The 64,964-nt window shown below is 35.2% G+C and overlaps 1 protein-coding gene across 1 annotated transcript; it reads right to left on the reverse strand.

Moving 5' to 3' along the window:
- Positions 1 to 216: 216 nt before the first annotated feature.
- LOC114052316 (retinal dehydrogenase 1-like) lies at positions 217 to 42,285 on the reverse strand. Its single transcript, XM_027874864.1, has 13 exons — positions 42,167 to 42,285; positions 33,695 to 33,799; positions 30,680 to 30,820; positions 26,857 to 26,986; positions 22,679 to 22,740; positions 21,539 to 21,667; positions 19,388 to 19,501; positions 16,919 to 17,021; positions 13,611 to 13,795; positions 12,388 to 12,552; positions 6,907 to 7,064; positions 3,187 to 3,261; positions 217 to 1,438 (listed from the first exon to the last, which is right to left on the reverse strand). The coding sequence occupies exons 1-13, from the start codon at positions 42,212 to 42,214 to the stop codon at positions 1,366 to 1,368; spliced, it is 1,488 nt and encodes a 495-aa protein (XP_027730665.1). The 5' UTR covers positions 42,215 to 42,285; the 3' UTR covers positions 217 to 1,365.
- Positions 42,286 to 64,964: the final 22,679 nt, after the last annotated feature.

The raw sequence follows: 64,964 nt of genomic DNA on the forward strand, positions 1-64,964 counted from the left end.
CTCATTCTGCCTGAGTTATAGGATGAGGGGATTAGAGTAAACGATCTCTGATATTCTTTCCAGTTCTAAATCTGTGATCCTATGAATTCAGCCATTCCTAGGCTTCTTAGAGGACAAGACATTGAGTTCCTCAAAGATTAATATTTCATATGGGAAGTTATATCAGTAGGAAGATGTAGGTGTCTGTAGAAAACTGAGGATGGCCAAGAGCATGGATGACAAGTAAAGTAAATGTTTATTACTACTGCTTAGACCAGAGTTTCCCAATAATTCCATCATATTCAACAAGTTGACTTGGAAGGCTTGCATGGATTGGTATCTAAAGCAGCTCCCAATTACTTTCCCTCTTCTTCCAAATTCATAGGGGTGGTACAATGGGAATGAGTGCTGAATTTGGAGCCAGAGAACCTGGGTTCAAGTTCCAGCTTTGCTATTTGTCACATTTGTGACCTTCATAACTATTTAACCTATCTGCCCTGTTTCCCCATCTGAAAAATGAGGCGGTTGAAGTAGATGACTTCCAAATTACCTTTCAAATCTGTAACCCTGATTTTGGGTTCCCATAGAGAATATAAATTTGATAACTTGCAGTATCACCATCTTCCTTGATATTCTTCTATGTTTATCCAGTTCCCCTCCACATTCTTCAATATGGCAATCATAACACTTAAGTGAAATTAAAAACAAAAAACAAAACAACACAATTCCTTCATGAGGAAAATCTCAGGTTTCTATTCTTTAGACTTAAAAAATAAAATGCATGACCAATTCAACACCAAGTACATCTTACATTATATGAAATTGAAACTTCCACAATGAAGATCTATTCTTAAAATGTCCACATGTACACAGTATTATATAAGATTATTTTAATGAATCTGATATTGAAATGACAGTTAAGCAGAGTGGTTATTACTTCATTAAACATAGTAATTATTTTCACGGAGAAGGATTGTTTCCAAAGGTAAAGATGACTTAATAGCATCAGTGAACAGAGTACATTTGTTTTGTAACATAACATGTGCACTAAGTTTAAATTAACCATTAACAGAAAGAAGAAGTAAAATAATAAATGACCCTCTTAATTTTTTTTAATGGCTTAAATTCTGCAAGAATTATCTGCTAAGAAAAACTCATGATTGTTCTAATAATTGAGAGATCTTGGGTTGATTACACTCCCCAAATTTCAGGAAGAACAGGATTCACCATGTTTACATGAGAGTAAGAAGGCACATGGCATGTTTTAGCTATAACTTTTTTTATGCAGCTAATGCAAATAATCAGGTAAAATGACAGTTGTAACAATATCTTTCACTTTTTAGGGTCATTCATTGATGATATGGAGCACCATCTCCTGTGCCACTCTTATGAGTTCTTCTCAGAAATCTTGACTGTGACAGTCTTGACTTCTATGTATTCATGGAGAGCATACTCTCCCCTGGAGGGGAAAAAATTCAAAATTGCATTTGAGATACTGTTATCCATACAATATAGTCAATGTCTCAGTATGAATTTGGGTTTTTTTGTTAGGGCAGATATAAGACAGGGTAGGGTAGTGGCTAGAAGGAAAGCCTTGTAGTCAAAAAGGCCAGGGTTCAAATCCTTCCTCTGACTCGTGCTAGCTATGTGACCATGGGTAAATCACTTAACGTCTAAGGGCTTCAAATCTCAAAGACTACGCATAAAAGATGAGTTGTTGATCTATATCAATAGAAGATATTTCTACATGGATAATTTCCCATGTTCTCAAAATCCCATTTATGTACCATCCACAAAAACTTTAGGATTAATGCCTTCATAAACATTTTATCTTCTCAGAAATATCAAGAATAGAAGCAATAACTATTAGAGGTATTTTCTGTATTGATGATTCTTCTCTTATAAAATCATATAAAAAGTTATGGCTTTTTTGGTTGCCCAGGTATATTGCTTTAGAAATCGGAAGTTTTAAAACTGATGTTCTTATTATAGTTAAGCAATACATTAGACACAGAGCTGACATACTAGGATAGTTTCCAAAGTCAATAGCAGGGAAATATCTAGCTATGTAAGTAACTTGCAATGGATGGAGGGCAAGGAGTGGAGTGAGACAGCAACATAGTACAGAGGACAATTGGAGGGGGATAGGGCACAGTATGTAGAAAGGACAGTTAAACTATGTGCAATTTCAATGGGTAAAGGGGTGGCCTGCCTCCCTGTCAATCTGCTAAGAGCTGTGACCTTGTTTCATCTCTTAGAGCCCCTATTGTAACTCCAAACTTCTGAAGAAGTGTAGATTGGCAGCCAGTGAGGCAGGGAGTACGGGAACATTTATAACATGGGGAGAGTAAATATTCCTTTCTTTTCAGGTTGGCACCTGATACAAAGTCCCTAGTTTGTCTCTACTTGAGTGGAATTTCAAGACATGAGTGAGAAGTATACATATATTTTCTAGGTGACCACCAAAAAGGAGGAAGCTAAGTCTTCACAGTGTTCAAGAATCGTTTTACAGTGATTATTAAAATATTATCGATGAGATTAAAGGTGACCATTCAATAGACAGATTTACCATTGAGAATTCTAATACTCTTTTAAATAATCACCACCAAATAGATACAGCAAAACAAGAAGAAAACAATACTTCTAAATATGCGAACACTATAAAAATCCTACAGAGGAATTAAACATTCAAGTATTTATTACCAGCCAATTATATTCCATAGTATGTTTATTTTGTTGGCTGGGATGAAATGGAAGGACCTTGCTTAAAACTGAGAAGCTAACATAGCTCCTATGTATTTTAAAAATGAAAAAATTAGTACTTTTTTATAATTAAGAATTTATAAAGAAAAACAAGTTGTATAATTCTTTAAATAAACACGAATATGGTTCTAGTTTGATTTTTATTTTTTGTCCAGAAACAATTCTTATTTCTGTAAATGAAAGGATGTAGTTTTATCTATTTGAATACACTTTTTCATGTTAATTTGTGGAACCTAAGATTCAACGAGCTATTTGGACTTATAGTTTCCTAAAAAAAAGGAAGGAGGACAGTAGATAAAAAAGAGACTCTGAATTTATTCTTGAGCACATGGGAAAATTCTCCTCCTCCTCCTCCCCCTTCTTCTCCTTTGGTGTCATGAAGACACATCCTAAATAACACATATAGTAGATATGCTACATAAAATGCCAAAAGGCCTTACGTACATTTCTCGCCCATTTCCAGACATCTTGAATCCACCGAAAGGGGCTTGACAAGAACCCCCACCATAGCAATTCACCCTGCAAAGACAAAGGTATTTTACATTAACATTTTGGTGTATTTCAATCAGCATTTGTTTAGTGCTTACCATGTATGAAGTTCTTTTGATTTTTTTTTTTGGAAGGGAAGGTAGGAAAGGAAAGAAAATAAGCATTAATTATGTATATACTATGTGTCAGGCACTGTGCTAAGTGTTTTACAAAAAACCTCTTTTAACTTTTGGATCAGACCTGTAATTTCATTTGGATATAGAACTCCCAGGGAAAAATGTTTCTCCATAAAAGCAGATCTATATCTGCTGTGCAACTTACAGTCCTAAATTGCTCTAGGACAGTTAATAGTCAAATGACTTTTCCAGAGCTATTGCCAATCTATGTCAGAAGTAGGCCTTGAACCAAAGTCTTCAAGATTTTGAGGCCATCTTTTTAATTCAATAGAAAAACCTACCTCTCCATAAGATTTACAGCAGGTAATTAATGCAAAATTTTCTTGGTTTAGATGAACTAAAAAGGTGAAAGCATTTGATTCTTTAGCTATTAACTCTAGAGTAATTTATATATTTACTTCAATAATTCAATGGTGTTGTCATCTCATCTATATGGGTACCCCCTCTGCTGGAGGAGAGCAGGCCCATCCACTTGTTTCGGAGCCTATGTGACACTCAAGAAACCAAAAGAACTTATATTTTTATTACATTTTAGTGGATTGCATCACAAGAGAGGCTTTTAATATTTATAAACTGTGTTGTGAATACTTAAAATAATATTAACTGATATTATTAGTATAAGAAGTAATGGGGCTAGTTACCCATACTTAATATTTCACACCTCTCATATAAGTATATCAACACTTACTTTGTGGACTATCTTACTCAACCTGCCCTCTCAGTGAAGGGCCTAAAGTTCCCAATGAAATGGACTTCCATAATACCATTATTTATTATTATTATTATTAAAATTATTAAAATTCTCTTGTGGTCTTAGGGTTAAGCATGTTCTGGGGGATATATACTCAGTATTTTTACCATGTTATTTCTTGAGGCCCCACTGATACATTTCCATTTATGTGAACAAGCCACTCACAATGATGACACTTTCAAGTCTTAAATATAATCATTTACTTAACAATAAGGCAAAAAATGGATAACAACAACATTGCAGGTATTGATGTATTAAAGGAAATGCTTGAATAATGAAACATATTACAGCCTATAAGTAATAATAATGATAGTAACTAACATTTATATAACACTCACTATATGCCAGATACTGTTCTAAGCACTTTATAATTACTATGTCATTAGATCAAATAGCTTCATAAGGAAGGTGTTATTATTATGCCCATTTCATAGATGAGGAAATGGAGGCAAATAGAGGTTAAGTGATTTGCCTAGGGTCACACAGCTAGCAAGTATGAGGTCACATTTGAACTGAGGTCTTTCTGATTCCAGGCTCACTGTTCTATCCACTGAACTTCTTAAGTCATAATCTCTCACCATAGCACTTAGTATCTGTGGGGGAGAGTGGGCATACACTTACAAAAACCTGTCAAGAGAGCATAGGAATCAGCAAAACCCATATTCTTTAGGTAACTCATAATTTTGGGCTTGTACGCTTTAGTATCTTTTCGTCTCTGGAACCACTGATAAAAGTTCTCAGAACATAGCATGTTTTTAAAGGTAAAAGCAGAGGTGATTTTTAAATGCTTAGAAATCCCCACAGAACAGATAGTGGAACAACTGGGAAATTCTTAAGGTGAGAAAAATCTTTTGGTTCCAGGAATTGTTTAGGATAGTGCTTCTTATACTGGAAGTTAGAACTCTCACTAAAAAGGAAGTCTATCTAGACTGCTCATGCCAGTGTATAATATACATACACAGACACACACATTATACACACACATACACACACAAAATGTATGTGTGTATGTATGTATGCATGTATGTATGTATATATACTTGTATAGATAATTAGCTCTAGCTATTGTGGAGAATGTAGGTAGAAGAAAGCATCAAAAGAATAGTTTGGATTAAGAAGGAATAACTAGATGAATGATACCTTGTCTAGCCTAAGGTAAGGCCAAAAATGACTAGGAGGCAGGTACTACAAAATTACAATGTGACTCCAAAGGCTGATACAGTAGCTAATCTGAGAACAGGTAATTCCTATAAGAAACAGGACAAAGAGGTTAATCACAGAAGGCTGCCATATCATTCTGAAGTATGAGTGTAGGAAAATAATTGAATTTAGAGTCAAGGGACTTGGTGTCATATTCCAGTTCTGTTCCTTATTGTGTGATTTCAACATGTCACTTAACTTCTTTGAGACTCAGGTTTCTCATCTATCACATTCAGGAGGTTGGACTAAATGAATCCCAAATTTCCTTTCAACTCTAAATAACATGTCCCTAAATATAACCAAGAAGATAGGGTTCAGTTCTTGCCTCTCAACCATACAGGTCGTGTGACTCTGGGCAAGTTACTAACTTCTCAGTGCCACTGGCAGCTCTTGAAAATACCTCTAAGACATCTCTCCAAGCTTCAGGGCAGGTGCTAATATGCATTGGCAGTGGGGTTTTCCTCATGGGAGATCTCTATACTAATGACATTATAAGTCTAGACCCCAAATAAAAATATGTAATCTTAACATATAACACTGTGCCTTCTACATCAATTAGTACAGTGCTGAGCATGTAACAGACACTAACAAATTTTTATTGATTAATTAATTTTTCCCTGTTGTATTGGACCTGTAATTTCACTGGTAGAGTTTTCACTCTGAGTTGGAAATCCTTTCCATTGATGGAGCAAGACAACTTATGCTTTAACATAATCCTGTAACACAAGAGGTTAAATGACTTGCCACACAGCTAGTGTTTGTCAGAGGAAGGCCTTGAACATCAGTCTTCCTGATTCCAAGGCTGGTTCTCACTGGATGTGTGACGTTGACTAAGTTACATAAATGCCTCCATTTCCTCATCTTTAAAATGTAGTCAATTCTATCACCGACCTCCCAGGATTGCTCTCAGGATAAAATGAGATAAGATTTGTAAAGTGCTTTGCAATCTTTAAAGTTCTGCATAAAATCTACTTATTATTATAATAGTTTTATTTTATATTATCATATAATAGTATTTATTGTAGTATTTATAGTAATAATGTTACATATTTTGTACAAATTATTTTATATACTTTTTATATATTATATTTTATTTATAAACAATATTTAAATTATATAATGTATGTTTTATATATTAGGGAATATTTTATTTATTTTTATAAATATTTATATGTGTTATTTACAATATGTTTACATTGTTATAGATTATTAAAATTTGTTTGTCTTAGTAGTAATAGTAAACTATTTTTACTAACACCACAATACTCTCAATTACTTGATTTTAAACAACAAATTTCATTAAATTATTTTCAAGAAACAAACCATAGAGGATAGACAGACCTCAATTAAACTACCCTATTGCTCATCTACAAAATTATCAGTAGCTTAGAACACAAGCAGAAAAAAATCTACATCTCAGTGGCCTGCCTGGTTTGAAAGAAAAGCATGTTGCTTTTCAAATGTCCAAGTTTTTCTCTTAAGGTGATTTGAGATGTGATTGAATCTCGTAAAAAAAAAAACAAACTACCTCACTAAGTTTTGACTTACCAGACTGTTCCTGCTTGAAGGGCGGAGGAAACGGTCAAGGCTTTATCAAGGTCTTTGGTGAAAACACCTGCTGCTAAGCCATAGTGGGTATTGTTGGCCCTTTTGATCACTTCATCGATAGTTTTAAACTTCATGATTTGTTGAACTGGTCCAAAAATCTGCGCCATAGAAAGAAGGAGAGGAAGAAATAAGTGGAGGGAATGAAAGAGAAAGTCAAGGGGAAAGCACATAAATATGAATCAGATAAAGTTGACTGCTCTTTCTGTTGTGCGGACAGTTTGTTCTTGGTTTTTCTTTTGTTTCTGTTTTTGGTTTGTTTTGCTTTGGGACATGAATTGAAGCATGATAAGTTTGTTATAAGTGGAAGTTTTCCTAAAATGACATATGAAATCACTTTGGAGTAAATTGGTCCCCACATTCATGTATTAGAATGATATCAATGGCAAGTAATTTTTGTCAAATAGATTGTAAGCTCCTCAAGATCAGAGTTTGGTTTTAGATTTGTTTTTTGTTCCCAGTGACAAGTATAGTACCTTACATGTAGTAGTCATTTAATAAATACTTGTTGAATCAATGTCCCTAATAGGAAAGAAGTCAGGAGGCACCATGGTATGGTGGAGAGAATGCAGAATCAGAATCAGAGGACATGGGTTCTCATGTTGGCTTTGCTACCTACTACCTGTTTGATATTGCTCAAATCACTTTGCCTTTTTTCAGTCTCAGTTAATTATCTGTAAAATGAGGGGATTAGAACAGATGACCTCCAAGGCTCCTACAAAACTTTAGATCTATGATTCTATACCTCAGATAAATGATATTTATGTGAGAAATCAAATTTAAGGTGAAGGCTTTTTTTAATCTTCCTTTCCTACTCTTAACTTTTGATGAAAACTGCACAAATACAGGGCATCCCAAAAGTCTTGGGGGTGGTTTTAAGTTTCTATCAAAGGTTAAACCTGCACTAAGACTTTGGGGATACCCTATAGCAAGAACAAACCCCAGAAGTCAACACTGACCTTCTGAAAGGAGGCATTCATCAGGGTGTGAATTATTTTAATGATAAACATTCTGTCAGAGTAAGCATGTTTTATGATCTGGTCACTAGCCCATAACAGTATCCACAGCCAGGAGTCTTTCTACTAATTTTGAACCTAAGATAGAGGAAACAACTTGGGTAAAACTAAGGAGTGACTTGAGTGTTCAGTACTCAGCTCCACACCTTCATCTCCTATGGCCCACGAGTGAATGCATGATCCAGTCAGTAAGAATTATGTCTTTTGCTTATGATCAAACTGACTGTGGAAAATCACATCATCTCTCTGGGCCTCTATTATCTTCATCCTAAAATTAGATAATGTGACTAGATAATATTTAAGGTGGTTTCTAGCTCTTAACCCTGTTACTGCTATGATCCTAACCTAGCCAGGGGTATTGTCCCTACCCACTACTTGTGAATTTGGAGTTGGAGATGGGAGCAGAAAAGTCATAAATTTAAATAGATTGAGTTTTTTATTTAAATGCAGATATCACATTAAGTTATAGGAGCAAATGCAATCAGTAAACGTTAATAGTTCAAAAACACTTCAGGACTTCCAAATGGTTACAGAAATTACTCAAGGCTTGCCTCTTAGAACTAAAAAGTTGTTTGTTCTGGCAATGGACAGAATAAATATTTCAGTATTTGTAATCAGCTTTAGGTTTTTGAGTTTTCCTTGACACTTATCTTCCAGATATGCTATAACAATTCTGAAGTAACATCTTAGCTATTTCCCCCTTCTGTCCTGCTGTAGCCAAGAAATGGGAACATTTCATTGAAAAAGAAATCGAGTGAAAGCTATTCAAATATTTGGGAACCTGTAAGAATTTCAGTTTGTAATGCCTTTAATTTGTGTTGGCATTTGTTTTTGATAACCTGACCAGGCCAACCTTGAGTGTGTTTTTCCATTTACTTTTTCTAGTTTATTATGAAAGGGGATGGACAGCATGAGCTTCATTTCCCCCTTCTTTCCCTAGCTAACACTGCCCAAAAGACTACTAGTGCCACATACTGCCTACCTGCTCTGAACCCCATCCCCATGCCACTACCTAATAAGGAATGTGTGTCTGTGTATATACCAGGTGAGTGTATGTACACACATACACACATACACTCATACACATATATACATACATATTCCTATTGCAAAGAATTACATGTACCCTTAACTGACTGTAAAAAGATTAGTATATCCATTTACCTATCAGGAAATGGCTCAGAGGTTGGTGAGAACAAAACCCAATATGAAAATAGAAGTTCCAATTTGAAATAGATGTTCCAATTTGAAATGGAAGTCAATCCTATCATTGGCAGAATTGTTGAATCTGAGATGTCATCAATTTTAATTTCACTCTTCCACATACAAAATGCCTTCTGGAAAAATAGCTTTTTATGAATTATCTGTAGTATATTTAAAAATCTTTAATTTTTTGGATCATGCATTCGGTTTTGAGGTTGCTACTTTGCTGCTGGTGAAAAAAATGTTATGTTACTCTAGTACCTTAGACAAATCAACTTACTTTTGCTTACCCAACTTTCCTTATATGTAAAAGAAGGAAGTTGTACTAAGTGCTATCAAAGATCCTCTCCAAGTCTAAAACCAATATTGATACTTTTGAGTTTTCCAAATCACTGGCCAGACACTCCATTTTTTTTCAACCAAGAACTGATAGAAGTTGTAAAAGATATGAGCCTAGGCAATTCTTAATGTGGTCACTTCCTTTTTGGTAAAGAGATAAGAACTACCAAGGCAGAATATTACATATGGTGTCATACTTGATCACTCTGTCAGTCAATTCTTCCTGTTATTTAAAATAATGGAGAGTCAATGGAAGAAGGAGTTTATTGGGCAATATCTGTGGTATCAAAAAAGGCATCAATAAGATTAAAAAAATACCAAATGTAGACAAACAACATGAGTAAGATAGTATGTTCTTAGGTCTTAATTTTCTTCTACAAACCTTACATTTAATTTCAGATCTGGCCAACAAGTATTATGCAAAGATTGGACTAATGATCCACAGGTGCCTAAGAATTCTTTAAACAAAGTCAGATAAATCACTTTCTTAAAACAAAGTTATTCCTCTCTGAAAGAGAAACAAACACTTACACATGGCCAGAAGCCTTTGAAATTGAATATCGCTGCAAGGTAGATTGATTGATTGTAAAGGGGAACAAAATGAACATCAACGGCAAAATGGTCTGATACCAAGAATTTGTAGGCAAGAATCAGGAGGACTGGAATTCTGTTCCCGTACTTCCATCAACCAGCTGTGATACCTCAAGCAAGTCAGTTTACCATCACTAAACCTCAATTATCTTACTTGTCAAAAGGGTAATAACAATGAGTGAGGTAACAGAAATATATAAAGGATCTCTGAGTTTACCAGTGTTGGGTACTCCCGCCAACAAAATCAGAGCATTACCATGCTATTACTTAGTAGGTAAGTCCGGAGGAGTGGCTGACTCACACAGAGGTTAAGTGACATGTCTACATAGCTATTTAGTATGAGATGCAAGATTTAAAACTAGGTCTTTCCAACCAGGATACTAACACTTATCCATAATATCACGATGTCTCTGTGTGAGTAAGGATAATGAGATCAGAGATTCTAGCACTCTCTGAAAAGTTAAATAGGCTTTAAGAAGACAGCTGTGTGACTCTGGGCAAGTCGTTTAACCCTGTTTGCCTCAGTTTCCCTGTCTGTGAAATGAGCTGGAGAAGGAAATGGCAAACCATTTCAGTATCTTTGCCACGAAAACCCCATATGGGGTCATGAAGTTTTGCACATAACTGAAATGACAGAACAACAACAACAACAACAACAAATGAAGATAGTATGCATGGACACACTGGGAAATGTGTACAACTGGCTGTCCAAAAATGGGGACTCAGATTTAGTTTTGATCGGCATTATTAATATTTCCTTCATCCTTTTCTCAAGTCTAGTAAGTTTTTTAAAGTATAACTATACTTGAATATTTAACAACTAGCTCTGAAGTGGAACAACCTCCAGCATACCCCTGAAAGGCATTGCTATAAACCATTCTGTTCTAGGGCTGAAGAACAATGCTTCTAGTACATTATCTTCTAAAGAGATTCTTGTGTTTCAATATGATTGCTTTTTTTTTTATCTTTGCCATATAAAAAGATATTAAGAAACTGGAGAGGGGTGAGAGTAGCTCAGGGGAGATAGCATTCACTGGCTTTGGAGTCAAAGGATATGAATTCACATTCACCTTGAGGGCTATTTGTGTGATCTTGTATGGTTTACTCTCTCAAGGCCTTAATTTTTCATCTAGAAAATAAAGGAGTGTTAATGTCTTCTTGGGTCCCTCCCAGCTCTAGTTCTATGAGCTTATGCTCCTAATAGTATGATCCAACTATTAAGAAGATGAAACAAATAGGTCTGTTGGAAAAAGGAAAAGTAAAAGGAATATGTTTGATGTAAAAACAAAAAAGACTAAAGAGTAACTCCAAGGTTATTTTCTTGTGAGGAAAATATAACTAGCGTGTTCTCTACATTTCTGTCAAAAATAAGCATTCTGTAATCCTTAGAATGCTATTTCAATGTTAACAATTATTATCATTATTATTATTAGATGGAATAAGGACATTAAATGGAAAGAGAAGCAGAAACTTGAGTTAGATTGAAGGGAAAACCTCTTGAAAGTCAGGGTGAAAAAAATGTTGTGAAGTCTTCATCTCTCCAGAAATCGCAACAACAAACCGGCAATTTATTCTGTATGGCTTAGTTACTCCTGAGCATGAAAGGCAGTGCTCTGCATCACGCACCATCCCTGGTCTCTTCAAGGTCCATGAATCTTTTTTTTTCTTTTTGGTGAGGCAACCGGGGTTAAGTGACTTGCCCAGGGTCACACAGCTAGTAAATGTCAAGTGTCTGAGGATGGATTTGAACTCAGGTCCTCCTGACTCCAAGGCCAGAGCTCTATCCACTGAGCCACCTAGCTGCCCCAAGGTCCATGATTCTTAAATTGGCACAATGACTTCAATTATACTTTATGAATTGAAGTCAAGGCAATAATGGCCTGTGGAAAGGCAGGTGTTATGAAAGTACCTTATCATTGAAAAGGGAGAAATACTAATTAATGTGCTGTTTTATGATTTCTAAGTTTTTAAGCATATAGAAATATTTTCTCTTCCTATTACTTGGGTATAATGTAGTTTGGAACTGCTATATGATAATTAGTAATTATTGCCATAGGGTTTGGGAGTGCTCAGTGTTCCATAGCCTACATGACAACAACTAAAGTTCTATCAATGAACAAGACAAACCAATTAAGGTAAAATGAGCGGGGGAGTGGATTCTCATCTATGGGGAGACTTATTCATCCAGTTATGTCTTAAAAATGGATGCTTTGTGTTCAAGTGTGTAGCAATAAAGAAAGTAACTGAAGGAACAGAATGGAACCAAGTCCTTTACCTCTTCTTTGGCGATGCGCATGTCATCAGTAACATCTGAGAAAACTGTGGGCTGGATGAAGTAACCTTTGTCTCCCCAAGGGCCTCCTCCACATTCCAATTTGGCTCCTTCCTTCTTCCCACTTTCAATGAGGTCAATTATTTTATTGTACTGCTCTTTATCAATCTACTTGAAAATATGAGGGGCAGAGGAAGGAAGAATAACAGAAAAGAAAGAAAAATTAAACTTAGAGTGACAATGATTCTTTGAACTTGTGATTAAGAAAAAAAGAAAATGGTTAAATATTGCAAATATATCTAAATAGCTTTCTTAGCCTTAAAGTTATCTTTAAAAAAAAAACTCTATCTTCATAAAGTATTAACTAAGTAAATCTAACACGTCATGGGAATGAGCAAAAGTTGGGGCAAGAGGGAAGGATGGGTTGTAAGGCAGCCTGTGGAATGAGAGAAACTAGGGGGAAGTAGAGTTTCTGAGGAAGGAGGAAACAGGAAAAAATGTTGGAGAAAGGAGACAATAGTTTAGGCCTGAATTCAGAAAAGCAGTTTAGTGAAGGAAAAGTTTGAATTTTATATTGAGGTATAAGCCCTCATGATGTTCCACCCACTTCTAGATCTTATATCACCTGTGCATTAGTGAAAAAAGTGTAAAATATGCCCATTTTGGTTAAAGGAATTAGTCTGATGTTCATTTGAGGTACGCTATGCAGCAAGACTCCTTTTTTTCTGTACTAGGCAAGAGGGCATGTGAGAATACCTTTATGACAATTTATTCCCTGAATACAGAGGAACAGAATAGGGCTGAGGGCTTTATTTTTAAATAAATAATGATTAATAATAATAGCATGTATATATCACTTTAAGTTTTGCCTAATACTATTCATATGTTTTCTCATTTGAACCTCTATGAGGTAGGTGCTATTATTCCCATTTTACAGATGAGGAAACAGACTGAGAGCCTTGCTCATGGTCACATAGTTAGTGTCTGAGGGAAGATTTCCACTCAGATCTTCCTGATTCCACCCTGAGGAAGTTCTGTTTCCTGCCCCAAGTTGGGAAATCTTGACTGTGCACATCTTTTCAATCTATTCCAGTCTTGCCCAGGAAAACAAGCAAGGCCAGCATCATTCTCATTTCATTCTGGATCCAGAGAAAGGAAATAGAGACAAACTCCCTTCTCTCTATTGAGTTTTGTTTTCTATTGTGTGCATTCCTTTATTTACCAACCTGAGGGCCTTGCTGTACTCCTGGGTTCAGAGGATTCCCCAGTGTGTATTTCTTGGCACGCTCTACACTCCTCCGAACAAACTCATTGTAAATAGACTCTTCCACAAAAAGCCTCGATGCGGCGATGCAGCACTGGCCTTGGTGGAAGAACACACCGTGGTGTGCGGATTCTACAGCATTATCCACTGTAAAGGAAACATCACCAAACCACTGGTTATATAAATGCTATACAAAGTCAAAGATAACACATTTCCAAAAGACGTGTTCATACACACACATACACACAGAGACACACAGACACACATGCACACATTCTTTTTTGCCAAGAGGATAGGAAGTATCTTTTACTCCTTAAAATACACAGCATATATTCTGTGGCTCTTTTTGGACCTCCTGGTCACGGAATATTTGTGGATAGAGACTGCGTTAAAAGTGGATAGTGGGGAAAAGTTGAAATGATTGTACAAGTCTCTTGGGCTCAATTGCATCAAAACATCACTTTGAAAAGACTTGAATAATTATTCTCTGTCTTGGCTATGGTAAAAGGGACTACTGGAATGAAAGCTGAAGTTTCCTTTTTTCTTTCAATCTTTTAATCTTGTTCTACAGAAAGAATCTTTCAAAATGCCTCAAAAAGTAAGTTAATATCCTTCAAATAAAAACAAACCAAAAAACACCTGCTTATGTATTGTTGAGATAGTTAGTTATATGCACATTTAAAAGTTACATGATTGCTTTATGGTTAAGTCTCTGTGAGAAGACAATATAGTCTTTTTAATATACTAATTTTCCAGAAACTTAGCTTTGGAGTTATGTGTAATTTTTTTAAACTTTGCGTATTGTGAAGGTCAACTTATTTCCTTGCTGAAAGGACAATTTAATCTATCTAGTGTTCAGTTTAGGAGACTTCCCATATTGCCCTTTGATAAGTTAGACACCACTAAATTTTACAGTGATAGAATCTAGAGTCAAGAAAACACCGAGTTCAACTCTAGCCTCTGACACTTAGTAGTTATGTGATCCTGGGCAGATTTCTTAAACTCAGTTTCCTCAACTGTAAAATGGGGAAAATAATGTCACCTACTTTCCAGAGTTGTTGTGACAATCAAATGAGATACTATTTGTAAATCACTTTTCCAAGCTACACACACATATACATATTTATGTGTATATGCCAGGTTTTACTGTTATTTTTTGTTATCATCATCTTTATCATAACAACCCAAGTACTCAGTTTCTTTTAACTAGATGAAATTTTCTCACCTTCTTAAAATCCTTCTGAACTAACTTGTGGGGAAAAAAAGGCTTTTAAAAGCAAGCATCTCTTAAAGGTGGTACAGAGAAAGCAAGGACAATATCATCTAAAAAGTTATGCAGTAAAAATGTCAGGAAGTAGATGGTACAGTACCATGTCCAAAGCTCACATATCCCTAGGTCAGGGAGAAAATATATATTTTTTTTCTTTTTAGGCAATTGGGGTTAAGTGACTTGCCCAGGGTCACATGGCTAGTAAATGCCAAGTGTTTGGTCTGAGGCCGGATTTGAACTCAGGTCCTCCTGACTTCAGGGCTGGTGCTCTATCCACTGTGCCACCTAGCTGCCCCACAGGGAGAAAATATTGCGAGCAGCCAGAAAGAAACAATTCTGGTACTGTGGAAACACAATCAGGATAACACAAGATTTAGCAGCTTGTACATTAAGGGATTGGAGGGCTTGGAATATAATATTCCAGAGGTCAAAGGAGATAGGATTACAGCCAAGAATCATCTATCCAGCAAAACTGAGTATAATCCTTCAGGGGAAAAAATAAACATTCAGTGAAATAGAGGACTTTCAAGCATTCTTGATAAAAAGACCAGAGCTGAATAGAAAATTTGACTTTCAGATACAAGACTCAAGAGAAACATAAAGAGGTAAACAGGAAAGAGAAATCATAAGAGACTTATTAAGGTTGAACTGTTTACATTCCTGCATGGAAAGATGATATTTGTAACTCATGAGACCTTTGTCAGTATTAGGATAGTTGGAGGGAAAAATTATATGTACATATAGATAGATAGATAGATAGATAGATAGATAGATAGATAGATAGATAGAGGGCACAGGGGGAGTTGAAGAAGGGTTGTTATCTGGAGAATAAAATTAAGAGGTAAGAGAGGGTAATACTGGGAGAAGGAGAAAGGGAGAAATAGAATGGGGTAAATTATCTTACATAAAACAGACGAGAAAAGGCTTTTACAGTGGAGAGGAAGTGGGGGAAGGTGAGAGGGAATGAGTGAATCTTATTCTCATTGGATTTGGCTTAAGGATGGAATAACATACACACTCAATTGGGTATGGAAATCTATCTAACTCTATGGGAAATAGGGGAGAAGGGGATACAACAGTGAGGGGATGATAGAGGGGAGGGCAGATTGGGGGAGGGGATAATCAGAAGCAAACACTTCTAAGAAGGGACAAGGTCAAAAGAGAGAATAGAATAAATGGGGGGCAGGATAGGATGAAGGGAAATATCATTAGTTTTTCACAATATAACTACTATGGAATTATTTTGCATGACTATGCATGTATAACCTGTAACAAGTTGCTTGCCTTCTCAATGAGAATGGGTGGGGAGGGTGGAGGGGAGAAAATTTGGAACCTAAAGTTTTAAAAACAAGTGTTAAAAATTGTCTTCACATGCAACTGGGAAATAAGATATATATAGGCAATGGAGTATAGAAATCTATCTTGCCCTACAGGAAAATGAAAAGGGAAAGGGATAAGAGAAGGGGTGGGGAGATAGAAGGGAGGGAATATTAGGGGAAGGAGTATTCAGAATGCACACTGTTTTGGGGAGGGGTGAGGGACGAGATGGGGAGAAAATTTGGAACTCAAAATCTTGTGGAAGTGTATGTTGAAAACTAAAAATAAATAAATTAACAAAGTCCATATATCCTTTGCACCTGAGCTTAGCCTTCCTGCTGTTATGATAAGGTCTAGAAGACCATGAAGCATAATTCAGAGTTTTTTAGTTCATTGATTATCTTCCAAAAGTAAAGATAGTGGAGTTTTTGTTTGTTTGTTTTATTCTAATGCAAACTCAGGTAAAATGTAAGCCCCTGGAAAGGAGCAACTGCTTTGATTTTTGTCTTTTGGGTCTCTAGAACCTAGCAAAGTACCTTGCAAACAGAAAGAGCTTGTTGATTTAAAAAAAGTCTCATCCCAGGAAATCTTGTTAGAAATAATTTAGCACATTGCAGAATATTGGTGAAACATTGCTCTGAGACATGGTAAAAGTGAGAGAAAAAAGCATTAATCATACTAACAGTCAGCATCAGCAAATACAATGCAAGGACTCTTTCCTCCCAGTTCCAGTGTAACTCTCTTCAGGTTGGTCTTCCCAGCAGCCTGTTTGATTAGCAGGCCAACCTGAAAGAGAATATAAAGAAGAAGTTGGTTCTCAGTAGGGAAAGTTGGTTGGCTCTCATCCATAGCACTTAGATTTCTAAGTCTTGAATTTCTCATGATGTTCCCTCACTTATATTGTTTGTTTGTCTTTGTATTTGCTCAGATGGGAATCTGGACCAAATGGTTTCCAGTATCCTTTCTAATTGGAAAGTTGTATGATTCTATGATCTCCTTTATTCTTTAGGTTCACTATCTCAATTTTAACTAACGCTATCGGGAAGTAAAAGTGGAAGGATTCATTTGGAGATACCTTTTGCTTGCATTTAGGTATCTCTGTATTTGATCTTGCTGCATAACAATACCCCCAAATCAATTTCTATTATAATAACTAACATTTAACAAGTTGTTTTCTAAACTAAACTTTGGCATAATAACACCGGGAGGTCTTAAAATGCCAGTTGGTGCCATAAAACTGTATATTAGTACCATATTTCAATTCAATTAACTGAAAAAAATTGAGCAAATGCTTATGAAGTGCTAGTTTTTAATAAATGATTATTGTGCAGCAGTACAAGAAACCAAAGTTGATGAGAAATGTATGTTGCCCAGGTTATATCACAGTTGAATAGATAGCCTGTCAAATAAATCTGACCACTTGTATAACTTTAGATGGACAATGAGTTAGATGTAGAATTGAATAGTAGGAAGAAATTAGGCTGCATTGCAATTGGAGAAATGCACAATACTTTCAGCAATCCCAACTATCTTACTCCTGAAATAATCTGTTGATTATCAATATTCTCAAAAGAATTGTAATTACTAATAGTACAAAGGGCAGTAGAAAGACATGAGGCTTATATAAGTGGGCTGTAGAACATGATCAACAATGATCTCTTGGAAGTATGAAAGATTAAACTGAGCTCATGTGTGATCAGAAAAGGAGGTGGTCAGGTAACAAGAATAAGAGACTATAGCTAGAATTTCCATTTGGTATACGAGTGCCCAGAAGACGCTAAAATTATAAATGAAAGTCCTCCATTTCTTTTTGTACACCCTCTAAGGAGAAAATGGACAGGAATTATTTAGAATGAGAAGGCATCAAGGGGTTATAAATTCTATTAATCAAGGAACTACCAACATCAATAGAAACAATGAATCAGTGAAAACATGTAACTTCCTGATTGCTGCTATAAATTGCAACATAATATTTGAATCTCCCTGCGGTATTTTTAGTTATATTAAAACCAATTTAGAGTTTTAATTCAACTGTGTTCTGTGAACCTAGAAAAAGATTTATCCTTGTGTGGAGCCCATCTGAATGGTTATTATACTTAAAAACTGTTAAGACAGACACATTAATGTAATGGATGTAGATGAGAATAGCATATACTTGGAATCTCTCTTTTTTTTTAACATATGTACTTATGTATGGATCTCTCTCTCTCTCTCCCTGTCCTTCTCCCTAAGCCTTTCCTACCCAACTCACAGACTATTGGAATTAGCAGGCACTTTAAAATTTGTTTAGTCCAAATCTTTTATTATACAAAAGAGGAAACTGAGATACTGAGAGTTGTGATTTGCTGAATATGTACAGTAAGTTAATGACAAAACCTGGGTTTGAATCCAAAATTTCTGACTTCAAGGCCTGTGCTATTCTTCACAGGGCTACTGTAAGAAAAGTGCTTTGTAATCTCTAAAGCACCACAGGCATATAAGATCTTATTAACCCTGGCATACCACTCAGCTTTGATCCTGTGAAATAATACCCCAAATAGAGAATAGTCATTTAAAACTGCCAAGGCTTGATTTGTGTTTCCATCACAGTAGCCATCATTACCTAATGACTCTAAGTGTAAACACCAGTTCATGACCATGACTTTGTCTTGCTTGCAATCCCAGTCAGTTCTTATACATCCACTTGTGACTCATCAATGTGACCCATCTTGGCCTTCCTCACCCTGTCAGTTGGTGTGTGCTCATAGAATTCAAGCTTGTTTTGATGTATCTATGTCAAACACAGTAAGGAACAGCAGTCTGACAGGTATGAGGAGGGGAAATAACAATACCTCCATCAATCAATCAAACAGCAGTTATTCAGTGCCTACTCTCTGCTAATGCTTCTGCTAGATACTATACAAAAGCAAAGGAGAGAGAACGCTAGACTTCAGGGGGCTTCCATTCTCTCACGCCTAGCACAGTGCACTGCAAATAGAAGGTACTTAATGAAGACCTGTTGAATTAAACTGAAGACTTTTTTCTCTCTAAATTACTTCCTTCTGAACCATATTTGATGGCATTAGATATGAATGTAATTTAAATGGAACTTGACCTCCACATAGCTACACAAACTAACCATTGGGAATGCCTTAATATCTAACTTGTCTTACCTCTGTGGACCCTGTGAAGGACACTTTATCTACATCCATGTGAGAAGAAATGGCTGCTCCAGCCGTGGGTCCATAACCAGGCACAATATTTACTACTCCTGGAGGAAATCCTGCCTAAAGGAGGGACAGTCACAAATTAATCCCAGAGAAAAATGATCTAAAACTACTATGAATAGAAAACACTTTGCTTATTATCATCATTATCAGGAAGTTCAGAATCTAATTATAGAAGAGCTATACCAAATAGGAAATCTCCATCTATTAATTCATTTTCATTATTTATTTTACCCTTGAAGAGTGAAAAATCTTTCAAAAAGATCATTCAGATTAACCTTGGGATGATTCAGGTTTCTGGGGATTCCTTCTACCTTCATGAGGTAGAAGAAGAACAGAAGGAAAAAAAATCACTCTTTCTCCAAGCATGATTTCATTCACTCCATTCATTCATTCATTTACTCATTCATTCATTCATCATGACAGAAATCTTTGGTGTGTTCTGAAGATATTCCTGATAAAATGGAGATGGTAGTAACCATGCTAGAAAGAAAAGGGAGTCTTGAATTGTATGTACATATTTCTTCTATCTATTGATCTATCTCCATCTATTACTCTGCTTGGTTCTTTTTCTAAGGCCTCATCATGATATAATATTTAATTCCCATAATGCTTTTAGATTACAACATTAAAAATGACCATTGAAGAGTCAGATTTAGCTGTTAGAGTTCTTGGGAGAAAAGAACATTCCCATCTTTAAATATTTCACATTACAATGAGGTATTAGAGTAAGACTTTAGAGGAGACCTGAGTTTCCTTATCTGGCTCAAAGTACATGCCCTGGAAGATCCTGCTGAGCTAGAAAAGCTTTGAAACCAGACCAGTGATGAAATCTATACCAACTGTCCAATAATCAGCCTAAGTTTGGGCGTTGTTGTTTGCAGAGTATCATATTTTTCAGTTGCAGCAACTCTCAAGACTTTCAACTTTAAACAACAACAAATGTGGGCATGATCCATGTCAGTGGAGAGAGCTTGTACACTGTGAAATTGAAATATTGAAGAATAATAAAATAAGGTTTGTATGTAGGGAGGATGGTAACCATTGAAAGGTATTCAAAACCACATACAATCTAAACAAACCGAAAAAAGGTGTATTGGTAACCTAAATATGATGCTACCTAAATTTTTTAAACAGAAAAACAAGCAACATAAGGAATTAAAATGTATTTCTGAGACATTTAAGCACAGAGAACTTTGTTTCTGACCTCTCTTTATTCTTGGGTACACACACACACACACACACACACACACACACACACACACACAGATATGTGTCTATATTTGCATAGCAAATTTATTTTATTTTCAATTCATGGAAGAAAAAAAACATTTCCATAATGTAGTACAATAAAAAAGATGGTTGTACATGAAACAGCAAATCTATCATGTACAACTTCTTATTCCCTCCAGAGACACAAAGATATCAGGTAAATTTCTTTTTTCTTTTTTCTTCTCCTCCCCCTAGAAATTGCCACCATTAGACACAATAGTTATGTATGTATTAAATTATTCTATACATACTTCTATTTATCAGTTCTTTCTATGGATCCAGATGGCTTCTTTTTTCATGTCTCCCTTATTTTTAATTGGTGTTTTTGCAATAGTCAAAATGACATAATTGCTCAGTCATTCTTATTTTTTGGCTAGGCAATGGGGTTAAGTGACTTGCCCAGGGTCACACAGCTAGTAAGTGTTATGTGTCTGAGGCCAGATTTGAACTCAGGTCCTCCTGACTCCAAGGCCTCCTGACTCTATCCACTGCGCCACCCAGCTGCCCCTCAAAGTCATTCTTAAAACCATATAGCTGTTACTGTAAACAATATTACCTTGGTTCTACTCCCTGCTACATCATTTTGTGCAAGTCTTTCCATGCTGGGATATATTTATGTGGATTTTCTGAAGTCAGTGTCAAGGATTTTAACGTTTTCTCCCAATGAGTATGGCCCAATAGCCAATTCGCAGTTAGGTAAAGTTGTGGTGTCACATAATGCAGAGCAAGGAACTTGGATTAGCAGACTGCTTCTTAGTGACAGCAGTACTCCAATTTTTCACATAGTAGATTGGTAGAGAGCACATTGTGACTTAGCAAACTTACCTCTTTAATTAATGATGCTAGATAAAGAGTAGTGAGTGGGGTCTGTTCTGCTGGCTTGACAACCACAGTGTTTCCACAGCAAAGGGCAGGTGCCATTTTCACAACTAGTGTAACCAAAGGGAAATTCCACTATAAAGCAATAGATGAACATTGATTTCTTCATTAATACTGGATCATATTTTTCTTTAAACACATACCCTGATGCCTCATGGTGGCATAAGGTGACTGTGAGCAGTGGAATGGAAGTTCAAGAAGGTTCTATCCAGCTAAATGCCTTTTGATTTTAGGAGAGGTGATAAGTTACATGTCATCTAAAGACCAAGATACTTATGTCTGGAGGGGCTAATCAGAGGAGTAGCTACCAACTCTCAAAAACAACTTAGGAAGAATATCTCCATTGAGAGAATATTATTAAGATTAAAGACGGGAGAATCCGCACTGTTGAAACTATGGATTTGTGAAATATTAAAATAATGAACGGAATTTCAGTCACTATGTTTCCCACACACTAGACAATTCCCAAACATTAAATAGCAGTAATTATAGGAGAACCAACTCAACTTGGGATCTTATAGATTTTAAATGAGTACAAGTTCAATGGCAACTCACAAATATTTTAAAAGAACTTTTAGAAAAAAATAACTGCTGAGTGTGAGGCTAGGAAGGAAGGACAAGGTTGGCCCTTCGATTTGTGTCCTTATGCATGATTTTTTTGCCAAAAGAATAATGTTTCATGGAGTAGGAATCAAATTCTCATTGTGACAATAAGCGATTAAAGGCTGAAATACTTCTTGTTCTCTTGCCCACTTGTGATTGTTTTCAAATTGTTTTATTGGGTTTCAAGCAGTAGAAACCACTCAGCAGATCAACTGGTTTTTTGGAGGTATAGAGATCAGTGAAGTATTTGTGGTATTATATTCATCTACATTTATTTATGTATCAATTCATTTATTTATCTTATTATTTATTTATTTACCTATCTAAATAGCATACTGGAAAGTGCAAATCTTTCAACATCCAGGTGATATTCCTTCAGTTTTAAAGGAAATCTCATTAAGGATGGACTCTTGATACAGGAATTTTTAAAAATGTACATTTTCAAAAAGAGTTTTCAAGATTTTCTATGTGGAAACAACTTACAGGGAGGATTTGGCCACAAACACCAACAGGTTCATGTCTTGTATATGAGAAAAACTTTCCATCTGAAATAAACCAAAATAAACAAACAAACCCAAAAACATGGTGTATCAGACAAGTATTGTTCTGAAATAGCCAGTAGGAGCAAACAAAGGCAAATATTTTCTGTGTAGAAAAAGGGATTTTTCATAATGTTTTCTGGTGTAATAGCATATGCTATTATCATCTCCTTTTTATCAATAGGACATTTAAAATCTTACCATTACAAATGTGGGTTTATTTTTTTTTTATTTAAGTGACCTTTATTATATGGTATGGTATTTGATGTGACTCAAATGACGCACTCAAGTCATGTCAGAACAACTACATAGATAGTTGGAAGAGACTCAAAAGATGGTATAATCCAGCCTCTCAAAGAATTCTGAAACTTATTTGCAAAGATTTCCAGAAAATCAGTGGGAAAATAACAAAGAATGGCATGTATGTGGAGGCAGGTGGGCAAGGCAAAATGCCATCCTGGAATTGTAGTATATCAATGATTTAACAGCAAAAGAGTGTTCCGGATTTCTAAAATAGTCATGCTTGATTCCCTTGGCTGGTGGTACCATCTCCATGAGTTGCCTGTCCTAAATGATTTAAATAATAAAAACAGAAAGCCATAAACATTCCCTCATCTTCTTTTTCTCTCTTATCCCTACCCAAAGCCTTCTGGTTTAAATCTGATTTTGACTTCTTTCTACTTGCTTAAGATTAAATTTTGCCTTTCTTGCTAATTTTTATTTAATTTTCCTGTTTGCATTTCCCAAGAACCTAGCAAAGAAATGACTTTGATGCTTAAATGTTTGTTGCTATTCAATACTCATTCATTTCAATCCATTTGTACACTTTATTCCTTCTTGCACGTTATCAAAATAGAAACTAGATTCCCCCCAAAAGCCCCATGTCTGTATATCACTATTTCCTTACTCTCTTGTCATTCTCATTCTGTGTTTCACTGCTGCTGACCTGCCCAATCCCCATCTCATATCTGTGGTTCACCTTGGCTGGGCTTCTTTATTAGTTTTTAGGTAGTTTCAGTGTTGCTAGAGTTATTTTAAATCCTTAGGGAAACTTAAAGATAATTTCCACCAAATCTTCAACTATCAGGCTCATTAAATTGGAAAGTGAAGTCAGTCCTGTATGCTGGAAGTAGAGCGTGTCTTGAGGACAACTTTCCTCCATTTGCTCTTTAGAAGCAGGTTTTAGATGAACACTCGGCTGATCTCCCAACCTTATGCTCAAACTCTGCCTCTCCTTCACTTAGTAAGTAATTTTAGTCAAGTATGTTATTTAAATTTCTTCTTTTCTGAATTCTGGCTGAGCTGAATTATACTAGCAATTCTTGGTTTTGAGATATCTAAGTATTTGTCATTCCATAACATTACCTGCATTGACCATTAAAAAAGCCCAAAACAAAAAACCCCAAATGTGTTCTTTCCCATCTCCAATCTGAGACTCAAAGCTACAAAACTATGGATTCATTTTTATCTTTTTCTGAGTCAACAACATTCAGCAATAGTTTAAATTAATGGTACAAGGCAAGGCTGGGGCAGGTGGCTGTACCTGTATGTTATTGGAGTATTAAAAACACGTCAACTAACTATTACTTGAAATATAAGCATAATATTTTGTTGCAGATTAAAAACAAAAGAAAACTTCCCAAAATGAGAAATAACATTAAATGTAAGTTTTGAAATGTCTGACCTATACATAGGTGTATGTGTGCTACATTTTACTCTTTTCAATAACTATTGTAATTTAGTGTATTTCATATTGTATTTATTTTTAAAAAAATTTCTTAAGCCTGTTAATGACAAAATTTTGCTGAACTTTTGAATGGCAAATAATAAATATTAACAGATTTTTGCAATAGAAATTCTTCATTATTAATCAACAAATCACCACAAATTTTTATTAAGCATCATTTTGTGTCAAGCATTGTACTAGGAACCTGGTGTACACATACAAAGAAGGCTACTTGTGATAAGCTTGCATTCAGGTGAGGGAGATAAGTACATATAAAAAGATATTCGGTATAAATGTAAAGTTAATAAATAGAGAAGATATACCATATAGAATTATAATATGATATGTAATAATAAAGATATATATAAAATAGTAAAATACAAGATAACTTGGAGGAGAGGGCACAAAATTGGGGAATCTAAGAAAAGCTTCCTCCAGACCTTGAACTGCATTTTGAAAGGTGAAAGGGACTCTATGAGGAAAAGGTAAGAAAAGAATGCTTTAGAAGAATAGGAGAAAGCCATTACCAAAGCATGGAATGGGGTATGGAGTGTCATGTATGAGTAACAGAGAAGGTCAGTTTCTTCCTACACAGAGTGTAGGAAGGGGAATAGTGTTCAATGTAATTGGAAAGATAGGTTGGGACCAGGTCTTTAAATTTTAAATAGATGAGTTTATATTTGATCCTTAATGAACTAGGAAACCATTAGAACTGATTGAATAAAGGAGTCACACAGTCAGATTTGCACTTAAAGAAAATCATTTTGGCAGCAGTGGATAGCATTGACTGGAGTGAGAAAATATTTGAGAAAAGTAGACCAATTAGGAGGCTGTTTTCATAATCTTGCCGAGAAGATGATAGCCTAAGCCAGGGGTGGGGAACCTGTTGCCTTAAGGCCACATATGGCCCTCTAGGTCCTCAAGTGTGGTCCTTTGAATCCAAACTTCACAAAACAAATTACCTTAATAAAAGGATTTGTTCTATAAAACTCGGACTCAGTCAAAAGGCTGCACCCAAGGACATAGAAGGTCACGTGTGGCCTCAAGGATGCAGGTTCCCCACCCCTGGCATAAACAAAGCCAACATTTGTGTGAGTGGAGAGAAGGTATTAGATAAGAAGGTTGTCATAAAAATAGGAATGGCAAGATTTGGACACAGATTGGGTATGGAGAGTGAAAAGTCCAAGTCAATGAATGTGATCAGTGGAAGGAGAATGGTGCATTAAAATCTGGAAATGAAAAGAGTTTAGCAGCAAAGATAATAAGTTCAATTTTAGAAACATTGTTCTTAAGATATCTTTACAATACCCAGTGTGAAATGTCTAGAAGGTAATTGAGGATGTGAAACCGAAGTTCAGAGGATAGATTGTGGCTAGATATATAAAAGAGGAATTATCTGTTTAGAGACCAGGGTTCAACCCATGGAAACTGAAGAAGTTACTAAAAGAGAATATAAAGGGAGAAAAGAAGAAGCCTCAGAAAGAACTTTATGGGACACCCACAGTTAGAAGATGGGATATGGATAAGTCAGCACAGAGACTGAGAAGAAATAGTCACTAATATGGAAATGTGTTTTACATAATTGCACATGGATAACCTATATCAGATTGCTTGCTATCTTGGGGAAGGAAAAGAGGGAAGGAGGGAGGGAAGGAAATTTGGAAATCAAAATCTTATAAAAATGAATGTTTAAAGTTGTCTTTACATGTATTTGGAAAAATAAAATGCTATTTATATTAAAAAAAAGAAGAAGAAACAGTCAGATGGGCAGGAGTTAAAGTGGGAGAGAGTAGTGTCAGAAAAACTTAGAGGGGAGAGAGTATCCAGGAGGAAAGGATAGTTAATATGTGAAACTCAGCAAATGGGTTGAGAAGGATTAGGGCTGAGAAAAGAATATCAGATTTGGCAATTAAGAACTCCAGCGGTTGAGTGATGAGGGTGGAAAGAAGATTGTGAATGACTGAGGAGTAAAAGGAGAGAAATTGGAGACAACTAATGTAAAGTTGTTTCTTAGGGTTTTTTTTTTTGTTTTCAAGGTGTTTGACTGAGAAAGGGTGAGAGATAAAGGGTGAGAACTTGAGGGGATTGAGAGGGTGTAGTGAAAGTATATTAAGGATAAGGAAAACTGGAACCTGCTTAAAGGCAAAGATTCAAGATTCAAGAAAGAGGGGGGATGACTGTGGAATACAATCTGCTGGTGATGATGGGAGGGAATAGGATATTGTATACAAGTAGAAGGGTTGGCTTTGGCAAAGAGATTCCCAAGTCTCTCTGAGACTAAAGCAAAGGAAGAGAGACTAGCAGAAAGGAGGAAAGAGTGGTAGAGAATATTAAAAATAATTCTAGCACCAACCATTAATATGCATTTTTAAAAAGTGATTCTCAAATTTACTTACCAATTGGGATCGTACGACCTTGAATCTTATCGGTCCAGCTTGCATAGTAGCGTATAGTAGTCACAGATACACCTAAATCTAACATGTAGGCACTGGAATAGACTTTTCCACCATTCAGTGATTCCATTGTCTGAAAAAAAGATCAGGTTCCAAATTGAGTTTCATTTACTGTTAAAAGAAAGTATTAGATTAATTCTATTTCAGGCAATAATCTGATATAATGAAGGAGGGAAGAGTGGTAGATAGGTTTGAAATCAGGAAGACCTAGGTTTAACTGTTTCTTCTAACAGTTACTAATAAAGTGATCCTGGAGATGCCATTTAAGCTCTACGTGCTTATGGCAACATCCTAAGACTTCTGTCCAAAATAAGTCATATGTAGGATATTAGGAGTTAGCAGACCAGGAGCTCCTCCTACTGAAGAAATCACATATCTTTGCTGTGATTACTCCCGAAAATATATCTTTAGGGGCTTCCATCATGTTCTGAGAGACACACCACTGCCAAAGTATTCATCTGATAATCTTTTACTCTTCACAGATTAAAAGGAGAATACATAAAACAAAGCAATATTAGATAAGGCTGTGGTGGGGTTGGGATGTGATCACATTGGGGGATTGCCCTGAAGGGCAATTGGTGAGCAATAGGAATCATTAAGGAATTTAAACAGGAAAATGACATGAACTGATCTATCAGTAAGGAAGATTAATATATATGGCATATTCTCTCCCCTTCCCACCCAACTCCCCATAGATTATAATCTTAATATAGAAAGAGACCATGTCTTTTCGCCTACTAAGTACAATGCTTTGCACATAATAGACAATTGATAGTCAGTGAGGCACTGACAAGATATCACTTGATAGAATGAATAATTTATATTCTGAAGGCTCATAATTTTCAAAATGATAGTGTTTTGATCCTAGCAAGGTGTGGTATTTTATATAAAAGATCGTGTTCATTTCTTTGTGGCAACTCTCTTCTGGAAGGGGGTGAATAATATTGATAAAATTTATATAACACTTTCCAGTTTATTAGCTTCTTTCACATGAATTATATCAATTGAACAATTGTGAGTCAGTTGGGGGTGTAGTGCATTGATGGCTGGGACTGGAATTAGACAGACCTGAGTTCAAAGTTAGCTTCATACATTTACTAGCTATACGACCCTGGGCAAGTCATATAACCTCTGTCTGCTTCAGTTTCTTCAGCTGTAAAATGGGGATAATAATAGCACCTACCTCATAGGGTTGTTGTGAAGGTCAAATGAGATAATATTTGTAATAAATCACCTAGCACAATATGTGTTACATAGTAAGTCCTACAAAAATGAACATTCTTTTCTTTCCCTTTGATCTAATATAATTTGATCCTCAAAACACTGTTTGGTATACCAGGTAGACACCATTTCTGATATTTATTGTTTTGGTGCAGTAAGTCTTATTTTATATTTGTAATGTCAACACCTTGCACAGCACCATATAGAGTAAAAGTTAAATACATTGTTGTTGGATTGAATAAATTCAAGTCTCATTTAGTCCTGATTGGAAGAAAGAAGGTTCGATGGGAATGCTCTCCAAGCAAGCTTTATACATAACAAAGTTTTCTTCCTATTTAAATAACAGCATCCAACTACATGTCTCCTCAGATAACTTTCAGCTCTAAATTTCTAGGACTTCTATGAATTTGGTTTTTGGGGGTCACATTCTTTAATTGATTAACTGCTAACCTATAAATCACTAAAATATTAAGTATAGCCCAAGAGATGCATTGTGCATATGAATGATATGAATGTCAAAACATATATTCACATTATTAATTCTAAAATAAATGTTTTTTTCACTTTTTGTTTTTCCTTACCACCTCTAGGGACAGAAGAATTTGTCAGTCTAGGGATAGAAGAATTTACCAGAGGCTTGATAATTTACATGATGCTTTGGTTAAATAAATATGATAAGATTCAACTTTTATTACCTCTGTGTAGGAAGAATCCTGGATTTAGAGTTAGGAGACCAGCATTGAATCCTGCCTCTAATAATTTCTATCTAGGTGGACTTAGACAAATCATTTTTCAGTCATCTTATGTATAAGTTAAAGATGCTCAGGACTAGACAATTGCTAACATTCTTCTCAGTATTAAAATCTAATGGTGCTATAAACTTTAGATAGGTCACAATCTCACTGAGTATCTTTATCCATAACATGTAGATAATTTTAATTAATATCAACTGCACAAATTTATTGTTAGGAAAGTAAGCAATTCATTAAGATTCTTTTCTGAAAACTGAATTATATATAGTATGTATATATATGTATGCATATGTATATATACATACACACACACATATATGTATGTGTATAGATCATGACTTAAAATATAGAAGTTATGGGCTCTTGGCTAAAGATGTAGCACACAAAAAGGGTTAGTAAGAATGAATTATCATGGTATCTTGCAAATTTAATTAAGCATTTTATGACTGAAAAGAAAGGAGGGACAAAACTGCTTACCAAGCTAATACTACCATATTGAGTAGCTATACTAGTTAATGGAAATGGTAGTGGTTACCCCAAAATTCAAAGACACAAAATCTAAGAAAAGAGCAAGCAATGAAACCAACATGTAGCCTCAAGCATCTATGCATAAGTATATAGGAATATATATGGGAAACAATATCTATGGGAATATATGGGAATATATGGGAATATATGGGAAACAATGAAGTTTAATAGAAGAGTTTAATGTAAGGAGGCAAACTTGATTTGATAGATATCAGTGAGCCTTGGCTCAAAATGAGGTAAATAGCTAAAATATGCTTGTAGAATGGAACCTTTTTCCAAAGAAAGAATAGAGGAAAAGTGGGAATAAAGGAGTGTGTTAGTTTAAGAAGAAATGCCTATGTGAGCAAATTCTTGAATGAAAGGAGAGCATAATGGAGAACATTTTGATGATGAACAACAGATGCAGAAACAGAATATTGTTACAGACAAGGGCTCAAAGAATCAGCTTTGCAGACAAAAGGTATGAAGGGTATAGAGGAGCTAGATATTAGTTCTTCTGAACAAGATCTATGACCTTTCAGTAGGATGAAAGTTCAATCTGTGCCAGCTCTTTAATATGGTAGCCAAAAAGTATTTGAAGGAAAGTCACATGGAAAAGGGACTTGACTTGTTCTTCTGCTTGGTCATAGCACACATAGCTAGGCCTAAATAGTACAAGTGCAACAAGGCAATTTTAGACTTAATGTAAAGATGTAATCTTCCTTAAAAGATTAAAGATATCCAAGCACAGAATGGGCTACCTTGGAAATAGTGGCTTCCCCTTTATTGGAGACTTTCAAGCAAAAGCTAGATGACATTTTTTGTTAAATTGTAGAAGAGTTAAACTAGATGCTCTCCAGATCTGTTCCACTTCTGTGATTAAGTGCTTTATAATCCTCTAAAGGTGCCATATAAATATTGATTTATTATTATTAATGCTACTACTACCACCACCACCACCACCACCACCACCACCACTACCACTACTACTGCTACAACTAGTACTACAACTACCTATTAAAGAAACTGTCAATAAGATTTCTTTCAACAGAGGGAGGAAAAATACATTCTCAAAAGGCATTTCTTATGCTGTCTGTACATATACACATACATATATATAAACATACACATATGTGTATGCATGTATATATGCATATATGAATATGTATGTATATATGCACATACACACATATGCAAGATAGTATCATTGCAAACAAAACCAGCTCACAATAAAGAGAACAATTGAAGTCTCTACCAATCCCTTCCTTCATCTGGTGCATACTTACTGCCAAGAGCAGACGGTCCCTTTCCATTAAATCAGCCAATTTGTTCAGGAGCCGTCCTCTCTCTGAAGCATCCATTGTCCGCCATGGGGACCCTATCTGAAAAGCTTGCCTGGCTGCTTTCACTGCCTTGTCCACATCCTCCTAAAAAGTCCAAGAAAGCTAAGTTTAGAGGAAGAACACTTGAGTTATTTCCCAACGTAAGTTGGCCATCGAACAACATGTAGTAGTAGAATTCATAAGACGGTAAAATATGAACACCACTCAGACAAGAGAGCATTGGAGGAAATTTCATAGAAAAAGAGCAAACATAATGTCTATTTTTACTGATTTTCATATTTTCCAGATGTTGATTTACATAATTTCAAATCATAGGATCACATCCCGATCTTATAGTTACATGAAAAATTTACTACTGCTCTAAGGTTAATATGTTGCAAATCTGCAATGGAACTTAAAGTATTTATCTAGCCCAACTTCCAAATTTTACCACAAAGGAATGTGGAAGCCCAGGGAATTGAATGGACTTGCCAATATCACACAATGGGACAGCTGAGGTTTGAATCCAAATGTTCTCATTTCAAATGCAGGTCTCATTTCATGACAAAGGCTGTGTTTATCCCTTACTCAAAACCTTTTACTTTTTTGATAAATATATAATTTTGTTTTTAATATTTTAGGGGAAAGTTTTTAGTATTGATATTTTTTCCCCTACAGAACTACTATTTACATAGAATGGAACACCAGGGTTCCTTAAAACACTAGTGCTTGGCTCATCCTGGCTGCATTTTATAAATTTTGGCATGTGATCTTATTGTTGTCATTATCTTTAATAAAATTATTGATGGTTTCTATGATATGTTCTTTAACCCACTGATTCTTTAGGATTAGGTCATTTAGTTTCCAATTAATTTTTTATTTATGATTCCAATGTCATTTATTAAATATAATTTTAATACATTATGGTCTGAAAAGTGTGCATTTAATATTTGTTTTTCTCCATTTGTAAGGTTTTTTTGCTCTAATACATGCTCTAACACAATTTTTGTGAAAGTACATGTAGCTGTACATGTATTGCTGGGGGAAAAAGGTATACTCCTTTCTATTCCCAGTCAATTTTTGCTAGATGTTTATCACATTTAACTTTTTCTAAAATTTTATTCATCTGCTTAACTTCTTTCTTACGTACTTCATGGTTAAATTTATATATTTCTGAGAGGAGAAATTTGAGGTCTCCATTAGTAGTTTTGCTCTTTCCTCCTGTAACTCATTCAACTTTTCTGTAAAGAATCTAGATGCTATTTCATTTGGTGCATATATATTTAGTGGTGATATGACTTCATTGTCTATGGTATCTTTTTAGCAAAATGTAGTTTCCCAATTATCTCTTTTAATTATATCTATTTTTTTTTTGCTTTTGCATTGTCTGAGATCAAGATTGCTACTCCTGCCTTTTTTTTAAACCTCAGCTGAAGTATAATAGATTCTGCTCCAGTCTTTATTTTAACTGTGTTTATTTTTCTGTTTCAAGTGGGCTTCATAATAACCACCACAGTGCTGGATTCTGGTTTCTAATCCATTCTGCCATCCACTTCAGTTATGTGGGCGAGTTCATCCCATTTACATTCATAGTTATAATTATGAACTGTGTATTTCCCTCCATCCTATTTATTCTGTTTATCCTTCTCCCTCTTTTTTTTTCATCCTGTTCCTCCTCAAATGTCTGTTTTGCTTCTGACCACTGGTTCCCTTAATCCACTTTCTCTCTTATCACCTCATCCCTTTGTGTTTTCCCCATCTGCTCCTATGTACCTATTGGTTAAGATAGATTTCTATACCCAACTAAGTGTGTGTGTTTATACAAATATATGTCTACATATCTATATACACATGCACATATCTATACACACATACACCATATATAGTACATATATACCATCTATAGTAGTGTGTAGTATATATCATATACTGTAGTAATATAGTAGTATATCCTATATACATACTATACATAGGACTATAGTACATATAATACATAGGGTATACATATATAGATATAGTATATATAATACTATATACATACCAGATATGGTACTATAAATATATGGTGCATATATATATATATAAATATATACTATATTTTATACCACTATATATACTGTATATACATATATAGTAGTATATGGTTTATGTATGTGTGTGTGTATAGTGTGTGTGTGTGTGTGTATGTGTGTGTGTGTGTTCTTTCTTCTTTAAATTGGTTCAGTTGAGAGTGAGGTTCTAGTGTTGCACACCCACTTTTCCCTCCAGGGTGGAAACTCCTACTTGCACACCTCTTTTATGTGAGATAATTTTGCTCATTCTTCCTCTTCATTCCCTCTTCTCCCAGTGAATCCCTCTTTCTCATTCCTTTATTTATTTTTGAGAAACCTCCCAACATAATCAACTCACATCTGTGCCCTCTGTCTATGTAGACTCTTTCTAATTCTCCTAATAACAACAAAGTTCTTAGGACTTACATGAACCATCTTCCCATAGGGCAATAAAAACACTTTAATCTTCTTGAATCTTTTATCATTTCTGTGTTATGTCTTCCTTTTTTAAAGCTTCTTTTGATTCTTATCTTTGAATGTCAGATTTTCTATTTATCTCTGACTTTTTATGCCAGTAATGTTTGAAAGTCCTCTATTTCATTATATGTCCATCATTTTTTCCCTGAAGGATTCTACACAATTTTGCTAAGTAGGTTATTCCACCTTCAGAGAACTCATGAACTCTGAATGCAAATTGAAGTATTATTTTCTCATTTTATATTTTGCAACATGTCTAATATGGAAATGTGTTTTGCATGATTTCACATGTTTAAATGATATCATATTGTTTGCCTTCTCAGTTGATGGGTGTGGGGCTGGAGAGGGGGAGAGAAATTTTTTTAAATGTTAAAAATAAATAAATAATATTAAAAAAAAAAGAATGAGAGAAAGTAAGGTTCCCAAATAACTCTCATGTGAGAAAACTCACCTTATCTCCTTCTTCAACATCACAAATTTTTTCTTCAGTAGCAGGGTTAATGACTGGGAATTTCTTGCCACTCACTGAATTATGCCATTCATTGTTTATAAATATCTATTGGGAAAAACAAAAGGAAATTGAGATTACATACATAGTGCATTAGCCTTGGAAAGTTTCCCACAGTGATTAAGCATGAAATGCTCAAAACATCTTATTCACACATCTCAATGGTACCACTTTTCTACCCATTTAACTCCAAGATGCTATAATTCTGCAATTCCTGTATCCATCTTTGGTTTATTTTGGAAATAAATAAATAAAAATAATAAAATAAAAAAGTTCTGTTGGTAGCAGAAATATATATGTATGTATATATGTGTGTATATATGTTCAAACACACATACATACACATGCATCCATGCATTCATGTAAGCATGTATTCCTGCCTCTGGGACTTAAACTCAGGATGGTTGATTGCAAGAGCAATACCCTTTCTACTTCTCCAAGTATATAGCATGGCACTTAGACATGTGCAGAAATCAATCTAGACCTAGAGTCAGGAAAGGTCAACTTGGAATCTGATGTCTATCACTTTCAACCATGAAACACAGGCAAGTCTCTGTTTTCTTATTGATAAAATAGTCTATTATAATACCTGTAGTATCTATCATGAAAGTACCTATCATGAAAGACTGTTGTAGGGATTGAAAGAGACAATGCAAATAACATGATTTGCAAAGCTGAGAAGGCTCTATAAATACCAGCTGTTATTAGCATAGGATTTGGATCCAATCACTTCTAAAGATCCTTTGAACTTTAATTCTTTATTCATATGACCTGTGATGTTATAACCAGTGTTTTTTGCCACTATAATTCATTACCTCTCCTGGAAGGCAAGTCTACAACAAAAATCTGGAGCAGGAAGCAATAATGAGACTCAGAAAAAAAAATATAGAACAAAGGAGGAAATAACAAAGAATGAAAAAAAGAAAAAGAAAAAAAGAAAAAATCACAGAAAATTTAAAAATGAAAACAAAGCAGAAAAATAAGTGTCAAAGCACAAATTAGGGGAAGGGAAAACTGAACTTTCATGTCAATTTTGTATGATAGTCAAATTTGAGGTATAACTTTCAAGAATGTGTTTTTGAAAAAATTAAATATTAATATTGGCAATCACTTAAGCTTTTCAAAAACTCATCAGGGAAAATGAGAGGGTAGCCACTCACATCCATCCTATGCTTTACCAAAAAGAAAATTTACAAAAAAAAAACTACAAAAAACTTGATACCTATAACCCAAATGCTTTAAAGTCTTAAAGTCTTCCCTCTAAGTTTTATTCTGAGGAATTTATGAAGCATGTAGCATGTGTCCACTAAGAACTCCCCTTCAAAATAAAAGCAAAGTCATTACAATAGCACCAAAGTAAGTATAAACAATTTTTTATACCTACATACTACAAAGAATACTTACTGGAAGCCTTGAGACCTCTTAACTCAGAAAAGCAAGTCAAAGCAATGGGACTTCACATTTGGACAAATATTTGAATTTCATTTCTGTTTGTTTTTCAAAGCATGCTTTAATTACAATGTCTAATGATTAAACCAGTTTTGTAACTTACACAATCAAAATTGCCTCACATATCTCCTTAATGTCTAATCCTTTTAGAATGTGCTCCTGACTGTCCTCTTTTGTTCCTTATGCAATCACTGTGGCAACCTGATGCACTGCCTTTTTGGGCTCTCTCAGGTACTAGAAATTGCTAAAAAAAATGAATAACCAACTTTGATATAGGTATACTTCAATTTACACAATAATTGTGTTCCTGGGAAGTTTCATGTAGACTGAATTTGCAAATATTAAGGATTATGCATTAACTTGCAATTTAACATTTCATATATACTTTAGGTCAATTTCTGATTAGTCTTCCATTGGAAATGGTTTTTAATACTTCACTTGCAAGTTTCTAATTCCTATCTCCCTCTCCAGCAAGTAATGGTTTATAAATAGATACTTAAATTCTTTAGAGACCTTGGTATTTAAAGGACTACTGAAAATTCTTCAAAGCTAAGAATACTCATTAATTGGTTTTACCTAGTGCTAATTAATCTGTGTTGTGCATTTGTATTTTTGATCATTGGGTTTTCTTGAGTAGTGAAGCACACCTGTCATCAAAGAGAGCCTCTAAGCTGACAACTCACTGTATGCTATGAATTGTTACAGAATGTTATGTGATTTCCAGCCTCCGAATTCAATGCATCTACTTGGGAAAACTTATATGAACTGATGCAAAGTGAAGTGAGTAGAACCAGGGAAACAATTTATACAATAACAATGATATGATACAGATAATCAACTTTAAAAGATACAGTGACCAACCATAATGCCAAAGGGCTCAATGATGAAACATGTTATCCAGCTCCAGGTAGAGGGCTTATGGAATCAGAGTGCAGATTGAAAAGTATTTCTTTTTTTCCCTTTATTTTTATTCTGGGACAAGACTATTGTGGGACTTTGTTTTGTATAACAATTTCTGTTTTTTTTTAGGCAATTGGGGTTAAGTGACTTGCCCAGGGTCACACAGAACAATTTCTATTTGTAACACTTTTGTTTTTCTTTTTCTTGCTTTCTCAAGGGGTGGGGGGAGAAGGTGGAGGGAAGGAAAGAATTTGGAACTGAAAATAAAATTTTTAAAATGGAAAAAAAAGAAAGGAATACACCAGTGTAATATTTGATATAGGACTAGCAGTAGTTAGGAATGTCAGAGAATTTTAGCACTCATTACCACATATGTTTTGACTAGAGATTCAACTTTCAATTATTCACATTAATAGAGGGAAAGGATTTTACAGAATAATAAACAATAGCTAATATGCTCTTCTGGTTTATGGTGTAGTTTTGAGCCTTTTCCTGAGTAATATGGAGAGAAGTGATCCTGACCAAGCTGGGATATCAGGCATTCTCCTTTACTCCTTAGTGAGGACTGCATGAGTGTCCCTAAGATTTGTCATAGAAAGGGCTGCTATTCAGGAATACATTGGATGCAGTAACTTAAGTTCCATTCCCACTCTGATATTCAGTGACCCCATTTCCCCAGTGTCTTATTTCAGTTAACTCTAACTGGAAGAAAATAATGATACATTCATGGTAAACACTAAGGCACATATGAAAAAGCACTGTGAAAAAAGACAGTTTGATATGTTACCTTTGTAGAGACCTTTGCAATTGGAAAGAAGTTGCTAATTTGAAAGAAGATTCAATGGAGTGACTGTGATTTTAGCATTTTAGGTAGCATCATAGGTAGATATTTCAAGGGTTATAGGTCGTTCCCAATAAAATCACATAAGGTACCCCTTATTTTGCTTTTGAATAAAATTTTCTCATCTATGAGAGACAGTAAAATAAATATTTATAGCAAGTTAGATACATGCCTAGGAGTGGGCTATATTCAGAGGTTAGAATGGATATTTGTGTGAAAAAAAATTCTTCTTCCTCTCATAACAGGGTTAAAACAGAATCTGAAACTTGTGAAAGGTGCCACAAATTATGCTTTATTGGAAGGTAATATGTCAGTGGCCCAGGAGTTAAGAATATGAGAATTCTCAAAACCTTTCTTTCCTCATCAGCTTCCTTCCCAGTCCAACCTCCACCTTTCTAGTAAAAAAAAGACTGAAAAATAGTACTACTTACCAACAAGCCTTTCTATTCTGCCCCTCCTCCTTCAGTAATTAATTTCATTTATCAATTCTTTAGACTTTTTTCAATTTTGATTAAATATAATTCTCCTTTAACATTCAAGATTTCATCTTTCATGCTCATTAGGAGTTTGCTTTTTTCAGGTTTCAATTTTTTTTGTCCATATTCAGTTCACTAATCTCCCTTTTCTATTTTGTTCATTTATGGTTTTTTTAAAAGCATGTAATTACTTAGGAAAGAACTCCCTATTTAATAAGACCTGCTAGGAAAATTGGAAAGCAATCTTGCAGAAATTAGGGTAGAGAAATATCTTAAACTATACTCCATGATAAATTCAAAATTAATAATTCATCTGCACATTAAAGACTGGTAAAAACTGTGTCCCTCAGGCTGAATATAGCCTGTCATCTGTCTTTGTATGGTTAATGAAATAAAATTATATTTTGAATTTTAAGATATAATACAACTTTATTTAAAAAGGTGAAAAACTTTCTTAGCCCACAGGCCACACAACAACAAGCTGTGGGCCGGATTTGGCCTTTGGCCATAGTTTCCATATTGTGTTAAAGATCATACAATAAAAAATCATAAATGAAGAAAATTGTATATCTTTAATGAATATGTAGAGAAGTTTAATTGTTAACCACACAAGGGATGGTGCCAATTAAAAATATGAAATAAAGAAATCAGGTCTTATGAAACTGAAAAAAGCTTTTGCACAAATGAGAGCACGTACTTAGGACTGGGGGGGGGGGAACGTATCACACTATTTGGTTAAGATTTAGTATCTTAATTATTAGTCTTTTTGAATAATAAGCATGTAATTTTATTTATCCCATCTGCCTTCTTGAGTTTCAACTTATCTATGTCTCTTCTAATTTTTAAGATGTCTTAATTTATTTTTGGTTTATTGACTTTCTAATTTTGTTATATGATTTTCCATTAAAAATCCTCTTTATTTTATTACTATATGCAACAAAACTTTTGAGGATTGCTTTTGCAACATTTCAGAAATTTGGGTAGATTGACTTGTAGTTAGTTCTGATTTTTTAAAATACAATTTGTTCTTTGACCAATAATTATTGAGGATTTCATTCTTAAGTTTCCATTTAGTTTTTCACATTTTTCTTGTACTACCTTAATTGAGTTATCTTAATACTATTTATGGTGTTGTGGTTTCTGAAAAATATGTTTAATATTTCTGCTTTTTCACATTTATTTGCAAATTTTATGCATCTCAATACATGCTCTGCTTTCATAAAAAATGTCAACTGTGTGTGTGTGTGTGTGTGTGTGTGTGTAATATGTTATTTAGTGGTTTCATTCAGTAATCATTCATCTCTAAATTCTCTGACAACTTGTTCAATTCTATGTTTTCCCTTTGGTTTATTTTTCTTTAAGATTTGTCAGGTTTGGAGAAAGGAACATTAAAGTTTCCAGTTATTATAGTGTTAACATATTCTAAATCATTCTTCAATTTAGTAAATACTTTCCCTTATGAATGTAGATGCTGAGCTACTTAGAGAATATAATTTAAATAGTGATATTGGTTTGTTGTTTATGGTTCCTTTAAGCATAATGCAATTTCCTCATTTATCTCCATTATTTTCCTCCATTTGTGTCAACAATATTGCTTAAATTTTTTTATAGTCCCCATTCCTTTTTTAAGCTAGTATTTTGTTGCAGTGATTGGTCTTTCTTATTCTTGTTTGTTTTTTTTGGTGAGGCAATTGAGGTTAAGTGACTTGCCTAGAGTCACACAGCTAGAGAGTGTTATGTGTCTGAGACCAGATTTGAACTCAGGTCCTCCCAACTCCAGGGCTGGTGCTGTATCCACTGCACCACCTAGCTGCCCTGGTTTTTCTTCCTCTTATTGAATAAAACCCAATTTTCATGGGCTCTCCTTCCCCACTTCACTACTTTTGCTATTTGACAACCCTTTTCCCAGTTTTAATGTTTTACATAATTTATTGATTTCTGTTTCTTAATTTCTTTAAATTATCAATTTTTTTCTTCTCCTTTATCACCCATTATTTGATTGATTACTTACTTTGTTCTCTTCATATTTCTTTCTTCTTTCTGTATATTCTCTATTTTTATTCTGTAATTTTTGGTCTATAAACTTATTTATTGCTTCTTTAGTTTCTTTGTGTTCCTTGTAAATGAAAGCTTATGAGTTTGAGCTCCACCTTATAACCAATTTCTCTATTTAGAATTCTTGGACTATTTTCTTGTGTTATTTTTTGCATTATAACACACATGTATATGTATACATACATACTGTATTTTGTATATATATATATTTATATTATAGTAAAGCTTAAGATGTATAGCAAGATTGAGCTCCATCTATCTAATTGCTATATTAAGAGGTTCTAGGGTGTGTTCTTGTGTTATAGCTTGAAATCTTTAATATTTCAGCCTCTTTTCCTTATATTCTTATATTACTTAATTTGTAATTCTTCCCACTTAAAGAGGGGAGTAAGACTGGGTGGTAAATTGGCTTCATTTTTCTCCTTTGCAGCAGGATTTATGTTTCACTAGCTAAGGTCTTTGCTATAAGTAGTCTGCCTCTCTCTGTCTCAGTCTCTCTCTATCTCTGTCTGTCTGTCTGTCTGCCTCTCTCTTCAGATGGGCTTAATTTTCCTTTCTTCCAGGTCAACTGCAGCACCTCCTGCAGGCCTACTATCCCTCTTCTTCCCTCAGCTCTCATCCTTTTCTTCTCTGACTGGACTGAATCAATGTTTGTGTCTTTTTGCAGGGTCAAGGGTAGGCATAAAAAGTGTTCTGGACAGAATTTCTGCAGACATGGCTCTCTAACCTCTCCCCCATCACGTATAAATTAATTACTCCTTTTTCAATCCTGTTCATATGCCTTGATATAATCAATGCAGGTTGGCATGTGAGCAGGACATGGTGTATGCTACCAACAAAAGGTAGTCCAATTGTGGATCTGAGGCAGAAGCCCACAGATTGGTCTCTGCATCCTTGACAATAGTATGGAGTCTGATGGGAGAAGGGGATTGAGTGAGTGCTTTAAGGATTATTATTCTTCATTGCTAATCCAGAATACTTTTACCTAGTTAAATTTCTCTTTAATAAATCTAGATCTGGCATAGAATTCATTTTTTTTCCTACATAAAAGATTTGAAAGTTTGTCTGGATTGGAGTAAATATTTAGTCTGCCATCTTGTTAGTCACTCACATGATCTGGAAGTCTCTTGTATTGGTTTTTTTTGCAAGGTGGAAATACCTAACATTAAAATTTCCTTGACATACACTAACAAGGTGAAAACTGTAAAAATGTTTTTATTCAGCAAAATGTTTCTTAATGCCCACAAATCAAGTTTCCCCACCTCCCCATGCCCACCAATTAAGGAAGCTGGGTTTTGTGCTTTTTCGTTTGGATTGGGGAGATATGCTTTTACTTAAGCATAACATGATAGTTGAAAAAAGTAGACCAGGGATTGTCAAAATTTTGGAGGTAAAGGGTACAAATAACATTTATTCGAAATCAGCCTATAGAAACAGAAAGAGAATTGAGGACCAAAGAGGTTATGTCATTTATATGATTTCACTTATCCATTTATGGCAGAAAACTCTATATTAATCAACCTGAATTAAGCCAGCTACTATGTGGAATATTACTCTTTAAAAATTAATTTAAGGTGCCCTCTTTTGGGGGAAGAAAGTTTTCTGTAATGTACAATAACTTTGGAGTTGACAACTGGTAGGAATATAGAAGTTATTTCTTTACAGGATTCATTGACTCCCTAAACTTGATAAAACATTTTGTGCAATGAGATTAAATGAAAATTTATACCCCCAAATAAAGCACTTTCTGGAATGATCTGCAGAATCTGACACTTTCAAAAAAAGCCCATAATACTCAGTTTTATGAAAAGAGAAATATGTTAAATTTAAAAATGCTTAAGATCTCCATGGCTGCAAATAAGAGTTATTTCTCTGCTCCCAATTTCTCTGTTATTAATGTTGGTTTGCTCAGAAAGCAAAATTGATCATTTATAGAGTTCAGACAGAAACATTCTCATCTTCTGCTGTGAACTACAGTTAAAGTCAGTTTCAAATTATATAACAAATCACAACTGTAGTGAGATGGGCGGGGAAAAATCTTTCTTCACAGGTCCTGTGATTTGATTTGCAGACTTTTATATAACAGTTTGAATATCACAGAAACATTTCTAGACTTAACAAGTTGGAGCCATATTTTATTTTCACTTTAGCCATGAATCCATAAGTGGGAAGGCTGGAGACTTGCTTTGGCTCTATGTTCCTATGAATATCGACTAGTCTGCTTCTAGGCATCTGTTTCAATAGCAGTAAGTTATCTAATGAGTATCTAGTGAGATAAATTAATGTATTCATAATGCACAATACACTATGCTGATTTTCCTTCAGTTTTTCCCTCAAATATGCTTCTTGAAATAATTACCCTTAACTATTCCCTGCTCCTCAACATCCATACATGCAAAACTACACATTGGCTAACTATGGCCCTTAAGTGACTTGCACTAGCTCCTATAAGAACCCTGCTAATACAGTTGAGCATCAGAATCCTGACAAAGTTGTATAAGGTCATTTTCCCTATTTAATGTCTTGCATTTAGTAAGATTTTTCGTGGAAATTCCCATTATGTATAGCTACTGTTAATTTATATAATGTACTTTAAATAAGGCTACTTTAAATTAACCTTCCCACTTTTTAAACAAATGTAATTTTTCACCTACCTAAGGTAAGGTAACAGACATGCAGTTTTAATCTACTAACCTTAGTATATTGAATTTTCAAGTTGGTGAGTGGCTCAGGTACGTTCATTTCTGCTGGATTCACTGAGGTCTGGTTCTAGAGACACGAGTGAAGTCAAACAGCAGACAAGCTCAGCAATTTTGTGCTGACTGAACCAGTGACTTTTTATTTGCTCCTTTTAATCTGAACTGACTGAGGATATTTGCATACTGGACTGTGATTGGATGAACCAATTCAGAGCAAAAAAGAAAATGAAAGTACTTTTTTCTTTTTAAGAGAAGACCCAGACTTTAAATTTAAATTTTTAAGAAACCATTTTAGCAAACCTGTAGCTAATCTAGAACACAGTTTATTAAATGCAAAAGAATTCATAATTTAAAAAATTGAAATATTTGACAAGAATAATAGGTGCTTTGATTATTGAGATTGAGATCATTCCTCCTGCCCCCCCATTCCCTCAAACCCCTTACTGTATGAACTAACTTGTCTGACATATTAGCAAAGAGAACAAGGCAGTAGTCTTTGGGTACTCCCATTTCTGGGAGATATGAAGGGTGAGAGATCTGTGCTTTTTTTTTTTTTTCCCAATTAAAGGACTGCTTAATAGCACACTCTAAATGTTACCTCATCTGAGTCTTATAATTCTGATGTGTGTGCTACTCTACATTTTAAAGATGAGAAAACTAATGCTCAGTGATTTGCCTAAGGTCACACAGTGAGCAAGTTTCTAAAGTGTTAAACCCTATTCTTAATGTAGCTCTCTGGCCACCAGGGGGCGTTCATCACCTCTGCTGAGTTAGTTCCATTGAGTGAGGGACAGAATTGGACAGCTCATGGCTCCTTCCTGTCTTACTCATCGTGACTTAGCATTTTGGAGGAAGATAAGAGTAAGTGTACTGTGGCCATAAATGATAACAGGATAAATTTTTAGCTTTAATAGCTCAAACTGAATTAAGCCTTTTGGGACACCTTGTATATGGGTCATATTAAACTAGGAGCAAAATTTTCTTATAGTATATGGGATTTTAGCTGGCACTTAAAGGAATCCAGAGAAGCCAAGAAGCAGAGATGAAGAGGGAGAAAATCCCAAATGTGAAGGACAGCCAGTTAAAATTCATAGAGTTAGAGGATGCAGTGTCCTGCATGAGCAATAGCATGCAGGACAGTGTTACTAGATCTCAGAATATTTGCGAGACATTAAGGCATAAGAAAATGGGCAAGGTAGTCAATCAGGTAGTATTTTATCAAGTCTCTCCTATGCTCCAAGAACTGTGCTAAGTGCCAGAGTCATGAAGGGCTTTTAGCACCAGAAGATGTTCTCTTTGATCCTGGAGAAGACAAGGAAGCACTGGAAGTTATTGAATGGGGAGGTGACAGTGTCAGACTGGATCTTTAGGAAGGTCAATTTGACATCTGAATAGAGGTCAGATTTAATAGGGAGAAACTTGGGTCATGGAGATGAACCACAAAGCTATTGCAGTAATCCAGGCATGAGGTATGTAGGGCCATGTTGGCTTCTCTCTTTCTTCCTGAGCCATTAGAATCCAGTGGCAAGATAAAAGTCAAAATAACTGGCAATGGCTTGGAATATAGTGAAAAACCTTGACATCTCTGATGTCTTGATGTCTAACCAAGCTCTAAGCGCTCCACAGTGCTGGCTTCTGCCACCATCATGGCCCATAAGAACAAATTATTCACATCTGCCTATTCTACCAACTAAGTTTTCACACGCTTGGTGTAGACATAGCTGTAAGTCTTCTCTTAATACCCCAAATACCCAGGCACAGCTCTGCCTCCCTAAATACAATTTATGTGTGAGTCAAAAGACATCACCCATAACTTTTTACCATTTTTATCTACCTTGAAGTCCAGTGGTAATGTGCAAGGGATAAAGCAGCAGGTGCAGATACACTGGGAATTGTAGTCACAACCCTGCATACAGACAGCCCAGAGCATTGGGTTACCTTCTTAGTGTACTGAAGTAGCAGTGGGATTCAGCAGCCCCCTGAGTGTCTGAGCAACCTTTTTTTAAAGATTTCACTGTTCACCTCTTATCATGATGAAGGGGCTAGAAAAGTGACCTAAAATTTTTTGCTTCACTTAACTTAACCCTGACATGCTTACCACAGCAGGCCAGGATCCTACTCTGCAGTCAAAACATGCAAAAAAAATGTACAAAAACTTTTGTGAAGATGATTCCATTCAACATTGGTACTTGGAATGTGCACATGCTTATGGACAATAAAAAATCCAGTAGACCTGAAAAACAAATAACTCTTGCTGCAAGAGAACTCAGCAGGTATCATATTCAAATAGCAGGCTTGAGTGAAACAAGGCTGGCAAACGAATACCAGTTGACCAAAGTCAGAGCTGGATGCAAGTGTTTCTGGAGTGCTCACTGTGATGAGAATTGCTTTCAAACTGATGTCAGTTTCACAATCAAATCTAATTTGATCAACAAGGTTGTATGCCTCTAAAAAGCAGTGAATAAATGCTCATGTTAATAGGATTGCCAATTAAAGGAAGTGCTGTGACATTTCATCTGTGCATATGCTCCCACCATGATGAACTCTGATGAGGTCAAAGGATAATTTTATGAAGACCTAGAGACCTTCATCATTAATGTGCTGAAAGGGGACAAGCTTGTAATTCTCGGTGACTTTAATGCCAAAATAGACACAGACTATAGAAATGGCAGGGAGTTCTTGGGAAGAATGGAGTCAGAAAAAGTAACAGCAATGATCACTTACTGCTGAAGATGCTACACCTACTATTACATGCATTTCATGACCTCATCACCAACACTGTCTTCCATTTACCTAAGTGCAATAAAAATTCATGAATTCACCCTTCTGTAAACAATGACATTTAATAGACTGTCTTTGTAAGGAAAAAAGAGAGGCTGTGATAGTGATCAAGGCCATGTGTGGTACAGATTTCTGGATTGATCATAGATTTATCCTCTCCAAGCTAAAATTTACATTGAAGAAAAGCAGTAACCTCAAGGCACGAGGATCACCAGAAGGCTTAATGTCAAGAGATTAGAGTGTTTTTCCTTCATGAACAATTTACTGCTAGCTTGAAGGGAAAACTGAAGTAACACGTGATTGGCAACAGTGAAGCAGAAAAGGAGTGGGCAGCTTTCAGAAATTTGGTATACAAAGGGTTTACCAACAGCCTAATTCATTCATCTCTAAGAAGGCAGAATTTAAGTCTAGCAAAAATAAAATACAAGCAAAGTTCAGAAAAATGTAGGCTTCTTAACTCAGTAAGAAGGCAGGCGAAATTCAGTTTTACACTGATAGTAATAATCCAAAGCACTTTTATGATGCCCTGAAGGTTATTTGTGGGTTAAAGACCTATGGTGCATCTCAACTACTCAGTACCGATGAGCCACATTGATTAGTAACAAGGTCATGATCTTTGACAGATGGTCTGATCACTTCCATGATATTCTCAAAAGACCATCATCAACCAAAGCTAAAGTCATTGACCATATATCTCAGGTTGAAGTCAGCTCCTCTCTAGCCAAACTTCCAACTGAAGATGAAACTTTGAATGTCATTGGCTCCTCTCCTGTGGCAAAGCACTTGGTGTTGATTCTATTTCAGCTGAGATTTACAAGGCAGGGGTCCACTGCTTATACAAAAGCTGACTGAAATCTTTTAAGTTACATGGCAAGAGGAGATTATCCCTCAGGAGTTCAAGGATGCCTCCATTGTCCATCTCTACAAAGGTAAAGGAAATAGGTTGTTCTGTGACAACCACACTGTGGGTCTCTCTCTTAGTCACTGCTGATAAGATTCTTGCCAGAGTCCTCCTTAATAGGATGATCCTTCACCTAGAAAATGGCTTCAGAAAGGGTCAAGGAATCGTTGATATTATTTGCTGCCAAACAACTCCAGGAGAAATGTCAGGAGCAGAACAGTGGTCTGTACACAATGTTCATCGAATGAGGGGGGAAACAGCATTTCAGAAAATCTAATCTGTGTCAGGAAGGGAGTGAGGTCCATTTTCACACTGTATCTCTTCTTTGGAGCCATGCTTGCTAGGTATAATGACACATTGTTCAGCTTTTATTATTGTTGTTGTAATTGTTTCCATTCATGTTGGTTTATCATCTTGTATATTCTCTTTCTGGCTTTGCTTCTATTACCTTGCATCACTCCATGCTTTTCTATTAATCATGTACATAATTTCTTAAAGTACAGTAATATTTCATTATATTCATGTGCCATAATTTATTAAGCTATTTCCCAATCACTAGGCCCATATTTTATTTCAAGTACTTTGATGTAACAAAAAATGTTGCTATGAATATTTTTGCGTCTATGGGACCTTTCTATCTTTGTCTTCCATGCATGTTATACTCTGAGAAACAGGTTCTCTGGGTGAAAGGACATGGACATTGTAGCCACTTTCTTAGCATAAATACAAATTGCTTTCAAGAATTATTGGACCAACTTACAACTATATCAACAATCCATTACTGTACCTTTTTTCAAGAGTGACTTTTTATTTTATTTTTGTCATCTTTACTAGTTGTCTATGAGTAACATGAAACCTTAGAGTAGTTTTATTTTGCATTTCTTATTGTTAGTACTTTATAGCCATCTCTCACAGGGTTATTTTAAGTTAATAGTGTTAGTGTTAATCTAAATAAAAGAGATAAAATTAGGTGACAGAGTATGATTCTGTGGAAACAATTCTGAATTTCGAGAGAGAGCATCTCAGTTAAAAATCCCATTTTTATCACTTTTATCTGTGAGGAGCCCTTGGACAACTCACTTAAACTCTTTGAGACTCTGTTTTATCATCTGCATAATGAGGTGGTTAGGCTATAGGACCTGGAATGCTCCTTCCAACAATAAATCTCTTACCCGAACATCTTATTTATTACAATATGGACAGTGGAAAGAAGAAATATAGGTGGATTTGGAAAATCATAAGATATATTTTTGGAATTTTCTATGAAGTTGGAAATTAAAGCATCTGGAAAGCGCTAAATTCTAACCATTGGAATTGATCATTACTGCAAATTTGGCATCATATGACCAAAAACATGTCTACAGGTTTAACAGAAGTAAATATAAAGGAGAGGTTTTATGTGTTTTCACTTAATATCTTATTCATATAATGAGATCTATATTTTTAAATGTTTAAAGTATTCTGACTTTTGTCAGTCCTCTTGTTCTATTTCCAGACCTTTTTGTCTTATTTCTTGGAGGTAAAATTCTGGTTAAATCTCACAACAACATTGTTTTGTCCCACTAACAAATTATCTGTTTTATACATCATTCAAAATGCTTGCCATGAAAATGGGACATGGTCTCATCTGTGTGTGGTAATGGGGGGATGGGAGCAATCCTGAAACTTAAAATTCTGCCCTTGACCTTTTTTCCTTTCCAGTTTATAAAGTATTATTATTATTATTTTAAATGTTTATTGAGGCTTGTTCTCTGGACTTTTCCATTCCTCAGAGTCATTCAAAGAGATAATTAGCCTCAAATGACTGGTACTCAAATTTATTGAGTTACATTTTTTTTTTTCCAGGGCTGGACAAATAAGTATTAGTGTTCATTCTGGTTTGTTTTGATGAAGCATTCATATAGGACAGACAGAAACAAAGTCAAAGCTCTGCCCTATCCAACTGCCTAGGGACACATGATATGATACTGAGCACCTGGAGTGCACTTCAACATCGTGGGAGTTATTCTTCAGAATGTTTTAAAAAATCAGCAACTTTGCTTTTCTTTGTATCCCCTATGCTCAGCATAGTGCCTGGTACTAAGTACTTATTAATTATTTGTTGATCAACTCATTGTCATATGCCAATGTTAATTTTCTCTTTCAATTTTCTTACTTTACTTCAAAATCCAGAGGGGTATAACAAACACTCTGACCTGGTGCGTGTGTGTGTGTGTGTGTGTATTACTGTGTTACATAAATATATATGATGTTAATGATTTTGTCAGAACTTCTGGGGCACAAGATGGTGGAATAAAGCACTTAGATGAACTCTTCCATCATTCCCTTTCAAAATACTTTTATATAACACCTCAAATCAAATTCTGGAGTTGCAGAGCCAACAAAAAGTCAGAGTGAGACTTTCTTCCAACTCAAGACAAGATAGGTTGGAAAGAGATATCTATGACATGGGAGAAAAGGTTGAGCCCATGTAGATGAAGCACCAGGATTGGCCCTAGGTGGTGGTGACAGAATTAGCAGCAACTTTGGGAGTTCTCATGTCAGAGATGATCACACCACATTGGAAGTGCTGAAAATGTCTAAATCCCAGAGCTGGCTTTGAAAACAGCACTGCAAAAAAGTCTGAAACTTGAGGCAGTGTTCCTCCTCCCTCCCGTATGCTGGGAACTGAACCTAACATTAACATAGAATTTCAAACCAAGAAATAGGAGAAAAAAATTAACAAATAATGAAAAAAAGAACCTGATCACAATAATCTACTATGGTGGGAGGGATGATCAAGACACAATGTCAGAAAAAGACAATCAAGTCAAAACAACTATAAGCAAAGCCTCAAACAAAATTGTGAATTGCATAGAAGCCCAATAAGAATTACTGGAAGAGCTAAAATGTGATTTTCAAAGTCAAATAAGAGTAGGTAGAAAAGTTAGGTAAAGAAAAGAAAACAAAGGATGACAATTATGAAAAGACATTTAACAGCTTGGTAAAAGAAGCACAAAAATACTTTAGAAAATAAGACCTGAAAAAAGCAGATTTGACTAAATGGAAAAAAAGTTAGAAAAATTCACTAATGAAAATAACTCCTTAAAAAGTAGAATTAGTTAAATAGAACAAGAGGTAGTAAAGCTCACTGAAGAAAATAATTCCTTAAAAATTAGAATTAGGAAAGTGAAGCTAATGACTCATCAAGGAACATAATATTTCAAGGAACAATAAAACAAATTTTAAAAATAAAAAAATAAAAAAGAAGAAAAAAATAAAAATAAAAGGAAGAAAATATGAATTATCTTATTGAGGAAAATGGACCTGAAAAATAAATCATGGAGAGATAATTTAATAATTATTGGATTATCTGAAAGCCACAAAGAAAGAACCTAGACATCATATTTCAAAAAATTGTCAAGGAAAATTGCTCCTCAATTATGTCCTCAAACCAGAGAGTAAAATAGAAACTGAAAGAATTCACTGATCACCACCAGAAAGAGATCCCAAAATGAAAACTCTCAGGAAAGCTCTCAGTCAAAATCCAGAGTTTCTGGGTAAACGAAAAAATACATGAGATTCCTATAAAGTAACAACTCAAATATCACACAGCCACAGTCAGTATTTTACAAGGTTTAACAGCTACCACATTAAAGGAGTGAAGGACTTTGAATATGATATTACAGAAGGCAAAAGATCTAGGAAGACAACCATGAATAACTACCCAGAAAGATTGAGTATAATCCTTCAAGGGAAAAAATAGATATTAATGAAATAGAGGAGTTTCAAGTATAGCTGATGAGAAGACCAGAGCTGAAGAGAAATTTTGACTTTGAAAACAACACTCATGCAAAATATAAAAACTTAAACAAAAAAGAGAAATTATAAAGGACTCAAAGGGGTACTGTTTACCTTTCTATATTGAAAGATGATACATGTAACTTATAAGAACATTACCATTATTAGAGTAAAAGAGGACACATACACATATGTATTATAATTATACTTGTGTGTGTGCATATATATATATACATACATACACATATACATATATGTGAATACTCAACTCGTAATAGAAAATTGGTAATTGAAATCCATCTTACTCAACAGGGAAGTAGGAGAGAAAGGGGAAAACAGAAAGGGGGAAGAGGGTGATAAAAGGGAGAGCAGATAAAGGAAAGCAGTAGTCAGAAGTAAAGGAGTCTTCAGAAGAAGGACAGGATAAAAAGAAAGAGAAGGATAAACAGAAGAAACCATGATGGAGGAGAATGCACAGTTAGTAATCATAACTGTGAATGTGAATGGGATGAACTCACCTATAAAAAGAAGTGGATAGCAAAATGGATTAGAAATCAGAATCCAAAAAAATGTTGGTTAGAAGAAATACACTTGAAACAGAGAGACACACACACACAGAGCTAAAATAAGGGGCAGTTGAGGAATCTATTATGCAGCAGCTGAAGTAAACTAGACTGGAATAGCAATCATGATTTCAGACAAAGCAAAAGCAAAAAAAGAGACCTAATTAAAAGGAATAAGCAGAGAAACTACATCTTGCTAAAAGGAATTATAGACAATGAAGTCATATCAATACTAAACCTATATTCATCAAATCTCATAGCATCCAAATTCTTAAAGGAAATGTTAGATGAATCAAAGTGGGAAAAACTGAGACAATAATGTGCTCCTGGAGGAGTTGTGAACTAGTCCAACCATTCTGGAGAATAACTTAGAACTATGTCCAAAGGACTATAAAACTGTGCATACCCTTTGATCCAGTAATACCACTACCAGGTCTGGATTCTAAGGAGATGAAAGAAATGGGGAAAAGGACCTATATTTAGAAAAATATTTATAACAGCTCTTTTTGTGGTGGCAAAGAATTGGAAATGGAGAGAATGCTCCTCAACTGGGGAATGGCTAAATAAGTTGTGGTATGTGATTGTGATGGAATGTTATTGTGCTATAAGAAATGATGATCAGGATGGTGTCAGAAAAACCTGGGAACATCTACATACATGAATTTATTCAAAGTGAAGTGAGTAGAATCAGGAGAACATTGTACATAGTAACGGCAATATTGTAAAGATGATCAGCTGTGGAAGACTCATTTACTCTGATAAAGACAATAATCAAGACAGTTCCAAAGGACCTATGATGAAAAATGCTGTCTACCTCCAGAGAGAGAACTGATGAACTTGGAGTACAGATTGAGGTATATTTTTTTTACCCTTTTTATTTTTTATTGTTTAATTTTGTTTGTGGTTTTTATTTATTTATTTTTTTCAGACATGGCTGATACAGAAATATATTTTGCATGATTTCACATGTATAACCAATATCAAATTATTTGCCTTCTCAGGGAGTGTTGAGGAGCAGGAGGGAGAAAGAGAATTTGGAACTCAAAGTTTTAAAATAAAAAGGTAGTTGAAATATTTTACATGTATTTGAGAAACATTTAATGAAATAAATAAAAATAACTAAAACATGTTTTTGTCAGGTGGGTGAACTCTCTCCAACAACACAGATTGCAGCTCATTTATGCCTTAGTAGATGAGTTTTAGGTTGTTGTTTCAGATGTAGAGATATTTAGTGATTTATTCATAATTACATAGCTTGTAAGTATGCATGTGTATTTGTGTGTGTGTTTTTGTGTGTCTGTAGTCTGAACCCAATTGTTCTTGATTTTAAGCATAGCACACTAGCCACTACATGCTAGTGCTTCAATATGCACTAGCTACTTTTGCAAAAAACAAAGCTGTAAATATTCTAGGGCACTTAAGAATTGCTGCTTTATTTGAAAATGTCTAGACATATGCAAAAATGACAGAAAAACAAAAGGCATTAGTAAAATATTTTTAATGATTATAAATCGTTCACTGTTGGTAAGCTAATGTGGCTCAGACAGCAGATACTGCTGGTGTACTGACTGTTTCTGGAACCCCATAAGCACAAAATTCTACCATCTAATTCTGGTGTAAATGAAATTCTGTTCTGTGATCATTGCACTTCAAACTTAAGGCAGTCATCTCAAAGATATGGTCTTTTTCACAATTAGTGTTCAGAGCAAAACCGTTACCACTATTGGAAATGCATGTCAAAATTCATTCAGTATGTTAGAAACATTCCCTTCATATATGAATAAGTGAAATAATTATCAAATATCTTCCTATGTCTAAAACCTCATGTCCCTTATTACATACATATAGATGTATTATACATGTAATACATGTAATACATATATTACATACATACATTTTTATATATAAAAATTCATTCTCATGTGGCTACATTCTAATCAACCTAGGCAGCTAGGTGGCAGAGTAGATAGAGTGCTAGATTTGGGCTTAAGAAGATCTAAGTTCAAATTTGACTTCAAATTCTTATTAGTATGTGACTCAGGGCAAATCACTTAATTCTTTTTCTTAACGTCTTCATTGTACTTCTCAACTTCATTGTCGGTAAAATGGGTATGATAATACTGCCTAATTCACATGTTTGGTTTTTTTTTTTCGTGAGGATTATCTCATATATAAATTGCTTTGCAAACCTGAAAATTTGATATAAATGCCAGCTCTAATAATAATGATAATAAATACTAGCTAGCATTTAGATAATGCTTCAGAGCTAGGCACTCCATTAATTGCTTTACATATATATTATCTCACTTTATCTTCATAGCAACCCTGGGAGATGGATGCTGTTATTGTCCTCATTTTATGGGTGAATTGTTCCATCTCCTGGAGTCCATACTCCACTTCCCAAGTCCTTCAGATTGATAGCAAGTGAGGGAAGGAGTATGGGGACATTTGCAACCCAGAGAGAATAAATGTACCTTTCTGTCCAGGTTAGCACCTGGTACAAAGTCTTAGCCACCCTTTTCTAGTTATGTCTCTGGGCAAGTGGGATTCCAAAACACAAGTACATATATTTGCTAAGTGACTGCTGAGGAGTAGGAAGCTGAATCTTCACAGTACTCAAGAAGCATTTTATAGTAATTATTAAAATATTATTAATTTGGAGCATCTAGGTGGCACAGTGGATAGAGCACCGGCCCTGGAGTTGGGAGGACCTGAGTTCAAATCCAGCCTCAGACACATAATACTTCCTAGCTATGTGACTCTGGGCAAGTCACTTAACCCCAATTGCCTCACTAAAAAGGTATATGTGTGTATATGTGCATATATATATATATATGTATATGTATATATATGTATAAATATACATATATATATTATTAATTCATCATGAGATGAAGTTGATCATTCAATACACAAATTTAACACTGAGAATTTAAAATACTCATTCAAATAAACACCACAAAATGGATACAGTAAAACAAGAATAAATCAATACTCACAGATAACTATAAAAATTTTGTTGTTGTTCATCCTTCAAGACATCATGAGAGTGGTGTCTTTTTTATTTAATTTTTAGGCAATTGGGGTTAAGTGACTTGCCCGTGGTCACACAGCTAGTAAGTGTCAAGTGTTTGTCTGAGGCCAGATTTGAACTCAGGTCCTCCTCACTTCAAGACCAGTGTTCTATCCACCATGCCACCTAGTTACCCATGAGGGTGATGTCTTGAATTGTTCATGAATTGGATTTAAGTAAGACAGGGCTGTGCAAAGTCATCAGCCTCACTCTCTCCTCCAGAGTCATTAAAGTCCAGGGGCAAGACAAAAGTCACGATGACTGGCAATGGCCTACAATTCCATGGGTGACCTTGGCCTTTCTAAATTAAGGATTTTCTCAGGTCTGTTGGTCTGAGACAATGCCTATTCAATGGCTAAAGGCTAGGTAAGAAATGAGACTAATATGACCTAGTTTACCATCACAAAAATATCAATCTTGGTTGTGAAGCCCCTCAGTGTTTTTGGCCAAAACAGAACACAATTGCTATGTACATTCATTCCTACTCATCTAAACAATGAGCTACAGAGGCTTGGGCTGGGGGCTATTATTGGCCAGTCAAATGAAAGCCAGAATGATTTGGGTTTAAAGACATAGTCAAGTAGCTCCATTTGGAACACAATGAGCTTTAAAATTTTTTAAAAATATATTTTATATATATATATTTTTATTTTCCTCCAATTACATGTTAAAATCATTTTTTAAACATTAAAAAAAGCTTTGAGTTCTAAATTTAGTCTCTCTCTCCTCCACTCTCTGAGATGGTAACCAATCTGCTATCATTTATACACGTGCAATATGTGACCAAAATTACATTCCTATGCACAGAACACCCTCATGTAATGATATTGTGCCCCAGGTGGAAGCTGAGAAGTACAATAAAGAAGTTAAGAAAAAGAATTAAGTCATTTGCCCTAAGTCATATGCTAAAAAGAATTTGAAGTCTCAAATTTAGATCTTCCTAAGCCCAAGTCCAGCACTCTATCTACTCTGTCACTTAGCTGCCTAGAATGATTAGAATGTAGCCACGAGAGACTGAATTTTTATATATAAAAATAATTCTATATGTATGTAATAAGGGACATGAGGTTTTAGATATAAGAAGATATTAGATAATTATTTCACTTATTCATATATGAAGGAAATGTTTCCAACACACTGAATGAATTTTGGCATGCATTTCCAAGTAGAAAGAGGGACCACATACGGTGGGGGAAGAAAAAGAAGCAGAAGTAACAATACTTCTAAATAAGCAAATACTATAAAAATATTAAAGATGAATTAAAAGCTTAAACTTTTATTACCAATCAACAATATTCCATAATATGTTTATCCTGTTGGCTGAGATGAAATGAAAGGGTCTTTGCTCACCTCTATCAACCATTACTGAGTATATTCTTAGAAAGACAAACAAAATTAGGCTGCATGTGTATGTTTGTTTCTCTCAAAGCTTGTAGAACATGCATATAGAGATATGCATGGAAGTTCATTGTAGACAATGAACCCAAGGATAGACAAACAAATGAGATTTTATATCTTCAGAGCAATTCCCTCTCACCCCTACCTCCCTTCCTTGCTCAGCATGCCTATGTCAGTCAAAATTATAGTCTCCATATGTGTTAACCATAATATGGCAAAAGAATTTTCTAAAGTGGATAGATTATAAATACAATAAGATTGGAGAATGTCAAGGTGTCAATTGAAATTATAGATCCAGGATGTCTTTGTTTCTTCTATCATTAATGTGACATAATATAATATAACATGTGTCTATAGAATACCAAGATAAGAAAAATCCTGATGAGGATGAGATCTGGACCCCAAAAAGGAAAAACCCTGGACTTTCCCACATGGCCAAATCTCTGGCATTCACCCGAGGCTGAAATCCCATCAACTAGCCTTTTGTTATCACCTAATCTCCTAATTCTGTTACCTAGCTCTCCATTGTCTATTACCTCCAGATACCCCAACCACTTCCCACCCTTAATCCTGTCTAGACTCCATTCTCCCTTATGTAGACCAGGTCCAGGCATTCGGTTCACCCCAGCTTACTGGTCCCTCCTCCAATCACCCCAAACTACTTGGCCACCCCTGGATCCCTCCCACAGTCTTTCTGTATATAAGGTCCATCTCGTCTCTGTTAAGGTGCTCAGATTCTTGCAATCTAGCCACAGGGCTCAGATTTGTAAAATCTGGCCCCTTGCATTAGTGATACAAATGCTTAGATTCCTTAAGAGTCTGCCCAATATGAAGATGTTCTAATAAACCTTGTCGTTGGTTGAAAGAAGACTTGGATCAAATTTGTTCAGGCAGGACCCATGTATTGTAATTTCAAGGTCCCAGCATCCCTAAACTCCAACAGTCCATTATTCAAGATAGTGTTTGGGTCAAGGCACCTTGTCCTTGGTAGTCATAAACAGAAGAATGCTCCTGGTCAGTTTCATCTGGCCTTATAGTTACTGACACAGGAAGGAACATTTTAAGCTCACTCAGAGAGCAAAGCAAAACAAAGCATGTCTGTTATACCAGACCATGCAAAACATGGTAGGTTAAGCTCAGAGTGGGCCAAAGTATCTTCCCTGATTGGCCAATCCAGTTTTTAGGCCTTTCTCAAGTCTTGGGGGTTCATAATGGTTTGGGGAGGGGTCCACAACTCTAAAGTTTTGGGTTACACATCCACATATACAACATGCTTTGAAAGCAAACAAAGCTTGAAAGTCACCTTACTATGTGTTCTGTCATATGCAAAACAGTAAAAAAAAAATAAATGGACAAACTACAGTCTTTTCTCTGAGGTTAAATTCAGTCTCCTTTCCCAGCTACCTCTACCTCCCTCCAAAACACAATTAAAAATACTTTGTATAGACACACCCTTAGCTCCCCTCAAAATCATCAGAATTGGTCTGAATCTGTCCTCTCTAATGGCTCACTACTAAATTCAAAAAATTATGTAACTGTCCTGGGTATTTATTTGTCCTGTTCAGATTAATGAAGCAGTAGGAATAAGTAACCCTTTTGGCATTATTTCCTGTTCTGTACTCTGCAATCTAGCTCAAAGATCTTCTCATTGTTCCTTAAACACAACGCTCTTTCTTCAGTCTCCTTAATTTTCCACTGGCTGTTCTGTTTGCCTGGAATACAATCTCTGCTTACCTCTGCCTCTGAAAACCCTTCTCTTTCTTTTTAAGTACAGCTCAACTACTTTTTACATGGGATCCTTCCTGATGTCTCCAATTGCTTGGGCCTTCTTTCCTAAGCTATCTTCTATTTAGTGTGTGTGTGTGTGTGTGTGTGTGTGTGTGTGTGTGTGTGTGTATGTGTGTGTGTGTGTGCACATGTGTTTGTGTATGTGTGTGCTTACATTGTTTCCTTCTATGTACTTATGTCCTAGCACAGTGCCTGGAATCTAGCAGGTGAGTAGTAAATATTTGTTGATTAATTGATTGGATCCTTAAGGAAGATCTTAACCTTTATTATACAATTTCCTGCTAGTTTCTTTCTAGTACACCTAAATAAAAAGTTCATTGTTTTTAGATCATTAATAAGAGTTCTAAACACACTTAACTCAAAGCCTGTTATTTTAGGTGATTTTTTTCCTTAAAAGTGCAAATTTATCTGGTTACAATTCTGTTTGTATTCAGAGTCTTTTCCTGGTATTCCTATATCTTTTTTGATGAGAGCCTAGATCAGGAATGGGGAACCTGCAGCCTCGAGGCCACATGTGGCCCTCTAGGTCCACAAGTGTGACTTTTTAACCTAATCCAAACTTCACAGAACAAATATACGAGGTCTGAAGTCTTAAAAGACTAATTGTCCATTTTCCAGTGTGAGGGCCACGAAGTTATCTTGCTCTTTTCTAATATTCTTCAACAATATTATTTACATTATATCATATCTACACAATTTGTCAATTAAACTTCTCAAACTTGGCTTTTGTGGGAACTTAGTTGACAGTGCTGCAGCTTGAACTAAAATCTCATTTGAGGCTTCTTTTTCTCTGATTCTTATGAGAGAACTTATTGACGGCTACTTTTTAGTTAATAGATTCTTGTTATAGGTTGGAATACTTTGTACTTTTTATCTCTGTTATTTGATTTTCATTGTGCTTTGTCATGGTGAAATGACTAAATTGTGCAGCTGTGAATATTTCTGATATGATTAGTCTAATATGTCCTAGTCTTTAGCTCCTTTACCTCATTTGCCACTTAACTTCTAGCATTTCCAAATTTCTCATGTGTGATAAGATTGGAATCACAGCATTTTAGAACTAGAGAGGATGATGGAATTTATCTAGTTCAACTCCTTTATTGTAAGATGTAGAAACTAAAATGTACGATATAATCTGTACCACTCTGTTATTTTTTAACTAACTGATTAATCTGAAGGTTTTACGGCAATGGCTTGGCAGCAACACCTAAATGAAAAGCCAAGACTGGGAGTAGTAATGAAGGGAATAGCACTTGGGGAATGGGGACATACTTAGAAGCAATTTCTACAAAAGTATATATTCTGAATGTCAGGAAAATCCTGCTTCTGATGCGGAATAGGTATTGATTTTGTAATTTTGTGATAAGTCATGTTGCATTGTTAAAGTGAAGAGTCAAACTCTTCAGTGGATAACAACATAAAGCAGGTACAATATTTCAATCACCAAACCTTGCCTAGGTCTTCTTGGTGCTTTACTGAGAGAGTATATCAAATGACAACTCAATAAGATTGGTTTGGGGTTATCTTCATTTTTTACGTAGGGGGCTAAGAGCAATAATTCTTGGTAAGATAGAAGACAATTCCCAGATTGCATTTCTTTTTTTTTTCAAATTGCTGTCTGAAGCACTTCACTAATATGAGGAGAAAAAAAAAAGACAATATATTCCAAGGGATAGTATTAATATTATTTTTATAATACTTTATTTTTCCCTAATTAGTGTTAAAACCATTTTTAAATATTTTTAAAAGTTTTGAGTTCCAAATTCTATCCCTTCTATCCTCCTTCTCCCTTGAGACAGCAAGCAATCCGATATAGTTTATAGATGTGCAATCACATAAAACATTTCCACATCAGTCATTTTGTACCAGAGGGATAGTATTAATTTTCTTTTAAAATCTAAGTTTCACAAAGGTTGGCAGTGTTTTTCTCTTTGTCTATGTGTTTTGAGCAACTAAGACCTAGAAATTGCTTAACAAATGCTTCCTGAATTTATTTGAATTAGCCTGCCTTAACCAGGGATTTGATATGCACAAGGGAGTACAATACAATTGGCTTTTGTTATGCCATTTCAATTAAACATTAAATATTTATTAGGAAATTTAGGAAGTCTTATTTATAATATGCGGGATTAAACCATTGCCTGGGTAAAAATACCAACATTGAGAATGCTCATGTGACTTATACAAAGTCTCAGAGAGTGGCAATAGAGCTTAAAGTAGAGCCTAAGTCACTGTCTCTCTATATTTATGGGTGTATAGACTTTATCTAGACCATTATTTTGGAAGTTAGCTGTGCTATTGAGAGACATTAAGATCCAGTGAACAGAGAGCCAGTTAGGCCTGAGTTCAAGTTCTGCCTCAGACACATATTGATCGAATGACTAAGGTTAATTCACTTAACCTCTCAGTTACAGATGAATAGCTAATTTGTGGCAGTGAAGAGAGTTTCAATTCTAAGAGTTCCCTCCACTGATGATGGCCCAACCTTTCCCACATCTCTAAATACAATTCTTTATTTTACTCTTTTTCTTTTAATATGTCTTCTCTTCCCAAAGAATCTATATGCCTCACAGAACACATAATATGAAGCACCACAGAACACATAGGATTCATCATTACTTAGTTTGCGTTATTACTTAGTTAACTTTTGTGCTTACTAGATTAAGGTTATAGATGTTAAAACTTTGTCTCCTGGCTTATGAAGATATTAATGATCTAGAAGTTCATTTTAATATTTTGTTCCTAAAATAGTTGCATGAAGCTTGATCACAAGTAATTTGCATGATATAATGTGCCATTTTTTACCATGACAATTTGCTTTATATTTTTGCAATAATAAAATTATTTCTGAAAATTAAAAATTGCCAAAAATTATATCTGAGATTACAAAATCATATTGTAATTGCTTTATTTTAAAAAGTTGTCTATCATGGTTTTAGATGGAAATAAAAGTTTTGCTGCTGATGGTTCAAGAAAAGTTCTATTGAGGCAAGTTTCAGGAATCAAATTTTCTTCTGGATGATTAGACTCTAAAGTTTCATTTACACAATTTAAAAATCAGGACTCAAATATAATCAAAGTTCCTCTAGTGAATCGATCCTCTATGACCTGGGAGCATGTTTTTGTAAAAAGGACTCTGGCTTTGGAGTCAAAGGTTCTAATTTTGGCTTTGCCAATTATTGTAGGCCTGACCTTTGACAAGTCTCTAACTTCTCTGGGTGTGTTTCCTCAAATATAATTGAGGATATTTAACTAAATGGTATTTAAGATCTCTTTTGGTTCTAAATCTATGATTCTATGCATTGATCATCAGAATCAAATTTTAGAGTAGTAGGGAATCACTTTAGGATAATAGATTTGGAGTTCAAAGGGAAATTAGAGGTTACCCAGGGGTGGGGAACCTGTGGCCATGAGGCCATGAGATATGCCCTATAAAATGCTACAAGACCTTGCTTACATATCTTGCTCATTTCCAGACATCCTGAATACACCAAAAAGGATCTGAGGAGAAGCCACCACATACCAGTTCATTCAGCAAAGATAAGAGTATTTTACACTACCATTTCAATTTAATTTAATCAGCATTTGTTTAGTGCCTTCTATGTATGAGATGCATTTGATTTTATTTTTTGGAAGGGGAAGAGGAAAGGAAAGGGAATATTTATTATCAGGCTATTTATTTATTATTAAGGTAATATTTATTAAGGGCTCACTGTATACCAAGCACAGTGTGCTGAGTTTTTAAAATATGATCTAATTTGATTTTTGTATCAGATATGGAATTTCATTGGCATAGGGAATGCCCAGTATAAAACGTTGCTCTGTTAAAGCAAACCTGCTGTGCAATTTACAGTCCTAAATTTCCCAGGACCTTAAATGGTTAACTGACTTGCCCAGAGCTATGGCCAGTGTCAGAGGCAGACCTTGAACCATGGTCTTTTAGACATTGAGCCCAGTGTTCTATCTACTAGGACAAACTACCTCTTCTGAGGTTTGTGATAAATGCAAAATTTTAGAGCTTTAGATCAATGGTGAAAGCACCTAATTTTTTAGGTATTAACTCTAAGGTCAATGTTTGCTTCAATAATTCGATGATATTGTTGTCTTATCAATGGGGGTATTCCTATTAGTGGAGCACACACCCCATCCACTTGTTTCACAATCTGTATAGTTCTCAAGAAGCCAAAAGACCTTATATTTTCATTGTATTTCTAAAGGATAGCATCATAAGAGAGTCTTGTACAATTTATAAGCTATATTGTGAGTACTTAAACAATATTTACCAATGTTATTAGTGTAGCAAGTACATGGGGTAGTGACCCATACTTTATTATCTCATGCTTCTCTCACGGGTATGTAGACACATCCTCTCTGGACTAAAACACTCACTCCAACCTACTTTATTTTCTGTGCTATTTTACTCACTCACTCATTACCACCATGTGGTTATATTAAAATTCTCTCAAAGTCCTAAGGTTAACCATGTTTTGTGGGCCATATACTTTCTGCATTTGCCACATTAACTTTTCAGACCCCACTGACACATTTTCATTTATACAAACCAACTACTCACTATGACGACACCATTAAATCCTTTTTTTTTTTACTTTTTTTTTTTGGTATGCAATAAGTGACTTGTCTGGCGTCACACAGCTAGTAAATGTCAAATGTCTAAGGCCAGATTTGAACTCAGGTCCTCCTGACTCCAGGGCCAGTGCTCTATCATGCTACCTAGCTGTCCTGACACTACTAAATCTTAAATATAACCATTTACTTCACAATAAGGCAAAAGAAATAACAACCTTCAGGTGCTGAAATATTAAAGCAAATACATAAATAATAAAATATATCACAATCTACCCATCATCATAATCACATTTGATATTAATATAGCACTTACTATGTACCAGATATTATGCTAAGTAATTTATAACTATTGTCTCATTTGATCAATTATCCTCACAGCAACCTGGGGAAGTAGGTTCTATTATTCTGCTCATTGTATAGATGTGGAAGCTGAGGCAAACAGAGTGGTCAAGTAACTTGTCCAGGGTCATAAAATTAGTAAATGTATGAGGCCAGATTTGAACTCAGGTCTTCTTGACTCAAGGCCCATCTCTTTATCCACTACATGATCTAGGCCATAATTTTCCACCAAACCACTCAGTATCTATGGAGCAGAGTGGGCATACACTTAGAAAAATCTATCAAGAAAATCTATGTCAGGAAACACCCATCTTCTTTAGGTAACTCATAATTCTAGAGCTGTAGACTTGCAGCGTCCCCTTTCTGTCTCAGGAGTTATTTTTAAAAGTTTTTGAACACAACTAATATTTTTAATTCCAGAATTTATCACAGTGCATAGCTTAATACTCATTACCTTGCCTTGCCTTGAAATCATTAGATAGTGCCCTACATTACTACCATGGTATGACAGAGCTGTCTTGAAAATACCAAAATAGTTACTTTGTTCAGGAAAGCCTAAATTATAAGACTATGTATGACATCCTAAGTTTTCAATACTATCAACTTATCTGATCAGGGACTCAAAAATAGATACAGTTGATAATTCATGTCACGTTGCTTCATCTGATAGACATATATGTCTTTTTATCATGGACTCTATTTTATGTTTGTTCTCATTAAAAAGAACAGGGGTGGGGAGAAATGTTCATTCATTTACTTATGTACAATATTTTGGAGTCCAGTTAATGTAGTCAGGTAAGAAATTTAGAAATGTTCACTTGTAGGAAATGTAAAGGTTAAAAATTAACAACATGTTCATGAGGTTTTGTTTTAAGGATCTTCTTCTAGACACAGGAAAAATACAACAATCTTTGCCAGAGCAGTGATAGAAGGGAAAAGTGATGAATGTTGGAGGGATGTGGAAAAATTGGAACCTTAATTCATTGTTCATGGATCTGTGAGCTGATCCAACCATTTTGGAGAGTGACCTGGAATTATGCCCAAAAAGTTTTTAAAGTGCCTATACCCTTTGACCCAGCAAAACCACTATTAGGTCTGTTTCCCAAGACGATTAGGAAAAAGGAAAAGAATCTATATGTTCTCAAATATTTATAGCAGCTCTCTTTGTGGTGGCAAAGAACTGGAAATTGTGGGGTGCCCATCAATTGGGGAACGGATAAACAAATTATGGTGTATGTTTGTTATGGAATGTTTTTCTGCTATAAGAAACAATAAGCTTGATGATGTTAGGGGGAAAAAGCCATGGAAAGACTTGTACAAGATAATGGATAGCGAAATGAGCAGAACCAAGAGAACATTGTGTATAGTAATAGCAATATTTTTTTAAGAACAGTTCTGAGTGACTAAGTCATTCTGACTATTAAAAATATCCAAATTAGCTGCAAACTAAATTCTACTTCCCTTCATGCTCTGAATACTTTTTTGTAAAATAAATTTTTATTGATATATATTTGGTTTTGTCACCCAAAATTTACCCTATATACCAGAGAATGTGCTCATATATAGTCTTTTTCTTTTAGTTGTCCTTCCTGCCTACTCTATTTCCCTTCATTCCTCACTGAGAATATTTTCTTTTTTTTTTCTCACTGAGAATATTTTCAAAAAAAGAAAAGAAAAGAAAGAAAAAGAAAGGCCACAATACATAGCTGCAGAGGCCCACAAAACAAATTCTCATATTGGCCAAATCTGAATATATATGTGCTTATTGCATTTTAAATTCATTGCCTCTCTTATAGGAGATGAATGGTGTATTTCATCTTTTAATAGGCAGCTAGGTAGCATAGTGGATAAAGCAAGACAATTGATATCAGGAAGACCAGTTCAAATTCAGCCTCAGAAACTTACTAACTGGATGATCTAGGGCAAGTCATTTAAGGGATGCCTGCCTCAGTTTCTTCTTCTTTAAAATGGGGATCTTAATAGCACCTACCTTCCAAGATTGTTGTGAGGATACAGAGAGATAATATTTTTAAAGCACTTTGCAGATATTAAGGCACTATATAAATGCTAGTTATTATTATTCATTTATTCATTCTTCTGGACCTATGTCTTACCAATGTGTTAGTCAGAGTTTTGAAGTCTTTTAATGCTGTTTTTCTCTATGATGTCATCATTGCCTAATTTGTTTTCCTAGTTCTGCTCACTTTACTCTGCATTATTTCACAAAGTTCTTCCTGGTTTCCTAGGAAGTTTCCTAGTTATAAAACTGTCCATTTTATAACAATATTTTCATATACCACAATTTGTTTAGCCATTCCCCAAGATGAGGATGCAGCTTTAGTTTCAAATTTTTGAGAACCATGAAAAGAACTGCTTTAAGAATTTTTGTACTTTTCCTCTTTTTTTTCTCCTCAGTCTAGGCTTAGAATTGTGTACCTGAGTCAAAGTATATGCACAGTATAATACCATTTTTTGGACATAGTTCCAAACTACTTTCCAGAATGGCTACCAGGAGTTGTCCTGTGAAGTTTGAATTCAGTCAAAGGCAGTATTTGAGGACCTAGAGGGTCATTGTGGCCTCAAGGCCACAGGTTGCCCATGCCTGGCTAGACCAATTTAGAGCTCCACTGATATTGACCTAATGTACCTCTTTTCTCACATTTTTCCATGTTTTCCCACAGACTTTCCACAATTTCAAACTGACCACTTTCCAACTCCCAGCCCATCTTAGTAGTCTTCCACATCCCCCTGCTTGAAGGACATGGCTGTAGGCCAGTGTTGTCATTATGTTTCCAAAAGCCTAGCCACTATACTATAGCCAGATGAATACAGCAAAGACCCTACAAAATAGGGCTGGAAAAGACAGGAGGGTTTATGGAAAAACAGCACCAGCCCTTTTTCTTCAGGGAGAGTGCCTTAAAGGACGACAAGTCTCCCAGGAGTTAGGGAGCACCCCCTAAATGGGGCTGGGGATGTCACGCCTACCTCTTCCCAACTCTCCCTCACTCCCGAGGAAATCTTTCTCTCTCTTTGCATTAATTACCCACTATAAACCTTGCAGAGAGGTAGTTTGTTCCATTAGATAAAGAGATGGCCTCAAAATCTTGAAGAATTTGGTTTAAGGCCTGCCTCTGATAGATACTAACCATAGCTCTGGACAAGTTATTTGACCATTAAGTGTCCTGGAACAATTTAGGATTGTAAGTTGCACAGCAGATATAGATCTGCTTTGGTACAGAAACATTTTCCCTGGGAGTTCTGTATCAAAATGAAATTACATGTCTGATCCAAAAGTTAAAAGGGATAATATTTGTATATCACTTAGCACAATGCCTGACACATAAAATGCCCTTAATTAATGCTTATTTCATTTCCTTTCCCACTTTCCCTTCCAAAAAATAAAATCAAAAGATTATAAAAGTAGGCACTAAACAAATGTTTATTGAAATAAACTGAAATGTTAATGTAAAATACTTTTGTCTTTGTAGGGTGAATTGCTATGGTGGGGGTTCTTGTCAAGACCCTTTTGGTGGATTCACGATGTCTGGAAATGGGAGAGAAATGTACGTAAAGCTTTTTGGCA

This window comes from Vombatus ursinus, unplaced genomic scaffold (genome assembly GCF_900497805.2).
Source record: "Vombatus ursinus unplaced genomic scaffold, bare-nosed wombat genome assembly UNPS02014807.1, whole genome shotgun sequence".
NCBI classification, from domain to species: Eukaryota; Metazoa; Chordata; class Mammalia; order Diprotodontia; family Vombatidae; genus Vombatus; species Vombatus ursinus.

Coding starts and splice junctions, on each gene's coding strand:
- LOC114052316 (XM_027874864.1), bottom strand. CDS start 42,214: ATGAACGTACCTGAGCCACTCACCAACTTGAAAATTCAATATACTAAG. Junction 33,800..42,166: donor TGAAAATTCAATATACTAAG/GTTAGTAGATTA, acceptor TTTTCCCAATAG/ATATTTATAAACAATGAATG. Junction 17,022..19,387: donor CCTTCACAGGGTCCACAGAG/GTAAGACAAGTT, acceptor ATTCTCTTTCAG/GTTGGCCTGCTAATCAAACA.